Here is a 72,089-nt window from a genome sequence, read left to right as displayed (position 1 = left end):
CGCCTCGGAATTTTTTGAGCCCCCTATTAATAGTAGGAGTTCGAGGGCAGCGCCTCTAATTTTTTTGGGGCCCGTAATTTTTTTTTTTGTTTTTGGTCCCCATTAAAAATGGAATCCCTATTAAAAATGGGCCCCTAAATTTTTTTTTGGCCCAGGGGCCCTAAGGCCCAAGTCTCATTGGCCTCTTGACAGGTCCGACTCTGCTTTCATGTGATGTGAAAGATATACCATTATCGATCTCTTGGGCTTGCTCCACGTGAGTTAGGAACCCTATCTAACCTACAATAAAAAGAAGGGTGAAAGATCTTTGCATTTGAGGCATGATTGATTTGTGAGAAGCTCCATGTTGGACATTTTAGATCGGGTCCAATTAAGGGTGACCTTGTTTGACACGGGGCACACCAAAAGGTAAAGCAAGAGAGTGGGATGAGTTGTTAAGTGAATGTAAAGAGTTAACACTCATTATGAAATGTGAAGGCTTCACTTGCATGAATGTCACACTACAAGAAAAATGGTCATTAGCGATGGAAGTTTGTGATAGATTTTTTCTGTCGCAACTTTGCGACAGATTAACGAGAGAAACAAATCCGTAATATTTACGAAAATAGCGACTGAAACACTTCTGTCACCAAATCTGTCGCTAATTAGTGACGACTTAATGATGGCAGGTTTTTGTCGCAATGCCTGCGACATTTAGCGATGGAGGTTTTTCTTTCGCTAACGGGTCATGTAAATTTACGGCAGATTTGAGACGGAAGTAGGCCATTGTCAAATCCGTCGCTAAGTTTCCCGTAAATCTCTAATCAGAACCCTTCTTTCTCTTTCTTGTTTCGTCTCTCCCGCCCGACGCACTCCCTCGATCGCCGCCCGACGTACTCCCCGGCCCGCCGCTTGTCGCCCGTCGCTCCCCGGTCTACCGCCCGTCCTTCTCCTGGCCCATCGCCCCCCGTTCCGTCGCTGCCCGTCGCCCGACGTCTCTCAAGTAAGTGGGTCATTTTTTTTTCCGGCAGGAGGTCCCCCACCCTGCCTCGTTCTTTTTTTCTGGCATGGGGGGCGCCTGCCTAACTTTTTTTTCTGGCAGGGGGTCGCACCCCTGCCTCTTTTTTTTCCTCATTTTTTTTTCCGGCAGGGGGTCGCCCCCCCTACCTTATTTTTTTTCCGACAGGGGGGGGGGCGACCCCCTGCCTCATTTTTTTTCCAGCAGGGGATTTCCCCCTGCCTCATTTTTTTATTCGGGCAGGGGTCGCCCCCCTGCTTTTCCGGCAGGGGGTCGCCCCCCTGCTTTTCCGGCAGGGGGTCGCCCCCTTGCCTCTTTTTTTTCGACAAGGGGGGGGGGGGGGGGGTTGGGTGACCCACAACCTCTTTTTTTTCTGGCAGGGGGTCGCCCCCCTTGCCTCATTTTTTTTATTCGGGCAGGGGGTCACCCCCCTGCCTCTTTTTTTTTCGGGTAGGGGGGCGACCCCATGCCTCATTTTTTATTTCCGGCAGAGGGGGTCGCCCCTCTGCTTCTTTTTTTCCGGCAGGGGGGGTCATCCCCCCTGCCTTATTTTTTTATTCGGGCAGGGGGTCGCCCCACCTGCCTCATTTTTTTGGCAGGGGGTGCGCCCCCTGCCTCTTTTTTTTTGGCAGGGGGTCGCTCCCCCTGCCTCATTTTTTTATTCGCGCAGGGGGTCGCCCCCTGCTTTTTCAGCAGGGGGTCGCCCCCCTTGCCTCATTTTTATATACGGGCATGGGGGCGCCCCCCCTGCTTTTCTGGTAAGAGGTCGCCTCCCTATCACTTTTTTTTTCGGGCAGGGGGGCGACCCCCTACCGCATTTTTTTTTGGCAGGGGGTCGACCCTCCTGCCTCGCTTTTTTTTTTAGCAGGAGGGGTGACGAAATGGGGGGCGCCCGACGATCGCCGGGTTCCTGAACCATGGCATCACCCCGTGTCTGCTGCTCTGGGGGACGATCACTGCCTCTGGAGACCTTGTGTCGCTGTCATACATTGTTGGCCTACTGACTGGCCGGCCGAACTCGAAAACCTGTTGGGCCTAACGAAGAGGTGGTCGACGCCTGGGATGCATTCCGCCTCGCTGAAATCTCGTCTGACTTCGATATTTATTCTAAATTTTTTCCTTTCGGCAGAGAGTGAATTCATTTTAACACATTGTTTCTTATAAATTTCTCAATGGATCCTGCTTGTGCCCTGCCACCCGTCGTAAGTAAGTGAAAAAAATAATGCAAATCGGGTAAATACTCGTGGTGAGTAAGTGATGCAAGCGCATCACATGTTATTTAATTTATTGGATGCAACACTTTACTTTTCACACACTCACTTAGTTGTTGATATCTAAGACTTCTTTGTTGGAGTTTGAAGTGTTACGACAATGAAGCCAAACATGATACCTCAAGTACAAGGTTTTGATGATGAGCAAGTGGAATCAACTGCATTTCAGTCAAGGCTATGAAAAAATTGAAGAATTCGATGAAGAATCTTTGAAGACTAGTGTGCAAATGTTTAATTCATTAAAAGTCTTAGATTCTTGTAAGAGCCTTACTTAGAGTGCATATTTAGGTTGCATTTCACCTTAAAAGTCTTTAGAAAAACTTTTCTAAAAAAAACCCTCATGAAAATCTTTTTAGAAAACTCTTTTCTTAAATTTTCATGTTTATTAGTCGACCAATAGACTTACCAGTCGACTAATCCTTTCGCGCCATATTTTTTAAAAGTCATTTTTGTCAAATTAGTCGACCGAAGGTTTTATCAGTCGACTGGACAAAATGTATGTTTTCTGAAAAATTAGCAGCAGTCGACTAATGGTTTTATCAGTCAACTGAACAGAACATGTGTTTTCTGAAAAAAAATTTAGCAGCAGTCGACTAATGCTTTTTATCAGTCGACTGAACAGAATGTTTGTTTTTCAGAAGTTTTTAGCAGCAGTCGACTAAAAGGTTTTTCAGTCTACTGATGATATTATCAGTCGACTAACTTTTCTCAAGTCGACTAAGTTTCAAAAGTTTAGATTTTCAAACGGCTTGATTAACAGATCAGTCGATCGACGATAATTGTCAGTTTACTAATAACTAACTATTAGTCGACTAACTGATGTTTCAGTCGACTAATTTTGCCATTTTCCTGAAACTTCAAAAAGGTGTGTCTTTTCATTTTTCAAACATTTTGATCGTTCAAAATGGACAGTTTTGACACCCTTTCATACTCTCAACGTATGGAATCTTTGAACTATAAATATGAGTGCATTTTACACTCAATAGAACAAGAATTCAATCGATTTGAATAATTTACTTATTGCTTTTCACTCCTATTCATTCAAGTATTTGTTTTCTCACTCACGTGATATTTTTACTTCAGTTTTTCACTCAAATCACTTTGAAAGATAGTGAATTCGTGAGTAGAGTATTTCAACAACCTCAAAAGCCAATTGCATCTCATTTGCATTCAAAAGGAAGGCTCATAGGTTGTTTTGTAAGTTGTTACTTATTTTTTGTAAAAAGAAGGACTCCTTGGTGTAAAGGAGTTGTTTGCTTTCAGTAGGTTTGTTACTGAAAGTGGGACCAGTTATGGTCTGTGTGATCTTGTAGTTTACAAGGTTGATAGTGGAAATCTCAAGCGAGTTTTGCTTGGAGACTGGATGTAGGTCGGGTTAGACCGAACCAGGATAAAATCTTGTGTTCTTTGTGTGTTTGCTTTAAGATTTGCAAAATCATTAAATATTCCGTAAAATTTTTTTAAAAGCACTATTCACCCCCCCTCTAGTGCTCGTTGCCTCGATCCTAGTGCACTTTCATGAAGATCATGTTGAGCATGATTTTAATGTATAAGAATAGAAGTGTTCTTATTTTTTTGTACGGATTCTATGCTATGCATGGTAGTAGTTACCATGATATTGAAGTGTGTTTGCTGCAGGTACATGTTTGACATTTTTTTTATATGAATGTTTTCGATGTATTGCAATGTTTGATGTGATTGTATCCATGCTTGCATGTAGTTACTTTCAATTTGATTATGACTTACATGTGAAATTGTATAATGAAAGCATTCTTCAAATGAATGTATCATGTTATGAATAGTTTGCACATGAAAATATTAAGTTATCAATGCATGCATCATAATTCTTGTGATTGTATGGCATCATATATTGCATGATAAATTTGATATTTTCTTCATCATAACATTTTGATGATTCTCTTTTAACTGGTTAGAATACTATTCGTAACATCATACGACAAAATGACTGCAAACCATGAATGGATGTACCGTAGGATAGTTGACAATGAGTTACCGCATGAATATATGGATGGTGTTGAAAGTTTTATTAAATTCGCAACGGCAAATGTCAGTATAGTGGATCCCACAGGTCGGATTAGGTGTCCCTGCAAGATTTGTAAGAACAATCGACACTACAACAAATCAGTGGATTACTGACGACCTAAATTCGTTGCTAATCCGTCGCTAACCAGATTAGCGATGGCTTAGCATCGAATTAGCGATGGATATCTTTCATCGCAAATTTTTCGACGCTAATAAGCGACGGCATATATCTGTCGTCCATTCTGTCGCTAAGTAGCGGCATACTGTATTTGTCGCCAGTTTCGTCGCTAAGTTGCGACGGAATAACGAATGACAATTTCCATCGCAAGGCCGTCGTTACTAAACGGTGACTTCGGTTTGGCGACGAATTTATAGTCGTCGCTAATCTGTCGCTACATTTAACGGTAATAATAAATAGCGATGGATATATTCATCGATAATCCATCGCAAACAAGCAAAAAAATAAAAAATAAATATTTGAAAATTAAATATCAAGAAAAAAATTCTCATGCTACAATTTATATTTCCTGTACAATTCATATTTCTTGTGAATAAAAAACAAAGTACACATAAAAATATATATAAAAGGAAACTAAAACAATTAATCGTTCCACTTTAAAATTCACAAGTTAGAATTATTTTCAATTCAACATTTACATTTTCGAAACAAAAAGAAAGTAGAACAAATTCAACACATTAATCTAATCATCGCCAAGATTTTGTGCGTCTTCTTGTTCATTCCCTTGATCTGCCCCTTCCGCTCCACTATGTTGATTATCACCAGCAACCTACATAAGAAAAGAAAGGTCAGCATTAATAAACAAAATATATTGAAATAAATTATACACTATATGTGATTCTATCATGAATGATATATATTCTAAGACAGTAAAAAAACTCTATATGTGATTATATCATGCTCATATGTGTTCTAAGGCAGACAAAAAAACTCTATATGTGATTCTACCATGCTCATATGTGCTCTAAGGCAGGCAAAAAACTGTATATGTGATTCTATCATGCTCATATGTGTTCTAAGGCAGTCAAAAAACTGAATATGTGATTATATCATGCTCATATGTGTTCTAAGGCAGACAAAAAACCTTTATATATGATTCTATCATGCTCATATGTGCTCTAAGGCAGGCAAAAAACTTTATATGTGATTCTATCATGCTCATATGTGTTCTAAGGAAGGCAAAAACTGTATATGTGATTATATCATGCTCATATGTGTTCTAAAGCAGTCAAAAAAACTGTATATGTGATTCTACCATGCTCATATATGCTCTAAGGCAGTCAAAAAACTATATATGTGATTCTGTCATATTCATATGTGTTCTAAGACAGGCAAAAAACTGAATATGTGATTATATCATGCTCATATGTGTTCTAAGGCAGTTAAAAAAACTTTATATGTGATTCTATTATGCTCTTATATGCTCTAAGGCAGTTAAAAAATTGTATACGTGATTCTATCATGCTCACATGTGTTCTAAAGCAGGCAAAAAACTATATATGTGATTATATCATGCTCATATGTATTTTAAGGCAGTCATAAAAACTGTATATGTGATTCTACCATGCTCATATATGCTCTAAGGCTGTCAAAAAATTGTATATGTGATTCTATCATGCTCATATGTGTTCTAAAGCAGACAAAAAACTATATATGTAATTATATCATGCTCATATGTGTTCTAAAGCAGTCAAAAAACTGTATATGTGATTCTACCATGCTCATATATGCTCTAAGGCAGTCAAAAAACTATATATGTGATTTTATCATGCTCATATGTGTTCTAAGGCAGGCAAAAAACTGAATATGTGATTATATCATGCTCATATGTGTTCTAAGGCAGTCAAAAAAACTTTATATGTGATTCTATCGTACTCATATGTGTTCAAAGGCAGTAAAAATATTATACTGAAATATTATATAAAAGGTCAGTATTGATAAACAAAATATACTGAAATAAATTATATAGCATGGGTGACTGCAGCAGGTGAACCCAAAAAGGGTTGTGTGTTCGGGTTTGGGAATAATATGAATACCTCACTTGTCGTTGCTTCCTCCAGTCACGACTCACATACTTCTTCTGTCGACATAAGCTCCAAGCATCTATTTTTTCCAGTGATGATGTATGTCAGATCGTTAAGGACACAATGCATGACTACTTTCATGAAACCATCGCCGACGTTCTCCGAGCTGAGTTCAACAGTTTTTTGCTGAACAGGGGAACTTTGATTGCAGGTGCCTCTCATGTATGAAAGTTTCATGCAATATATTGCATGTCGTTAGATTTCATAATCAAATGATGGATGCTGAGTAGAGTCATCGCCATATTGCTCTACCATCTGTTGCTCATATGCCTCCTACAAAATAATGTTTACAGTATGTATTAATAATTACGAATTACAAAGTTTATGATAACTTGTATATTACAATGATTATTAATAGAATAAATACATATCGTTGTCGTTCTTTCCTTCTCTGATACGAAGTCTCCCGTGGTCTTTCATTTATGTGTTTAAACGAACACATCCTTATATGGTACAATGCCTCCTTTTTTTGATTTCTGCGAAGTTAAATGATAAAAGATTTAGTTAACAGGTTTGCAACAATACTTATAAAATTGACAATATATATTGATGAGTTACCATTTTATTCAGGTGGCTCCCAAAAGTCTTAGATCCACTTGTGTGTAGATAGGCTTCAGGCATTTTTGCTCAATTTTGTGCAGCCTTCGCAAAACGATTTCGAAATACATCCCCCACCCACTTGTCGCACATTCCCTCCCAGTAATCTCTCCTGATAGTAATAGGGTCATGACCCTTCCACTGTAGTGGATCATCTATTCCGCCAGATGTTTTTTTTGCTGCAGTCTTTATATTGTGCAACATGTCTTCAAATCGATTGACAATCACCCTCTGCCACACTTTCCTTGTGTCATGTTCCTCAATCGTAGTCGCGAAGCGATTCGAAGCCTATATATATTTTTAGAAAGTTAGTAGACATAACTATAACAAAAAATTAAATATAAAACACATTAACTATGACAAACAACTGTATATCGTGAATGAGGACCACAATCTGTCTATCACCTCTTTTGGATACTCTTTCTATTGAGCAACCGATCCTGGTAGATGTTGAAGAAGTAAATTCCTAATCTCGCGTACTACTTCTTGTGGCTCAAACCCCGTGCTACACATGAATTGGTATACAGTAAATATTAATATAAAATATTTATAAGATATGCAATAAGTGAAAATGAAATACTTACGGTCGATTATCGATATACACTATTCGAATGAGTCTTCTTGTGCTAGACTAAGAAGACTCTGCATCTTATGTTGGCTCCTGACTTATATGATCACCTGGTGTAGGTGGGTCATGTACAGACGAAACATCATCTGTGAAAAAATATGTTAGAAATTCTCAGAATGCGCATTTCAACTAATCAAGAATCCAATTAGTTAAATGATATATCTATCATAGGAGCCCGTGAAGATGAAGGTTGGGCCTGGCTACTATTGGATGAACGACCATTGTAAGCTCCACGAATCATATTCTAACAAATAAAAAATGTCATACAATACATTCAAATAATTTGCATCAAATATTACAATACATTCAAATAATTCAAATCATTGGAATACCTGTAAATCATTCACATTATTGCAATACATTCAAATAATTCACATCAAGTATTGCAATACATTCAAATCATTCGCATCAAGTATTACAATACATTCAAATCATTCAAATCATTCACATCAAGTATTGCAATACATTCAAATCATTCACATGAAGTATTACAATACATTCAAATAATTCAAATCATTCACATCAAGTATTGCAATACATTCAAATCATTCACATCAAATATTACAATACATTCAAATCATTCACATCAAGTATTGCAATACATTCAAATCATTCGCATCAAGTATTACAATACATTCAAATCATTCACATCAAGTATTACAATACATTCAAATAATTCAAATCATTTGCATCGAGTATTATAATACATTCAAATAATTCAAATCATTCACATCAAGTATTGCAATACATTCAAATCATTCACATCAAGTATTACAATACATTCAAATAATTCAAATCATTCACATCAAGTATTGTAATACATTTAAATAGAGGTTTGTATTACAAGATTTTGCTCACTAGCTTGAGAATTCTTCCTCATCACTTGTTTGACTTTCATATTCTTCTTCTTCATCTTTTTCTTCTTCATATTCTTATTCATTGTTTGCCCATCCACTTGGTATATCATTTGGATCACAATCTTCTATAAATGTTTCATCGACCAATGGAGATATGACATGCATATCATGCACAACATCATGACCATAAGAGAAGTCATAGATATCATCTGATTGATAGTAATCACTGTCTTCAGCTAACTTGTCTTTCTGTAACTGATCATACTCAGGGTATAGTTTAGACTTCACCTTGCAAACTGGTCACTATTCATTTCTATCTGACTTTTTTGTACTCGGATATAAAGTATAATAAACTTGTTGCGCTTGCGAGGCTAATATGAATGGTTTATGTAAGACCCGCAATTTTTCAGAAAATATCTGAATAAAATTCATGAGGCATTTACCGGTAAAAATAGCATTTCTTCTCAGAATGCGAAACGAATCAATTCCTGCGAGCCAGTTATACTTAGGATATTCGTCGAATCGCGAATATATGCTCAAACACTCGGGAAGCCATAACTTCCTAACTAAACGAAATCAATAGATTCGTACGAGCCAACTTTCTTAGTTACGTCAATACGAAGAAAATGGCGTACTCAGAAATTTTCGGAAAAAATCGCCGGAAACCCGAAATTCTTGCGGGACCCACGGAAATATTGGTGGGACCCACAGAAATATTCCTCAGAAAATATCTGGTGGGACCCACAAAAATATCCCATGGAATATCCAAGTGGGCCCCACACCAAGGAACCTCTTGGAATTAAAAAGAAGCCAAGGGGGTAGTTTGGGCATGAGAAAACCCAAGAGGAGGTGGGCTTGGGCTATAAATAGCCCTCCCCACTCTCTCTCTTCTCATAAAAATCGACCCCCCTCTCTCTCTTGCCTTCTCTCTCTCTCCTAAACCTCCCCTACCTAGCCTAGCCCACCTGAGCCCACCTGACCTGGTCTGAGCCTGCCTGACTTAGCCTGAGCCTGCCTGACCTGGTCCTAACCCACCTGACCTGGGTCTGAACCCACTTGACCTGGTCCAAACCCAGTTGACTTGACTTGAACCTAGTTGGGTTTAAAGTCAAAGTCAAAGTCCTTTTTGGTCCAGATTCCGGTTTGGATTTCTGAACCCAGACTTAGCCTACTTGAGCTGAGTTCGAACCTGCTGAACCCAGTTGACTTGGATCGAACCCTGTTTGGTTCAAACCACTTAGGTTGAGTAGCTTGACCTACTCTACCTCTTTCTCAACTAAGTCAGCTTCATCTGACTTAGTCTGACCTCTCGAAGGAAGGCTCGAAGCCAAAGAAGCAACCCGGAGCCGTTTCTTCCACGATTTGAAGTAAGTTCGCTTCATTAAACCATCTCTCTCAAGTATTTGATTGTTTGTATATAGCATATACTTTTTGAAGTAGTATCTTGCTTTAGTTCTTGGTTGAGCCCTCTAGGACACTTCGGTGTTCACGCGCTCGCCTCGTAACTATCGTCGGATATATATGTTCGAATACGCAGTATATGCGTTCTTCAAAATAGTATCTCACCCTAGTTCTTGGTTGAGCCCTCTAGGACACTTCGGTGTTCACTCGCTCGCCTCGTAACTATCGTTGGATACAGATCTAGGTGTATATCTGCTGATACTGCCGACGCGTCTTATATCGCACAGGCCATGTAATTTACCTTTGCCGTCGCGTCGTATGATGCCAAGGCTCCCTGCTTTCTGTACTTCCGATTACTGCACTTCCGATTATGCATTTACTTACGCCGTCGCGTCGAACGATGCCAAGGCTCCTGCTTTCTGCAATGTATTTACTTACGCCGTCGCGTCGAACGATGCCAAGGCTTCTGCTTTGTTATATATGTAGAATATTTCGTTCAGTTACACACCCTGAACAATAGTATATGCATTTCCTTTACGCCGCCGCTGTATAAAGCACAGGCTTCTGCTTATATTACATATATGGCGCATAAGTGAGCGTTCAAACGGAGATCAACTCCAAAATCGCCCATACGATTCCCTTACCGCTCCTCGTACAAGATTCTGCTTGACGAATGAAGCCCCTATTGGAAAGGCTTCGCCTTTTGGCAAAATGCTCTTTACGTAAAGACTAAATCAATTACGTATGGCCTGGCTATGGCCCAAGGTTCCTGCAACCTTGATGGATGCAAAGTACGCACAACGGTGCGCATCCATTTCCCGAGTTAAGCGTAGCGATTTCCCACCAAAGAGGGGAGATGCCGCTGAAACGGATAAAAGAAACGCACGCTTTCTCCGTAAAAGAGAGGAAGTGCTGCTGAAATTCCTGAAGGAGCTAAGAATGGCTCAGAAAGAACGTAGCAGAAGTGCTACCCAGTTATAGAATGCCTTCTACGATGTAGAAAGGTTCGTCGCACCACTGCCGGTAGAGCAGAGAAGATGTTGACAGAATGGTTGGCAGAAGAGCTGCCAAAACCAGTTAAGTGGCACAATGATGTCTTTTGTTGGAACGATGTCAGAATGACTCGTCTCCCTGACACCTGCAAGGGCATCATACTTGTAAGAGCCGTTGCGCCAAAGTAGTGGTAGCGCCTTGACGAGGTCCTGAGCTCGTTGCGTAAAAATACGCCGAGTAGCCGATCCGTAGAGATCGAGTCATGTGCATGCTCATTGAGAATTATCAGACAACCAGACTCGTAAGGGCCGCTGAGCCGGAGTGTGTTGTTTCCACCGAAAGAGGTGAAGTGCTCGTCAAGGCCGAAGTGCCGAGAGCAGAGTTAAGCATGCATATGAATAAAACCTTTGTTCCACGGTGAAAACCGTGTGGTTGATTGAGGTCGGGTACATACTTCTCAAAGGCTGCCCTATAGGCATGCAATGTTCGTCAAGTAATTGTAAGACCGGCAGACCCCTTTCAGAATTTCTCACCGAGGAAGACGGTGATGGCGCAGCCTTGAGTGACATATATTTCACCCGAACCTGATAGAGTTCATTGATGGCCTTCGTCACTCAGAGGTATGGAGGTCGTGGTTATCCTTAAATATCTAAGGATTGAACCCAACTACTGCAGTAGCAGAATGCATTCGGATACCTAGTAAGGATCTCTTCCGGTATGCTGTACCGTCCTACTAGGGGGATGGGGTCAACAGGCCTCTGGGGTATCTAAAATACATAGAATAATCAACCCCCAGATCGTCGCGTTGTCGCCCAGATATGAGTCCCCTAAGCCCAGGGGGAGGTGCAATTATCGAAACAAAGCATTAGCTTAGGTACAGCGCTACTTTGAATGTATGAGTGGATGACGTTGTTGAGTCAGTCCTGCATAACCTTTGTGAAGGTGTCATGGTCGGTATACTACTGGACCGATTGGGAAAGAACCCCATTGATATCCGTACGACTAAGTGAAGCTCGGAGAGCTGTCCTTAGATTCGTAGGATACGGATGTGCCAAGCATAAAGGCTTGAGCTAGACATCCATTCGTGACTCTGAGGAAGTCAAGGCTAAGTCGTGGAGACTTAAGCGGCTATTCAAATCACAGCCCTGAAAAGGCTTGCTCTAAGTCATGAGGACTCGAGCGGATGTTCAACTCATAGCCCTGAGGAGGCTCCTGCGATATACGCTAAGTCTTGGAGGCTTGAGCGTCGTTATTGCGCATTACGACCCTGAGTGGTCATTATCGTGCTTGAGTTGAATGGTTACATGATTGCATGCTTACCAGACCATCAGTGGTTCTGACCCCGTTTTATGGGGATTTCAGGTGTTGGACCTGCGTGGCGATATGCGGAGCAAGGCGGCATCGAGTTTCAGGGTTTCTCTAGACAGAGTTGTACTGCTTCCTTTTATTGAACCTATACTGCTTTTCTAAGCAGTAGTGTTGTAATAAACATATGTTTTCGATAAAATGGAACACTTTGGTGGTCAATGAGTTGCTTGGCCACATACCTGCAACGTGCTCGGAGTTTTCTAAAACTGACGACTCATTATCGTCTGATTCCGCTGCTAAAAGCTTTTCTAAGTTCCGCTGCAAAGAAAAAAAAAAAAAAAGAAATTCATGAAAATTTTAACTTAGCTTTGTTTTGGAAATCCGGGGCGTTACAGAATTGGTATCAGAGCATGAGTCTGAGAAACCTGGTTCAAGATCCGTCATGGTACCGATATCGCACTGTAAGTATATGTTTTTATACTTTTGTTCTGATCTGGGTGCATCTTTGTATAGATGGCAACTCATGACTCGCGTGGATATTGCTATCGCTGCAAGGTCATGCACGATGAGTGGATATGCCCGTATGAAGTCCAAGACTGCCAATACTGTGGCGAAGATGGGCATTCCGCCAACGAATGCCAAAGGAAATATACCGCCGATATGGGTCGGCGGGCTTCAAAGGGTCTCAGGGATGAGACTTCGCGTGTCAGTGGACCGCATCACTCTAGTGTTGGGAGCAACCATACCCCAACATCTTTTGATGAATTACCAAGGCTGAGGGATTTTGATTTGAACTTCCCTGCAGAAGTCTATTACTCGCCAAGCTACCATCCGGCATCACATATGCCGAGCTTAAATGGCAGGAACAAAAGAGGAGATTCTTTCTGTTCGCCAATCCTTATTCCAGACTCCCAGAGTCTTGATCTTGCTGACTGGGAAAGTGGACTGGAGTCTCTCATATATCCCCAGTATTCGCTTGCTAGTGCGGAAGTGCCGCCCAAGCCAAAGCTAGTAGTGCCTGCACCAAGGCCATGTGGCAATAGATGGACCTTTTGGAGTTCGTCTTCATCAAAGAAATCCAAGTCTTAAAGAGACTGGTGATGTTTTGGAGTCAGTAGACTCATGTATATAGTTTCTCATTGCCTAAAGTCTGCCAGTGCGGCATGACGTTTTGTTTAAGGCAATGCTTGTGTAAATGTGATGTATATTAAGTAAATAAAGCTTTTACTTCCTCATATACATCGAGAAACTAAAAACAAGTGCTTGTGTGTGCATAGATAAATGGCTCCTACGACGAGGAGAACCATACCAAGCGAGGAGTCTCATACGCAAGGATTCCTGTTAGAGACACTCAACAACCTGGTTACCGCCATCCGTGAAACGAGGCCAGAACCAGTCGCACCACGAAACGAGCACCTGGGAGGAGTAACTTATGAGAAGTTCCTCAAGCTTGACCCGCCAGTTTTCATTGGCAGAGCCGATCCTGAGCTCGCGGAGAGTTGGATCGAAGAGACGGAACGTGCCTTCTTAGTACTGGGAGTACCAGAGGAAAAGAAAACCAATTTTGGCACGTATCGGCTGAAAGACAACGCACGGAAGTGGTGGGATACCACTAAGATTATCCAGTTCTCGGAAGTTGAAGTCATTCCTTGGACTGACTTCCGGAGAGCTTTTATGGATAATTACTTTCCATTACACTCCAGAAACAAGAAGAAGATGGAGTTTCTGGAATTGGAGCAGGGTGGCATGAATCTGATTGACTATACCACCAAATTTCAAAATCTTGAACGGTACTGCTCCCGGTTATTTGAGACCGACCAAGAAAGGGCCGACAAGTACATCAATGGACTGCGAGAAGGGCTAAGGTCACGGGTTATCACCAGCATGCCCCAAACGTTTCAAACGGCTGTGGCAGCAGCTTCAAAAATACAAGTGGATTGGGAGCGATCAAAAGTGATCATAGCAAAAAGGCCCATAGTTGATGGTGGGAACAAGAAGAGAATGTTTCCAAGTGGCCAGGGTTCACGACAACCCTTTCAGAAGAAAAGGTTTCAAGGTGGGAACAACACTCAACAAGTTGTAAGGCCAAGGCAGAACATGGCTCCAAACAACCTGCAGTTCAACCCAAACTGCCCAAAATGCCATGTTAATCACGCAAGAGGACCATGTCCACGTGACACAGGTGGATGCTTCTACTGTGGCAAAGTGGGCCACATTGCAAGACAATGCAGGAAGAAGCTTATTGATGAGCAGAGGAGGAATGCCGGATCTGCCGGACCCTCTCAACAAGTACCACAACGAACACAAGTCCAACGACCCCCACCTAGAGTAGAACAAAGGCCTGCTGCAGGTCGTGTATATGCTGTAACGACTGAACAAGTCGAAAATGGTGACCTGATTGAAGGCACCGTACCTGTTAATGGACATGCAGCTTACGTCTTGTTTGATTGTGGTGCTACTCATACGTTTATCTCTGACGATTTCACCGAACAACTCCACGCTTCGGTGCAACCGATTGATAAAATGATCGAAGTATATAACCCGTTGGGTTCACGCACCAAATGTATTCGGTGTGTGAAAAATTTGGATATTGAGATAGCAGGGCAACACTTGCCTACTGACGCCATCCTGATCGATATGATACAGTACGATGTCATTCTGGGAATGAATTGGTTGGCTCAGAATAATGCCAAGATTCTGTGCCGCGAGGGCAGAGTGATTCTATCTCGACCCGGATTACCTAAGATGGAATACCGGTTATCCAAACCAGTTCCACAAAAAAGGCTCATATCAGCACTTAAGGTACAAAAATACCTTAGGAAGGGTTGTGTGGCCTTCCTGTTGAGTCTCTCGGTGGAAAAATCCAACGACCAACCCCTTGAGAGTTTGGAAGTAGTGCGGGAGTTTCCCGATGTGTTTCCTGAGGAATTGCCAGGACTTCCGCCACTTCGTGAGGTTGAATTTGGAATTCAATCCTTACCTGGAACAGCGCCGATATCCAAAGCCCCGTATCGAATGGCGCCAGCTGAACTCAGTGAGTTGAAGTGTCAGTTGGAAGAACTGATGGAACAAGGGTTCATCCGACCAAGTATGTCACCATGGGGAGCCCCGGTACTATTTGTAAAGAAGAAGGATGGATCCCTTCGGTTATGCATCGATTATCGGATGCTTAACCAGGCAACCATTAAAAATAAGTACCCGTTGCCTCGGATTGAGGACTTATTCGATCAGCTCAGAACAGCGAGAGTGTTCTCCAAGATCGACCTCAGGTCTGGATACCATCAGCTCAGAGTTAAGGAGGAGGATATACCGAAGACTGCCTTCAGAACGAGATATGGCCATTATGAGTTCGTAGTAATGCCCTTCGGACTTACAAATGCGCCTGCTGTCTTTATGGACCTGATGAACCGAGTGTTCAAACCATACTTAGACACTTTTGTCATCGTCTTCATTGATGACATTCTCGTGTATTCAGAGAATGAGGAACAACACAAGGAGCACTTGAGAATCGTCTTGAAAACCCTTCAAGATAATCAGTTATATGCCAAGTTTTCAAAATGTGAATTCTGGCTAGACAAAGTAATGTTCCTTGGCCATGTGATCTCCAAAGATGGAATCGCAGTAGATCCTGCGAAGGTCGAAGCTATGATAGACTGGAAGCAGCCAGAAAATATCACTGAGGTCCGCAGCTTCCTTGGACTTGCCGGATATTATCGGAAGTTCATACAAGACTTCTCCCGAATCGCCGTACCGATGACAAAATTATTGAAAAAGGGAGTCAAGTTCGAATGGACTGACCAGTGTAAGGAGTGCTTTGAGGTTCTCAAACAGAGGCTTACCACTGCCCCTGTCCTTACCTTACCTTCTGGTCAGGGAGGCTTCATTGCTTATACCGATGCCTCGGGAACGGGTCTGGGTTGTGTATTGATGCAGCATGGCAAAGTAATCGCCTATGCATCCCGTCAGTTAAGAATTCATGAGAAAAACTATCCAACCCACGATCTGGAGCTTGCCGCGGTAGTATTCGCGCTTAAAATCTGGCGACACTACCTGTATGGAGAGAAATTTGAGGTCATGTCGGACCATAAAAGCCTAAAATACCTCTTTTCTCAAAAAGAACTCAATATGCGGCAACGGCGATGGCTGGAATTCCTCAAAGATTATGAATTCACGCTTTCCTATCACCCTGGAAAGGCGAATGTTGTAGCAGATGCCCTTAGTCGCAAGACTGTTGGCACTCTGGCCAGCCTAACCGGACAATGGAAGTTGATGGAGGATTTCGTCAAGTGGAAGCCATTTTTGGCTGATTCAGGTAGAATCCAAATGTCATGTTTGACGATCCACATTGAGTTCCTCGATCGCATCGTAGCCGAACAGTTCAAGGATCCCCAGTACTTGGAATTAAAAGCTCGTGCTGAAAAAGATGATACTTTCTTTCATTTGAAAGAAGATGGAGGAATATGGATGGAAGAGAGAATTTGGGTTCCAAATAACCCTGAGCTAAGACAAGAAGTACTCCAGGAGGCCCATAGTAGCAAATATACTATCCACCCTGGGGGTACGAAGATGTTCCGAGATTTGCAGAGAAAGTACTGGTGGAAGGGTATGAAGCGGGATGTGGCTACGTTTGTCTCGAAGTGTTTGATCTGCCAGCAAGTTAAGATCGAACATCAGCGCCCTGGTGGAAAGATGCAACGGATCGAGATTCCAGAATGGAAATGGGAAGGCATTACGATGGATTTCATCGTTGGATTGCCTCGATCCAGGAGACAACATGACTCAATATGGGTGATCGTTGACAGACTCACCAAGTCTGCTCACTTCCTGCCAATCAACACTCGATACTCAACTGAACGATTGGCGGAGATCTACATTCGGGAAATCGTTAGACTCCATGGAGTGCCGATTTCGATCATATCCGATCGTGACCCGAAGTTCACCTCTCACTTTTGGGAGCAGCTTCAGAGAGCCCTGGGGACGAAACTCAAGTTCAGTACAGCATTCCATCCCCAAACAGATGGGCAATCAGAACGAACCATACAGACTCTTGAAGATATGCTAAGAGCCTGTATGCTGGAATGGAAAGGTGATTGGGATTCCCACCTAGCGTTGGCTGAATTTGCTTATAATAATAGCCACCACGCTAGCATTGGGATGGCGCCGTATGAAGCCTTGTATGGACGACCCTGTAGATCACCGATCCATTGGGGTGAAGTGGGTGAGCGAACCTTGGACTCGCCCATTGTGTTACAGCATTACACTGAGCAGGTCCACATGATCAGAAAGAAGCTACTGGCTGCTCAGAGTCGACAGAAGAGCTACGCCGATCAGCGGCGTAGGGAACTCGCTTTTGCGGTTGGAGATAAGGTTTTTATCAAGGTCTCCCCAACCAAGAGTGTGTTTCGTTTCGGAAAGAAGGGGAAGCTCAGCCCCAGATTCGTTGGTCCCTTCGAGGTTTTGAGCCGGATAGGAGAGACCGCCTATAGAGTAGCATTGCCACCGCAGTATACACAGATACACAATGTATTTCATGTGTCAATGCTTAGAAAATACGTTCACGACCCTTCCCACGTCATCCAACATGAAGATATTGACATCCAGGAGGATATGACGGTGGAAGAAAGGCCAGTAGAGATCATGGACCGACGAGAGCAAGTGCTAAGGACAAAGGTCATTCCACTTGTCAAAGTAAGATGGCAACATCACGGAGTCGATGATTGCACTTGGGAGCCCGAATCGGATATGCGGGATAAATATCCTGAACTCTTCACCTTGTACTCTTAGCTGAATTTCGCGGACGAAATTCCTTTAAGGGGGTAATGATGTAAGACCCGCAATTTTTCAGAAAATATCTGAATAAAATTCATGAGGCATTTACCGGTAAAAATAGCATTTCTTCTCAGAATGCGAAACGAATCAATTCCTGCGAGCCAGTTATACTTAGGATATTCGTCGAATCGCGAATATATGCTCAAACACTCGGGAAGCCATAACTTCCTAACTAAACGAAATCAATAGATTCGTACGAGCCAACTTTCTTAGTTACGTCAATACGAAGAAAATGGCGTACTCAGAATTTTTCGGAAAAAATCGCCGGAAACCCGAAATTCTTGCGGGACCCACGGAAATATTGGTGGGACCGACAGAAATATTCCTCAGAAAATATCTGGTGGGACCCACAAAAATATCCCATGGAATATCCAAGTGGGCCCCACACCAAGGAACCTCTTGGAATTAAAAAGAAGCCAAGGGGGTAGTTTGGGCATGAGAAAACCCAAGAGGAGGTGGGCTTGGGCTATAAATAGCCCTCCCCACTCTCTCTCTTCTCATAAAAATCGACCCCCCTCTCTCTCTTGCCTTCTCTCTCTCTCCTAAACCTCCCCTACCTAGCCTAGCCCACCTGAGCCCACCTGACCTGGTCTGAGCCTGCCTGACTTAGCCTGAGCCTGCCTGACCTGGTCCTAACCCACCTGACCTGGGTCTGAACCCACTTGACCTGGTCCAAACCCAGTTGACTTGACTTGAACCTAGTTGGGTTTAAAGTCAAAGTCAAAGTCCTTTTTGGTCCAGATTCCGGTTTGGATTTCTGAACCCAGACTTAGCCTACTTGAGCTGAGTTCGAACCTGCTGAACCCAGTTGACTTGGATCGAACCCTGTTTGGTTCAAACCACTTAGGTTGAGTAGCTTGACCTACTCTACCTCTTTCTCAACTAAGTCAGCTTCATCTGACTTAGTCTGACCTCTCGAAGGAAGGCTCGAAGCCAAAGAAGCAACCCGGAGCCGTTTCTTCCACGATTTGAAGTAAGTTTGCTTCATTAAACCATCTCTCTCAAGTATTTGATTGTTTGTATATAGCATATACTTTTTGAAGTAGTATCTTGCTTTAGTTCTTGGTTGAGCCCTCTAGGACACTTCGGTGTTCACGCGCTCGCCTCGTAACTATCGTCGGATATATATGTTCGAATACGCAGTATATGCGTTCTTCAAAATAGTATCTCACCCTAGTTCTTGGTTGAGCCCTCTAGGACACTTCGGTGTTCACTCGCTCGCCTCGTAACTATCGTTGGATACAGATCTAGGTGTATATCTGCTGATACTGCCGACGCGTCTTATATCGCACAGGCCATGTAATTTACCTTTGCCGTCGCGTCGTATGATGCCAAGGCTCCCTGCTTTCTGTACTTCCGATTACTGCACTTCCGATTATGCATTTACTTACGCCGTCGCGTCGAACGATGCCAAGGCTCCTGCTTTCTGCAATGTATTTACTTACGCCGTCGCGTCGAACGATGCCAAGGCTTCTGCTTTGTTATATATGTAGAATATTTCGTTCAGTTACACACCCTGAACAATAGTATATGCATTTCCTTTACGCCGCCGCTGTATAAAGCACAGGCTTCTGCTTATATTACATATATGGCGCATAAGTGAGCGTTCAAACGGAGATCAACTCCAAAATCGCCCATACGATTCCCTTACCGCTCCTCGTACAAGATTCTGCTTGACGAATGAAGCCCCTATTGGAAAGGCTTCGCCTTTTGGCAAAATGCTCTTTACGTAAAGACTAAATCAATTACGTATGGCCTGGCTATGGCCCAAGGTTCCTGCAACCTTGATGGATGCAAAGTACGCACAACGGTGCGCATCCATTTCCCGAGTTAAGCGTAGCGATTTCCCACCAAAGAGGGGAGATGCCGCTGAAACGGATAAAAGAAACGCACGCTTTCTCCGTAAAAGAGAGGAAGTACTGCTGAAATTCCTGAAGGAGCTAAGAATGGCTCAGAAAGAACGTAGCAGAAGTGCTACCCAGTTATAGAATGCCTTCTACGATGTAGAAAGGTTCGTCGCACCACTGCCGGTAGAGCAGAGAAGGTGTTGACAGAATGGTTGGCAGAAGAGCTGCCAAAACCAGTTAAGTGGCACAATGATGTCCTTTGTTGGAACGATGTCAGAATGACTCGTCTCCCTGACACCTGCAAGGGCATCATACTTGTAAGAGCCGTTGCGCCAAAGTAGTGGTAGCGCCTTGACGAGGTCCTGAGCTCGTTGCGTAAAAATACGCCGAGTAGCCGATTCGTAGAGATCGAGTCATGTGCATGCTCATTGAGAATTATCAGACAACCAGACTCGTAAGGGCCGCTGAGCCGGAGTGTGTTGTTTCCACCGAAAGAGGTGAAGTGCTCGTCAAGGCCGAAGTGCCGAGAGCAGAGTTAAGCATGCATATGAATAAAACCTTTGTTCCACGGTGAAAACCGTGTGGTTGATTGGGGTCGGGTACATACTTCTCAAAGGCTGCCCTATAGGCATGCAATGTTCGTCAAGTAATTGTAAGACCGGCAGGCCCCTTTCAGAATTTCTCACCGAGGAAGACGGTGATGGCGCAGCCTTGAGTGACATATATTTCACCCGAACCTGATAGAGTTCATTGATGGCCTTCGTCACTCAGAGGTATGGAGGTCGTGGTTATCCTTAAATATCTAAGGATTGAACCCAACTACTGCAGTAGCAGAATGCATTCGGATACCTAGTAAGGATCTCTTCCGGTATGCTGTACCGTCCTACTAGGGGGATGGGGTCAACAGGCCTCTGGGGTATCTAAAATACATAGAATAATCAACCCCCAGATCGTCGCGTTGTCGCCCAGATATGAGTCCCCTAAGCCCAGGGGGAGGTGCAATTATCGAAACAAAGCATTAGCTTAGGTACAGCGCTACTTTGAATGTATGAGTGGATGACGTTGTTGAGTCAGTCCTGCATAACCTTTGTGAAGGTGTCATGGTCGGTATACTACTGGACCGATTGGGAAAGAACCCCATTGATATCCGTACGACTAAGTGAAGCTCGGAGAGCTGTCCTTAGATTCGTAGGATACGGATGTGCCAAGCATAAAGGCTTGAGCTAGACATCCATTCGTGACTCTGAGGAAGTCAAGGCTAAGTCGTGGAGACTTAAGCGGCTATTCAAATCACAGCCCTGAAAAGGCTTGCTCTAAGTCATGAGGACTCGAGCGGATGTTCAACTCATAGCCCTGAGGAGGCTCCTGCGATATACGCTAAGTCTTGGAGGCTTGAGCGTCGTTATTGCGCATTACGACCCTGAGTGGTCATTATCGTGCTTGAGTTGAATGGTTACATGATTGCATGCTTACCAGACCATCAGTGGTTCTGACCCCGTTTTATGGGGATTTCAGGTGTTGGACCTACGTGGCGATATGCGGAGCAAGGCGGCATCGAGTTTCAGGGTTTCTCTAGACAGAGTTGTACTGCTTCCTTTTATTGAACCTATACTGCTTTTCTAAGCAGTAGTGTTGTAATAAACATATGTTTTCGATAAAATGGAACACTTTGGTGGTCAATGAGTTGCTTGGCCACATACCTGCAACGTGCTCGGAGTTTTCTAAAACTGACGACTCATTATCGTCTGATTCCGCTGCTAAAAGCTTTTCTAAGTTCCGCTGCAAAGAAAAAAAAAAAAAAGAAATTCATGAAAATTTTAACTTAGCTTTGTTTTGGAAATCCGGGGCGTTACAGTTTATATGTTCCAAACCTTGATTTATGATTCACATCCACAATGCGTGAGGCTTTGTCGAGTCTTGTTGCAGTTGGATCAAACCAATGACACTTGAATAAAGTTACCCAATTATTTATGCCTAAGTAAGTCAACTCCATTATTTCCTCTATAACGCCATAGTAATTATGTTCATGTTCACCGTAGTTGCTACCCTTGACACACGCCACTATTCATCATTGATTTGTTTATACCGTAATCTTTGGTATGGAATCGATAACCATTTACGATGTACCCTTTGTAACATTGCACAACTTTGGTTGAACCATTTTCTAAGTCACATATTCCTTGATCTTTAACATCACCATGGCGGACCTACACACAAACATAAACAATGATTGTGATCATGACCAATTAAGTAACTTAGTGTTGTTTACAAGTACACAATTTATGTTAGCGTCCTTACCAATTGTTTCAACCACTCCACAAACTTAGTTTCACGTTCTTTTTGTACTTCTGCATCAATGAGATGTGAAACTTTTTTTCGCAACTCCAGATCAAATTGTCTGCGAACCATAAATACTTATATTACTGAACCATGTATACATGTATAGAACATAAAAGGATTTATAATTGTGTTGTCTACATGTACTTACTCAATGTATGGGTCGATCACTGAGCAATTAAAATGAATATAGATATGTGTTACATCTTGCTCTCGATCTGTCAAGAGTCTTGATCGACAACTACCAAATGCATGCCCAAGTGGTTGAAATATCAACAACTTGTCAGTTACAATAAATTGTTCTCCATCATCGTTACGAGGCGAGCATGTGTAACGTGTTGGAATGTGAGGTTCAAAGTACATAGATGAGAAATTTGAAATCTCTTCTAAAGTGTACACCTCACAAATAGAGGCTTCTACTCTTGCTTTATTACGAACCTTTTTTTGAGGTCAAACATGCATCTGTCAAAAATATACATTTCAAATTTGAAATATCTGTCATTGAAGAAACAAATATAAGAAAACATATACCTTTCAAATGAGTACATCCATCGATATTGCACAGGGCCACCAACCCTTAGTTCATATGGCAAATGTATGATCAAGTGTTCCATAACATCAAAAAATGGTGGCGAAAAAATCTTTTTTAGCAGACAAATAGTGGTGATGACAGAGTTCTAGAGATTCTTTACATCAGATACTATGACTTCCGATGCGCACAATATTCTAAAAAATTCACTCAACTTAGACAATACCCCCTATATAGGTTTGTCTAACATATCATGGAATGATAGGGGTATCAATCGTTGCATAAAGATATGACAATCATGGCTCTTCAACCCATATAACTGTTCATTATTAATCTTCACAGCCCGAGCAATGTTAGAAACATATCCATCTGGAAATCTCAACTGTCTCAATCATTAACATACATGCTTTATTTGATCAGGTCCAAGCACGTACTTTGCCTTTGGTTTCAGTACTTTGCCATTATACTCTTTGAGTTCCAATTCTGGTCTTTTACATATTACTTTTAAATCCATATGGGCCTTCGAATTATCATTTGTTTTCCCTTTAACATTCATTAATGTATTGAATACATTATCAAACACATTTTTCTTTACATGCATCACATCCAAATTATGTCGTATCAATAGGGTCGGCCAATATGGTAGTTCCCCAAAAATAGATTTTTTTATCCAATTGTGATCCTTCCCAAATCCAAGGAAGGGTGTCAGACTGCGGGCATCCATTAATACATCTGGAAAGTATCGCAATCTTCTTAACATCTTTATGCCAGACAATCTTGTGGATTGACCTTCTATTTTAGTTGTGCCTGCTCTAAACGCATTCCTTTGTAGTTGTGACGGATGGTCGCTGGGTAGAAATCAACGATGACACTCAAACCAGGAAGGCTTCCTTTCATGCGTCAATCTAAAAGCTTTGGTATCCTCCATGCAGTACGGACATGCCAACCTCTCATTGTGCTTCAACCAGATAACATACCATATGCAGGGAAGTCACTGATTGTCCATAGAATAACGGTCTTCATATTAAAATTTTGTTTTTTGTGGGCATCATACGTGGTAACACCGTCATACCACAATATTTTAAGTTCATCAATCAATGACCTTAAATATACATCAAGATTTTGATCAGGTGAGGTCGGATCAGGGATCAATAGAGACAAGAAAAGATTTTGACGCTTCATACACAAGCTTGGTGGAAGGTTGTATGGAGTTACAAATACTGGCCAGTATGAGTATGGAGTTGATCTACCCCCAAATGGATTAAATCCATCTGTACATAGACCGAGTCTAACATTTTTTACTTCTATTGCGAAGTTCTGATGCGTACGATCAAAGTGCTTCTAAGCTTCCGCGTCAACAGGATGCGTGATTTTGTCTTCATCATGTCGAACTTTATTTGCATGCCATCTCATGTGTTTAGCTGTCCTTGAAGACATATACAATCATTTCAATCTAAGAGTGATAGAAAAGTAGCGGAGCGACTTGTACGAAACTTCTTTTGATCTCGTGCTACCATTGTCTCTTGTTTTTTGCTTGAATTGCGGATGCCCACATGACGGACATGATATGTCGTTTTCCTGATCCTTGAAATACAACATGCAGTGATTTGGACAAGCATCTATCCTTTTATACCTCATACCTAGAGCGTTGACCATAACCTTTGCACGATAAAAATTTTATGGCAATTTCTCATCTTTGGGCAACATACTCTTCACAATCATGCACAAACAATCAAAACATGATTGACTCAAATTATACTCAGACTTCAAATTCATTAGTTGAAGAACTGCAGACAAGATAGTGTGACTCTCGCAACCGTTCCAAAGTGGCTTATCAGCATCTCTAAGTAAATCATAAAATCTACTAGTTGCATCGTTTGATGATTCTTCATCTATTGCAGTTGTTACATCACTAGGACCCATGGCACAACCCAGTTTTGTTCCTGCGTCATCAAATATCAAATCCATATATGAATTATCGTGCACAACATTCACTCGTGCATCAAACAACAACAACAACAAACTACGCCTTCATCCCAAAACAATTGGGGTCGGCGATATGAACCAAAAAAGAAAATCATTTTGGGTCTTCCACATGAATCCTTCTCCTCCAATCATTTCTATCCAATGCCATGTCCTCGGTGAGGTTCAAAGCATTCATATCCTTTCCTATCACCTTCATCCATGTCTTCCTAGGCCTACCTTGACCTTTTTTAACTAATATATTTTCCCATTTCTCTATCCTTCTAACTGGAGCATCATTAGGCCTTCGTCGAATATGTCCAACCCACCGTAAACGAGTCTCTCTCATCTTATTTTCAATGGGTGCAACGCCTACCTTCTTACGTATCTCCTCATTCTGAATCTTGTCTTTCATTGTATTTTCACACATCTATCTCAGCATACGCATCTCAGCTACACTCATTTTTTGAATATGATCTATCTTGGCAGCCCAACATTTCGTACCATATAGTAAAGCGGGCCTAATCGTTGTCCTATAAAACTTTCCCTTCAACCACAATGGCATTCTACGATCGCACAACACTCCAATTGCACTCTTCCATTTCATCCACCCAACCTTTATCCTATGATTTACATCTCCATCAATTTCTCCATACTTTTGAATGATAGATCCCAAATATTTGAAACAATCATCCACCGGTATTTATTGCTCACCAAGCTTCACTACACTCCCATCACTACTTCGTTGCTTACTAAACCGACATTCCATGTATTCTGTCTTATTCTTACTCAACTTAAAACCTCTTGCTTCCAATGTTTGTCTTCATAATTCTAACTTAGCATTAACCCCAACTCTAGACTCATCAATCAAAATAATATCATCAGCAAACAACATACACCATGACACATTTTCTTGAATTGATCCCGTAAGCTCATCCATCACTATAGCAAATAGAAAAGGGTTTAAAGCAGATCCTTGATGTAACCCAACCGTTATAGGAAAATTGGTTGTCACCCCTCCACAAGTGCAGACATTGATTACTACTCCTTCATACATATCTTTAATTATACTAATGTACTTGATAGAAACACATTTGTTCATCATTGTCCACCAGAGAACGTTCCTAGGTACTCTGTCGTATGCCTTCTCCAAATCAATAAAAATCATATGCAAATCTTTGTTCCTCTCTCTATTTCTCTCAATAAGTTGTCTAAGAAGATGTATAGCTTCCATAGTTGATCTTTCAGGCATAAAACCAAATTGATTCTCCGATATCATGACAACCTTCCTTAACCTAGACTCAATCACCCTCTCCCAAAGTTTCATAGTATGACTCATGAGTTTTATACCACGATAGTTTGTGTAGAGGCACCAAAGTACTCTTTCTCCACTCATTAGGCATCTTATTTATCCGCTAAATCTTGTTAAAAAGATTTGTCAACCATTCTAAACCTTTCTCTCCCAAGCATTTCCAAGCCTCGATAGGTATACCATCTGGGCCAACTGCCCTTCTTGATTTCATTTTCTTCAAAGCCTCTGCAATTTCTTTCTTTTGAATCTTGCGCATGAAGTCATGATTCATCTCATGAAAAGGAATGGACAAGTCTCCAAGATCCTGAGCATGACTTTCATTAAATAGCTTATTAAAATAATCTTTTCATCTCTCCTTAATCTCCTCATCTTTGACTAAAACCCTATGTGTTTTATCTTTGATACATCTAACCATACCCAGATCCCTCGATTTCCTATCTCTCATCTTTGCAAGCCTATAAATATCCTTCTCGCCCTCTTTGGTATCCAATTTGTAATAAACCTCCTTATATACCTTATCTTTTGCGTTTCGAACTACTTTTTTAGCTTCCTTCTTTGCTATCATATACTTCTCCAAATTCTTATTATCACGACTCTTACTTAGATTTCTATAACACTCTCTTTTAACCTTAATAGCTAATTTGATATCCTCATTCCACCACGATGTATCCTTACCTAGTGGTGCACCGCCTTTAGACTCGCCCAATACCTCATTAGCCACCTTTCTCATGCCACCCGCTATCTTATTCCACATTGATTCTGAATCCTCCTCGAGATACCAATCAACTTCCTTAACTACCCACTCTACAAACATTCCTTGTTTAGTTCCTTTCAGTGCCCACCACTTAATTCTAGGATTTATCCTATGTCTATCCCTTTTGCGGTATTGTCTAATTCTAAGATCTAAAATTAAGACTCTATGTTGTGTAGTTACACTTTCTCCCGGTATAACCTTACAATCGATGCAACAACCCCTATCTCTCTGTCACCTATGCATCAAAATTGTTTTTAAATTCTTCACCATGAAACATCAAATTCTGATAATCGCTCACAAAACCCTTCCTGTATAGGTGATGTCTAACGCCAAGAGGTTCTACAAATTGATTGTTCTTACAAATCTTGCAAAGACACCTAATTTGACCTGTAGGATCTACTGTACTGACACTTGTCGTTGCAAATTTAATAAAACTTTTAACATCATCTATATATTTATGCGATAACTCATTATCAACTATTCTATGGTACATCTAGTCATGATTTGCAGTCATTTTGTCATATGATGTTATGAATAGTATCCTAACCAGTTAAAAGAGAATCGTCAGAATGTTATGATGAAGAAAATATCAAATTTATCATGCAATATATGATGTCATACAATCACAAGAATTATGATGCGTGCATTGATAACTTAATATTTTCATGTGCAAACTATTCATTAAATGATACATTCACTTGAAGCATGCTTTCATTATACAATTTCACATGTAAGTAATAAACAAATTGAAAGTAACTACATGCAAGTATGGATACAATCACATTCAACATTGCAATACATCGAAAACATTCATATCAAAAAAATGTCAAACATGTACCTGCAACAAACACACTCCAATATCCTGCTAACTATTATCATGCTTAGCATAAAATTCGTACTCCAAAAATAAGAACACTTCTATTCTCGTACATTTAAATCATACTCAACATGATTTCCAAACTCCAACAAAACAGTCCTAGATATCAACAACTTAAAGTACTGTGTTTTGTTATACCAGGAAAAAAATTTAAATGTAGATCCCACAGTAGTTTCAGTTGTTGATATCTAGGAATGTTTTGTTGGAGTTTGGAGATCATGCTGAGTATGATTTAAATGTATGAGAATAGAAGTGTTCTTATTTTTGGAGTACGAATTTTATGCTAAGCATGATAGTAGTTAGCAGGATATTGGAGTGTGTTTGTTGCAGGTACATGTTTGACATTTTTTGATATGAATGTTTTCGATGTATTGCAATGTTGAATGTGATTGTATCCATATTTGCATGTAGTTACTTTCAATTTGTTTATTACTTACATGTGAAATTGTATAATGAAAGCATGCTTCAAGTGAATGTATCGTTTAATGAATAGTTTGCACATGAAAATATTAAGTTATCAATGCACGCATCATAATTCTTGTGATTGTATGACATCATATATTGCATAATAAATTTGATATTTTCTTCATCATAATATTCTGATGATTCTCTTTTAACTGGTTAGGATACTATTCGTAACATCATATGACAAAATGACTATAAATCGTGACTAGATGTACCGTAGGATAGTTGACAATGAGTTATCGCATGAATATATAGATGGTGTTAAAAGTTTTATTAAATTTGCAACGACAAGTGTCAGTACAGTAGATCCTACAGGTCAAATTAGGTGTCCCTGCAAGATTTGTAAGAACAATCGATTTGTAGAACCTCATGGCGTTAGACATCACCTATACAGAAAGGATTTAGAGATGACATGCAAATAAAGTTCGACATGATGAAGACGAGATCACTTTCATCGTACTTATCAGAACTTCGCAATGGAAGTAAGAAATGTTAGACTCGATCTATATACAAATGGATTTAATCCATTTAGGGGTAGATCAACTTCATACTCATGTTGACCAGTATTTGTAACTCCATACAACCTTCCACCAAGCTTGTGCATGAAACATCCAAATCTTTTCTTGTCTCTATTGATTCTTGGTCCGACCTCACCTGGCCAAAATCTTGATGTATATTTAGGGCCATTGATTGATGAACTAAAAGTACTGTGGAATGACGGTGTTACCACGTATGATGCCCACAAAAAATAAAATTTCAATATGAAGGCCGATGTTCTATGGACAATCAGTGACATCCCTGCATATGGTATGTTATCTGGTTGGAGCACACATGGGAGGTTGGCATGTCCGTACTGCATGGAGGATACAAAAACTTTTAGATTGACGCATGAAAAGAAGCCTTGCTGGTTTGAGTGTCATCGTCGATTTTTACCCAACGACCATCCGTTCTGACAATAATAGAATGTGTTTCGAGCAGGCATAACTGAAATGGAAGGTCCACCCACATGATTATTTGACATAGAGATTTAAAGAAGATTGTGATACTTTTCAGATGTATTAACAGATGCCCGTAGTCTGACGCCCTTCCTTGGATTTGGGAAGGATCACAATTGAACAAAGAAATCTATTTTTTGGGAACTATCATATTGGCCGACCCTATTGATACGACATAATTTGGATGTGATGCATGTGAAAAAAAATGTGTTTGATAATGTGTTCAATACAGTAATGAATGTTAAAGGGAAAACAACGGATAATCCGAAGCCTCATATGGATTTAAAAGTAATATGTAAAAGACCAACAGATGGTAGAGCGATATGGCGATGACGCTACTCAACATCCATCTTTTGATCCTGTAACATGGGTGACTGCAGCAGGTGAACACAAAAATGGTCATGTGTTCGGGTTTGAGAGTAATATGAATAACTCACCAGTCGTTGCTTCCTCCACTCACGGCTCAGAGACTTCTCCCGTCAATATCAGCTCCAAGCATCCGACTGATTTTTGGGATGATGTACGCCAAATTGTTAAGGACACAATGCGTGATTACTTCCATGAAACAATTGCTAACGTTCTCCGGGATGAGTTCAACAGTTTTTTGCAGAATAGGGAAGCTTCGTTAGCAGGTGCCTCTCAGGTATGAAAGTTTCATGTGATGTATTGCATGTCGTTAGATTTCATATAACTTTGATTGTCTTAACTTTGGTGTATTGCATATAATTTATTTCAGTATACTTTGTTTATCAATACTGATCTTTTATATAATATTTCAGTATAATATTTTTACTGCTTTAGAACACATATAAGCATGATAGAATCACATATAAAGTTTTTTTGACTGCCTTAGAACACATATGAGCATGATATAATCACATATACAATTTTTTGTCTGCCTAAGACACATATGAGCATGATAGAATCACATATATAGTTTTTTGACTGCCTTAGAGAACATATGATCATGGTAGAATCACATATATAATTTTTTTTACTGCCTTAGAACACATATGAGCATGATATAATCACATATACAGTTTTTTGCCTGCCTTACAATATATATGAGCATGATAGAATCACATATATAATTTTTTGACTACCTTAGAGCACATATGAGCATGATAGAATCACATATATAGTTTTTTTTACTGCCTTAGAACACATATGAGCATGATATAATCACATATAAAGTTTTTTGCCTGCTTTAGAACATATATGAGCATGATAGAATCACATATAAAGTTTTTTGCCTGCCTTAGAGCACATATGAGCTTGATATAATAACATATAAAGTTTTTTTGACTGCCTTAGAACACATATGAGCATGATATAATCACATATACAGTTTTTTGCCTGCCTTAGAACATATATGAGCATGATAGAATCACATACACAGTTTTTTAACTGCCTTAGGGCACATATGAGAATGGTAGAATCACATATAAAAAATTTTTGACTGCCTTAGAACACATACAATTTTTGCCTGCCTTAGAGCACATATGAGCATCATAAAATCACATATAAAGTTTTTTGACTGCCTTAGAGCACATATGAGCATGATAGAATTACATATACAGTTTTTTTGTCTGTGTTAGAACACATATGAGCATGATATAATCACATATACAATTTTTTGCCTGCCTTAGAACACATATGAGCATGATAGAATCACATATAAAGTTTTTTTACTGTCTTGGAACACATATGAGCATGGTGGAATCACATATACAGTTTTTTTACTGCCTCAGAGCACATATGAGCTTGGTAGAATCACATATAAGGTTTTTTTACTGCCTTTAGAACACATATGAGCATGATTGAATCACATATAAAGTTTTTTAATTGCCTTAGAACACATATGAGCATGATATAATGACATATACAGTTTTTTGCCTGCCTTAGAACACATATACAATTTTTTTACTACCTTAGAGCTCATATATATGAGTATGATAGAATCACAGAAACAAATTTTTTATTGTCTTTAGAACACTTATGAGTATGATTGAATCACATATAAATTTTTTTTACTGCTTTAGAACTCATATGAGCATGGTAGAATCACATATATATTTTTTTGACTGCCTTAAAGCACATATGAGCATGATTGAATCATATTTAAGTTTTTTTTACTGCCTTAGAACACATATTAGGATGATAGAATCACATATACAGTTTTTTGACTGCCTTAGAACACATATGAGCATGATAAAATCACATAAAGAGTATAATTTATTTTTGTATATTTTGTTTATCAATACTTACCTTTCTTTTCTTGTGTAGGTTGCTGGCGATAATCAACATAGTGGAACTAAAGGGACAGATCAAGACAATGAACAAGAAGACGCACAAAATCTTGGTCATGATTAGATTCATGTGTTGAATTTTTTCTACCTTCTTTTTGTTTCAAAATTATAAATATTGAATTGTAAATAATTAGAACTTACGAATTTTACAGTGGATCGATTAATTGTTTTAGTTTCCTTTTATATGTATTTTGATGTGTACCTTATTTTTTATTCACAGGAAATATGAATTGTACAGGAAATATAAATTGTATCACGGGAATTTTTTTTTCGATATTTAAAATTTAAATATTTTTTTTCTCTTGTTTGCAGCGGATTAGCGACAGATATATTCATCGCTAATTACTATTAGCGTTGAATGTTGCGACAAATTAGCGACGACTATAAATCTGTCGCAATACCAAAATCGTCGTATAGTAACGACGACCTTACGACGAATGTTGGCATTCGTTATTCCATCGCAACTTAGCGACGGAACTGAGGACAGATACATTCCATCGCTACTTAGCGATGGAATGGGCGACAGATGTATTCCGTCGCTAATTTAGCGTCAAAAAATTTGTGATGGAAGTTATCCATCTCTAATCCGACGCTAAGCTGTTTACCGACGGATTAACATCGGATTAGCAACGGATTTAGATCGTCGCTAATCCACAGGTTTCTTGTAGTGTCATGCATGTAATCTCTACTCTCTTCTCACTATAAACAGAGAGGCATAGTTGTTTGATGAGTACAACAAAGGTGTTCTCTCTGACATTAGGTTCAAGGGTCTTTCTCATCTTTTGACCTAACGACTTAGACTCATCGTGGGTGTCGATAAGTTGAGAAGAATGTCGGCCACCCACATCAATGCAAGCTTTGTTTAGATTGAGGATGACGACTTTCGATATGTTTTTGTTCTCCATGTAGTTTTCACTGTCATTGCGTTATGGGTAGGGGTGGCAATTGGGTCGGGTCGGCGGGTTGGTGGGTCAGAATACCTCAACACGAACATGACCCGTTTATTAAACGGGTCAGATGTGGCAAACACAAACGCGACCCATTTATTAAACGGGTAACCCGACATGACACGATTAACCCATTTAATAAACGGGTCGGGTCAACACGACTACACGACATGGCGACCCATTTATTAAACATGTCGACCCAATAACCGCACAGGCGTACACCACCACTGGAGAGGAGAGGTCTCGGGCTCTCGGCTGCGGCTGGGTAGGAATGAGTTAGGTGGGTAACTTAAGTGTAAAGTTATATATATATATATATATATATATATATATATATATATATATATATATATATATATATATATAAACGAGTTGCAGGTTGATGGGTTCGTGTAAACGGGTTGACCTGCCCGCCTAACCCGTTTATTAAACGAGTCAAACGGGTTGGCATACCCCTAACACGAACACGACCCGTTTAATAAACTGGTTAGGCGGGTCGACCCATTTACGACATGAACCCATTTAAGCCAAACCCTAACCCGGCTAAGAAGTGGGTTGGCCGGTCGGGTCAGATTTTATCGCCCCTAGTTATGGGCTCACCATGCTTTTACTGCGCGTGTGAGATCGTTGGCGCACTCTGTCGGATGCCAACCAAAAAATTTATTTTTGTTTTCTTTTTTTCTCGTTGGACTTCCGTTCACTCTTTGGGATGTTGGACGATGATGGGAAAGGAGTTGGTTGGCGCACCACTGCTTGCAGACCGGCAGCTATCGTTGCCTCCCCGCGGAGGCAACGGTGATCAAGGTCGCCGGTATCCCCAAGACAGTTGGGTCTCTTAGTGTCCCCCATAAGAAATGCCTCTGCCAAGAGTCCTGATCAGATCGTGCCGAGTGATGACCGGCCACTTGAGGTCGATCATCATTGCTGGCTATTTGAGGTCGGCCACTTCTCTGTTGGTGGCCATTGAAAGCCCAAAAGTATCTAGTGGTGGGGTGGTGGAACCCCATCCGTAGTCATTGGGGTTTGCCGACGTTGCAGACCTCCTTAATGTCGAGGGTCGGCCAGAGTCACCCAGGGCTGACCATCGCCGCTGATGGTCGGTGGCGGAGGCCGGATGTAGTTGGGTGGGGGTCGGTTCCCAGAAAAACCGAAACTCTTTTTAATTTGGGATTTTTTCCCTCGATCGTCGGCTATGGGACACCATTATCGGGAGGTCATCGACGACGAAGGAACGCCATCGCGGGCAGCATCTCGACCTGCCGTTGGTGACCGGTGGTCAAAAGGGCGGGGGGGGGGGGGGGGGGGGCGAGACTAGGCATTTCACGATGTGAAACATCGGGTTTTCATTGTAGCATTTAAGCTACAGTGAAAGATCCGTCTCGGGGCAGATCTGATTCAGATCCCAACATATATATATATATATATATATATATATATATATATATATATATATATATATATATATATATATATATATATATATATATATATATATATAAAGGTGAGTCCAGCTAGATCGGGTCATTGCTCACCCTGCTGATACCTGAACCAGACCCGAACCCACACCCATTGGGGGTTTCGGGTCTGGGTCTGAAACTGATCTGATGTGATATGGTCCAGCTTTGAGCCAAGACCCATTGAGATCATGTTTGGATATAAACTAGACCCAGGATTCGGATCTGACCCGATATATGCTTTGGATCGAGTCTAGATCCAAATTGGGTCTGGACAATGAGATTCAACCGAGTATCAAGTTTGAACCGAGTCTACATCTAGACCAAGTATGGATCGATAGATCCAACCTGAGACCCATATATTTTTGGGGTCTGGATCTAGATTGGGTCTGGATCATTGATTTGACCTAGGATCCAATTGATTGGGTCTGGATCCAGATCAACTCTGAGCCTGACTTGTTGTGACCCGGTCCAAGACCCATTACTATTTCAGGGTGAACCAGGTCAGCAGTTCCAGATCATATTAGGTCTGAAACTGGTTCTAAATACTATTTACCCTTTTCAAAGAGCTTAACTAGTTTTGTAACCAATATGGGCCATTCTAGGACTGGTTCAAAGCTCTTTCTAACCAGTTATAATCATTTTTTCATTAGTTCCTTTTTTCTTATATCTGAGAAAGAACATGGATTTTCTCATTCAGTTTTAGGGATTCATAGGCTTTAGTACATATTTTGGACCAGTTCGACTGTTTAGGGCCTTGGTTGACGAGTTTGAGGTTATTTCAGACGAGTTCAAAGTATTTTTTTGCTGGTTCCAGCATGAGAACCTCGGGTATTACCTTTAAAAGCTTCTTTTTATTATTTTCTCATGTCTTATGTTTATTTATTATCATGCATGCATTTTATGTTGTTTTCAGTTATTCATAATATTTAAACATGAATTATTACTAAATTCATGACATATGTGATATGTTTCATCAAAATCTTATTTATTCATATGAGATAGTTTGTCATGAATATATATTTTTTATGTTAGAGTATATAGTTTGTCATGAATATACATGCATTAACATGTGTGCATGTGTATTTTCTATAATACAAATATGTTTATGGTGAACGACCTCGATTAACTGACTCATGCAATCATCAAAGTGATTTGAGTTGTGTTGATTGATGATTCTTTGGACTGTATTAAGATTCAATATTATGATTGTGTGTGATTTTATAAAATAATGACTCGACGCAAATGAAGGACATTGTGTTCAGAGTGTAATAGTGTATATTAGTCATAAAGCATGTTTGTACCCAAAGGTACAATGTTCAATTATCTCTAATTACATGATCTGCTAGTATTACTAATTGAAGTCAATTTCTTGATAATTGAGAAGATGAAGCAACTTTGAATATTGGCGTTTTCACTAAAATGGAATGATAATGACCCTATTATGCTTGTCTCAAAAAAGATAAATAATAAAGGGTCCAATTTTTACCTTTTCAACATGAGTCTCGTTTGAACATTTATATAGATTTTTTCTTTCATTTTTGCAGTATAAGGTTCTTTGATTATTGACGGTTCTAATAATATTCACATCTTAGACAAATCTAATTTTTCAGATTGGAAGAAAATAATATTATTTATTCTGAGTTACATGAACCTAGATTTGACTCTTAGAATTGATGAACTTCCCGCTATTATGGAGCAGAGTATAGCCAAACATAAAACTACCTCTGATTAGATCCCTCAAATAGACTTAGCTTGTTGCTTTTGCAATCAAGAGTGATTAAAAACATTCGAGACACCATCCTCACTGCAAAATAGTGAAGGAATTTCTTAAATCCATTGATGCTCAATTTGATAGTTCTAATAAGGTTAGGGAAGTACCCTAATATCCAAGTTGATGTTTATAAAATATTCTATTGATAGTCACATCCGACAATATATCTTGAAAATGAGAAATATTGTATCTCAATTGAATGACATAAAGTTTACCATTTTAAACTCTTTTTTAGTCCATCTGATTTTGATCTCATTACTATTGAATATGTATCATTTAATATCTCTTACAACACACATAATGATGGGTAATCCTTTAATGACCTCTTAACCAAGTGCATTGAAGATGAAGAATGATTGAAGGGTGAAAAGATGTTGAGTGCATATATGACTTCTCATGAGGAAAAATAGAGGTCGAAGGCAAAGAAGGGTTTCTTTAAGAAGAAAAACAAGAAGAAAACCTTTGAAGAAAGTTTCAACTCTCAGGCGAAAGCCAAATCCCTAGCAAGATGTTATTCTATAAAGTGTTTCTTCTGTAAGAAGAAGAGACATAAAAATATGAGTTGCTTGAAGAATTAAAAATGACACAAGAAGAAAGATAACAATTTATTAATTTCTCAAGAGTGCAATTTAATTTACGTTTCATTGCATAGTTTGTTGATTGATTCTAATGTCACGATGTATATTGCAAACTCTTTATAGGCATTTATGAACAAAAGATAATCAATGGTAATGAAAAAAGTATCTTCTCAAGAAATAAGATGTATCCTCATATCAAGAACATTGGAGCCTGCAAAGTTATGTTGGAGTCTGAATTTATTTTGGATTTGGTTGATATTTTTTATGTTTCATCATATAGTCGGAACCTCATTTCTATTTTAAAACTTGATAAGGTTGGTTTTGCTTTCAAGTTTGAAAACTCAAAGCGTATTATTGTTAAAAATTTTATTCTTATTGGTTTTGCATATGCGAGTGATGGTTTGTATCGTTTGAAAATCAAATTCTAAATCTGAGAATCCCACACTATTGAGAATATAATGATCGACAATAAACATGCTCTAAATGATGATTAATCTTATTTGTTTTGACATCGAAGGTAAGAACACATCTTGAAAGAGAAAGTCCAAATACTTGTGAAAGAAGGGATCCTTGGATCCCTTGATTTTATATATATTGAAACATGTGTTAACTGCATAAAAGCTAAGCAGTCCAATATATATAAGAAAAATGCTAAACATAACAATGAAAAATTAGAGATTATGCATATGAATGTTTGCCGACCTTTTTTTTCATGTTACATGGGTAAAAAATATTTTGTCATATTTATAGACCATTACTCACGGTATATGTATCTCAACTTATTATTTGAATAATTTGAAGTATGTTAGGTTTTCAAATACATTAAGACATAAGTAGAGAAATAGACCAGTGAAGTTATTAAAGTGGTTAGGTCTGATAAAGGTGACGAATATTATGGTCGTTTCACTAAGATGAGACAAAAAAAAGTCATTACCATATTTTCTAAAAAAAGAAGGCATTGTATATAAATACACTATGCATAATAGTGTTTACCGGAATAGTATTGCTGAAAGGAGAAATCGTACATTTAAGAAAATGATCTGAACGATGTTGAATCACTCAAACCTTTCCTTTACCTTGTAGGATGAAGCTCTTAGGCTAACAATACATATATTGAACAAGGTTCCTATGAAAGTTGTTCAAAAGATGTCTAGTTGAAGCTAAATTGTATAACCTACATATAAAAGCTTTTGATCCTAGCACGACTAATAGATTTTCATTGGTTATCCAAAAATATCAAAGGGCTTTAGGTTTTATTATCCATCTCATACTCCACAAATGGTGAAAACAAATAAAACAAGATTTTTTAAAAATAGTTCTGTTAGGATAGATACATCTTAAAGTTTTGAATTTGAGGATTTACAAGGTGCAATTTTCATACCTACGAAAGAAAAATGCATAGTTTTTTTATCATTGTCTCTTTGGATGATGTTAAAAAAATTTCGGTCAATGAATATCAATCTCAAGTAGATGAAGTTGTTGATGAGGATATACAATAACATCAGGATGTAAAGGTTCAATTTGAACCACCTGTAGCATCTATATGAAGGTCTACAGGGACAAAGGAATTTGTTATTCATCCAAAATATGATGTGTATTTTAAAGAGCCCAATGATTTCATAAATATTAATGATAATTCCTTAACCTTTGCGAAAGTTATTGAAAGTGAAAGATTCACACATTTGATCAATGTCATGGAAGAAGAGTTTCACTTTATAGCAAAAAACTAAATTTGAAATCTTATACGTCGACTTGATGGAGTAAGACCTGTTAGTTGTAAGTGTGCCTTTAAGACCAAAACAGACTTAAAAAGGCAATTGAAGAAGTATAAGGCTATGCTTGTTGCATAGGGATTCACACAAATGAATGATATTAATTATAATGAGACTTTTTCTTCTATCAAAACTAAGAAATCGTTAAGAACAATCATGACCTTTGTAGCTCATTTTGATTTAGAACTATACCAAATAAATGTAAAAATGACTTTTCTAAATGAGGATCTCGAAGATGAGGTATATATGCAACAACCTTTTAGTTTCAGGGTAGATGACTCGAATAATTTAGTTTGTAAATTGAAGAAATCAATTTATGGACTTAAAGAAATCTTCCGCCAATGGTACAAGATATTAAATCAGGTAATTTTGAACTTTAGATTTATTGAAAACATTGTTGATCAATATATATCTCAAGGCTAGTATGACTAAGTTCATAATTCTGGTTTTGTATGTTGATGATATTTTTTTATAACTAATCATTTGAGTATAGTACATGAGACAACTGATTTTATTTTCTCTCATTTTGATACGAAAGACATGGGTGAGGCCGCATATGTCCTTAAAATTAAGATCCGTTTTGATAGAACTAAGAGTGTTGTTGGCCTCTCTTAGAAATCGTATATCCTTAATGTTCTTAAAAGATATGAGATAAAGAATTGTTCTTTTTTATTGGCACCCATAGTAAAATGGGATAAATTGAGCATAAAGGATTGTCCTCATAATGATAATGAAAAGGCTCATATGACAAACATCTCTTATACTTTGATGGTTGAGAGTTTGCATTACATGCAGACGTATACACAACCTGATATCACATTTGATGTGAGAATGCTTGATAGATATTAGTCAAATTTATGTATTGCGTATTGGAGTACAACGAAGAAGGTCATACACTATATGCAAGGAACAAATGACTATATATTGACATACATAGATGTTGACTACCTAAAGGTCATTGAATACTCTGATACAAAATTAAGAAAATGTTTTGACAGTAAAAGATCTACTATTAGATACATCTTTCTACTGGCAGTTGGTGTTATCTCATAGATAAGCGAAAAATAGTATATAACTGCAGCTCATAACATGAAGGCAGAATTTATTGCTATATAAAAGACTTCATCTCAGGCCATTTGGATAAGAAACTTTATTATCGATATTGAAATTGTAGAGTATTGAAAGATCACTTAAAATTTTTTGTAATAATAAAGTTGTTGTGTCATTCTCGAATAACAAGAATTTAACCTTGTGTCGACACATTACAATACTTTATTGTTAAGGAATGTCCTGAGCATTATTTGATATATATTGATACAATCGGTTATAAGAAAATGACTACAAATCTCTTTACTAAAGGGATACGATTGATATTATATTTTCAATATGTAATGGGGATGAGTAAGTTTGATTCCTTCTGATATATGATAATACATTATAATTATATGTGATCATATTTATGAAACTAAATTGATTCTCTATGATTTTGTGTGTTGTTGATTCTATATAAAATATCTCTCATTTGGATAAAAAGAATAGCAAAATAACAATATTAAAAAAGACCAATACAATATATTAGAAACTAAACCATTCATGAATGTAATGTTAACATGCTAAAATACTGAAAATGAATAATATTGTAATGCATAAAAATATGACATCTTGTATAAAACGGAGGAGTAGGAGGACAAGGATTCAAGCAAGCACATTAGCGCGAACAATGTGGTGACCCAAAGAGAAAGATCAAACCAAACACAAAATAGTGTTGTCCAGTCACAAAGAAAGCAAGTGATAGGCATCAATGTCGAAAAAAGAATCCTCGACAAGAAGTACATGATTGCCTGCTGATGGTGGAGGAAACGGTGATCCCAAACCGTGCAAGGCACAATCCAACAGAAGGTGGTACACATGTTGACATTGACGGGAAAATGCGGCCAGGTTGCAGCATGGCTGCAGTCAGGACAGACATGCGGCAATTGACGTTAGCAAGGTGTGCTTTTGAAGGGAACCAGTTATGTAAGGATGGCTTTTCAGTTTCATTTAATTCATATGGTTAAGTGGATCAAGTCGTATCGTGACATGCGTTTGCTTCTCTTACCAGACACGAAGAGATCCCGTTGGTCTATTATCTATGTATGTTCAAGCTGTCCACACAACAAAAAAATTAAGTACTGGACATAAAGAATACAACTTCTTGTCCAGTCTAAACAAATGCTTGATCAAACTCACCCTCATTGTCTACACGTTAATGTATAATAAGAATTTTCAAACACCACAAAAAAGTAGAGCAGAAATCAAAGACACAATTTGTCCAACCTTCATTCTTTCTTTTTTATTTTGAGACACTATTTTCGGGTGCTGTCCCTTCAAACAATATCTTCCATTTCCATAAAAAATAATAATTTAAAAAATGCTGCTAAGTTATTAGCTATCTACAAGTAGGGGGTGGCAATCGGGTCGGGTTGGCGGGTTGGCGTGTCAGCATACCTCAACCCGAACCCGACCCGTTTATTAAACGGGTCGGCTGTGGCAAACACGAACCCGACCCGTTTAATAAACGGGTAACCCGACACGACCCGCCAACCCATTTAATAAATGGGTTGGGTCGGGTAAACGGGTTTTCAGGTTCGCAGGTCGGGTTGGCGGGTTGACGGATCGGGTTGTCAGGTAGGCAGGTTGTCGGGTTGACGGGTCGGGTTGGCGGGTCGGGCAGACGGTTTGACCCACCCGCCTAACCCGTTTATTAAACGGGTCAGCTGGGTTGGCGGGTTGGCATACCCCCAACCCGACCTGTTTAATAAACGGGTTACACGGGTCGACCCGTTTATTAAACGGGTTGGCTTAAGCCCAACCCGAACCCGCCTAAGAGGCGGGTTGGCGGGTCGTGTCAGAAATTGCCACCCCTATCTACAAGGTCATTACATTTAGCCACCTTTTCTTTTCAAATTTATTGAGGAAAACCTTAGTTAAATGGATACTGGTATGAGCTTTTCACAATTGGAATCTGAATCTGGACCCAAATCTGTTTAGCCAAGATCCGATTAATCGGATTTTATATTGACCACATCCGACCTGAATCCGAACCGTTTATATCCCTAGTACCAGTATCTTTGTGCATAGTATAAAGGTTTTATAAAAAATAGATTCATATAATGGAGATCCAATTGTCACTGGACCTGAATATGGTTATGTCCACTTCCTAGATCCCATACCAGCTCCAAGATCAGTCAAAGGCTCATGGTCCAAATACTGGAATAACGGATCGGGCCTCCTGGCCTGTTATTGACCTCACATTACTGGACTGACATTCTATTGCCGAGTAAATGATATTCTTCGGATCCTGATCCAACACGATTCAAGTTCGCATACTTGGTTCTGGACTCAAATATTTGATCCATAAAAAACATAACAACCTAAGTAAGATTTAAAAAATTAAGGAATGTAAGCGTACATAAAGGAAATGTATAAAACCATGAAAATAAAGGTAATATTTTGAAACGTGCGATACTTTGAAGCTATCAAAGTTTATCATGATATTCAAGGCTTCTGAAAAGACAACTTTAAAATCATTATACTTTTAAAATAACGTGGAGCTGTTGTTAAAAAAAGACGCACATGCATCATGGATGGTACATGTACATGAGCATGAGGATCCGAATACCACCAAGATCCATTTCAAAATGTCACCACAGATCCAACTACTCCTTATACCATCCCGATCCAAGTCTGACATGATCAGCATCCAATTGGATCCAGCCACATGATCCAGATTTCAGAGAAATCTATCCGTATTGAGCCTTGATATTTCCAAAAAGTATAGGGGTATCAATAGGTCGGTTTGACCCTGACCCGACCCATACCAAACCCTACAGGGTCAAGGCTCGGTAATAAATGAGATGGTTCAATTAGAATCAGGGTTGGACCTGAAAGGTCCGATTAATATATGGAGCTGGGTATAGTTTATGAAATTTCATACTAGACTCAGGATCGGCCTGAGTTCCGACTAAGATCCACAATTTTTCAACGTAAAAAAAATAAAAATTATTATTTTATCGGGTATGGTTCGGTCTGGTTCATGTAATCCTTAAAGGATCCAGGTATGATTTCTCTTATGATGGGTCTGATTGGATCCAAATCTAGACCCGATACCATCATCTCAAATCAGGCATGGGTTTGGTTCTACCAGGGTCTGGTTTCACCTGGGTCCAAACCAAACCCATTGACACACCTAAAAAAGGGTCATTTCTGTCCGCATTAGTGGTATCAATGGGTCGGGCATGACCTGATCCATCCTGCACTAGATCTGATAGGATCAGAGTTTGGTAATAAATAAAGAGGTCTTTCAGGTCAGACCCATAGGATCCGATACGATACACGGAGCTGGTTATGGTTTATGAAATTTTATATCAAACCTGATTCTGACCCAAGTTTTGATTAAGATCCAAAATATTTCTATAAAACCTGTAAATTTGTGAGATTTTAAATAAATAAAGAATTAGTTTTAACTTCGAGTTAAAAATGTACTTCTATTTTTTATGTTAATTTTAGGTATTTTCTATGCTTAATTATATCTTTTCGACCAGTAAAGGAAAAATGATCATTTCAAGAATATTTTTAGATAAAATATTCAAATTATCCTAAAAAATTATTATTTTAAAGAGTCACAAACTAATCTAGGTGTTTTCAATATCTTTTGAACGCAACTAGATGCATTTTGGTGATTTTTGAAAGAAATTCTAATAAAAAGTATTTTGGTTATAAAATAAATTATGGAAAATATTTTAATAGAATAAATTTTGTAGTTTTAAAAAATACTAAAAACCCTTGAACTATTCAAAATTAGACCAGTAATTATGGTGAATAAAACGTAAGAAACAAATTTGAAAAAAAATTGGGGATTCTATAAAGGACCCGAACTCTATAATGGTTGGACCCAACTGGGTCGACTCGAACATAAATTTTTAAAGTTTTTTCACAATAAAACAAGTATCATGTCGTGGTTTTAAAACATACTTTTATCAAAAATAAAAACTCGTTATTCGTTGAATAGGTTTGAGATTTTTTATGTTATTTTATTAGTTTTCTTTTAACCATTTTCGTCTTTGGGTAGGGATCGAACCAGACCCAAACCGGGCCCGATCCAGACCCACTACCATTCACGCAGTTAAACGAACCCTAAGCCCCTTTTCGTTTTCCTTTTACTATACCCAGCCGACACCCCTCTCTTCTGCTTCTTCTCTCCCGTTCGGGCGCCGACCGGAAGCATTTGCGCCACCGCCGTGTTCCGCCGCCTGGATTCACCTTTTCTTTTTCCCTTTTCGTGCACCAATCGCGAAGTCGTGGGCCATCCACTGCCGGGGTTTCCGCCGGCCGTGAAGATTTGTTGGTAAGTCCACCCCTAAATTCTTCTTTCCTAATTTCATACCCCCCTCTCTTCTCCTTCTTCTCACCCTTCACTTCCTTCCGTTCGGGCGCCTTGGGAAGAATGGTCGGACATCGACCAGTTGTGTCCGTTTGAGCGTTGTTGGGACATCTCTAACGTGATTCCTTCATTGGATAGTGCCGAGATTCGCTGGAGCTAAGAAGACGACCCTCACATTGGCCGGTTCCTCTATTGTTCAGCGTCACCCAGGTAGTTTTGTGCAAACCTGTCTTAGTCAGCCCCAAATCTCTTATGTTGGTCATGACCCTGTTTACCAACATTGTGCAAGTTTATTTGCTATGAGTTGTAAGAACGTTTTTCTTCTCCCTTTACTTCTTATCCCGCATTTTGCATGTATTGAATGGATTGGATTGTCTGGAATGTATAAACCGAAACTATTACTCCATTGTTCATTGATTGTTCCAGCATCTTAACCGAACATTTTAATTAGTCTTTGCTGACTACCTTCTTAGAACATATGGCTTAGGTCAGGGAAGTTCATTTTCACAAAACTGTCATGTGATCTATTTACAACTATATCCTGTTCTGGGGTTGTTTATCGATCAAAGGTGTAGCCCTGCTCTATGCGAATCTTATGTTTTTGTGGTTTGAACAGACTATTTTCATCCTAGACAGCATGATTAACATGTTTGTGGAGTGGGTTACATGTTGCCCACTAGGTGTGGTCATTTAGACATGTTAGTGGTCATGACCAGCAGTAGATAATTCAGTATCTACAGGGATGTATTCTAAATTCATGGCATATTTTGAAATGTGTATACACCTCACTTGTTGTTCCCTTACTTGACAGACCAAGGATAGTTAGCTGAAATTTTCTCACCTATTTTGTTTAGGCCTAGGTGACCGTTGGTTTTCTGGATGGCTAGAATCTTAAGCACATTTCAATTTGTGTATTTGATGTCATTGCTTCTTCTTGAAGTTCAGTTTGGTTTGGCTGCTTCTGCAAGGCTCAAATGGCCTAAATTGATGTTATGTTTGATTGGTCATCCTCCAATTGGCACTGATTGCTATCTTCTTTGTGACACTTCATATTAGATTTTTTTCAATCTTCCAGTTTGCCAGCAAAAGTATTCAGCTCATTGGTGATATCAATCAGTTTCTATATTGTCTTTGTGATCCGCATCTTGTTGGTATTTTTGGAAGCAATAAGCGAATAGTTTGCGTAAACTTATTCTTTCATAATACCTTATGTTTATTACATATATGTGCAAGGGTACTGGAAAGATACTTGAACATTGTTATGTATGCATTTGCATTTTGCAACAATATTGTGCACATCTGTTTTACCAGAAAACTTTCAAAGTATTGGCTGTTAACTTCCAGTTACAAACCAATCATACTTCAAATTATCAACTGATAGGATTTTCAATATATCATGTTCACTAGGCCTTCTGTGTGCCATTCATGTTATTAGTTTGTTTCAGCTGTTCTTGTTTGTTTAGGTGGTTATGGCTTTTGGAAGATTTATGAACTTCTATATCACTGCACTTCAAGGATTTTCTTGGGGAATGTTTTTCCTAATTGATATTGAGTGCAGTTATGCTTGACTAGAGATTTGTTACTTGTAGAACACCAAGGGTATGTTTGATTGCATTCAAATGTAATTTAAAATCTCATGCAAATGAGAGAATGAATCACATTTGCAATACTAACCAAGAATGTGATTTGGAATCTCATGCAAATGAGAATGAATCTCATTTGCACAGATAACCAAACATGTGATTTGGAATCTCATGCAAATAAGGAAAGAAATGTGATTCCAAATCACATGGTGAAATATGTGATTTGGAAGCTCATGTAAATAAGGACCATGTGAGTTGGAATCTCATGCAAATAAGAAAAGGAATGTGAATTATGCATGCATATAAAAATGATTTGATGACTTGTATGTCTTGAATGCATATGGATTATGCTTTATGATATGAGTTAATATTGAATGAAATATTAAGTGATGGAATGCTTTTAAATGCCTTAGGTTTGAATGATTGATATGTTTTCTTCAAGTTTGAGATTGGTTTGCCCTACCAGACTTTAGCGAGTTTGATCTCGTTTAATGCGGGACATGTAATGCAGGTAAAGAATGATGAGTAACTAAAGTGAAGGACTAGTCAAGTTGCATACTCGAGGGCCACTCTTACCTTACGATCTTGGTAGACATGAGCTTTTTGTTTTAAGTATATGATCATGTAAAGACTCTATCATTATTTCTATGCACTGATTTGGAATGAAATAAAAAATCTTTATATTTCAGTCTTAAATTGTATGAGGTTTGAAATGTGCATATTTCGTATGTCTTGGTTTGATTTATCTCTAGTATGACTCCGCCCAAAGTCTTAACCAACAACAACAACAACAACAACTACGCCTTCATCCCAAAACAATTGGGGTCAGCGATATGAACCAAAAAGAAATTCATTTTGGGTCTTCCACATGAATCCTTTTCCTCCAATCATTTCTATCCAACGCCATGTCCTCGGTGAGGTTCAAAGCATTCATATCCTTTCCTATCATCTCCATCCAAGTCTTCCTAGGCCTACCCCGACCTCTTTTAACTAATATATTTTCCCATTTCTCCAACCTTCTAACTGGAGCATCATTAGGCCTTCGCCGAATATGTCCAAACCACCGTAAACGATTCTCTCGCATCTTATTTTCAATGGGTGCAACACCTACCTTCTTACGTATCTCTTCGTTCCGAATCTTATCTTTTATTGTATTTCCACACATCCATCTAAGCATCCGCATCTCAGCTACACTCATTTTTTGAATATGATGTCTCTTGGCAGCCCAACATTCCGTACCATATAGTAAAGCGGGTCTAATAGTCGTCCTATAAAACTTTCCCTTCAACCGCAATGGCATTCTACGATCGCACAGCACTCCAGTAGCACTTTTCCATTTCATCCACCCAACCTTTATCCTATGATTTACATCTCCATCAATTTCTCCATACTTTTGAATGATGGATCCCAAATATTTGAAATAATCATTCACCGGTATATCTTGCTCACCAAGCTTCACTACACTCCCATCACTACTTCGTTGCTTACTAAACCGACATTCCATATATTCAGTCTTACTCTTACTCAACTTAAAACCTCTAGCTTCCAATGTCTGTCTCCATAATTCTAACTTAGCATTAACCCCAGCTCTAGACTCATCAATCAAAACAATATCATCAGCAAACAACATACACCACGGTACATTTTCTTGAATTGATCTCGTAAGTTCATCCATCACTATCGCAAATAGGAAAGGGCTTAAAGCAGATCCTTGATGTAACCCAACCGTTATCGGAAAATTGGTTGTCACCCCTCCACAAGTGCGGACATTGGTTACTACTCCTTCATACATATCTTTAATTATACTAATGTACTTGAGAGAAACACCTTTCTTCATCATTGTCCACCAGAGAACGTCCCTAGGTACTCTATCGTATGCCTTCTCTAAATCAATAAAAACCATATGCAAATCTTTGTTCATCTCTCTATATCTTTCAATAAGTTGTCTAAGAAGATGTATAGCTTCCATAGTTGATCTTCCAGGCATAAAACCAAATTGATTCTCCGATATCATGACAACCTTCCTCAACCTAGACTCAATCACCCTCTCCCAAAGTTTCATAGTATGACTCATGAGTTTTATACCACGATAGTTTGTGCAATCTTGTATATCACCCTTATTCTTATATAAAGGCACCAAAGTACTCTTCCTCCACTCATTAGGCATCTTATTTGTTCGCCAAATCAAGTTAAAAAGATTTGTCAACCATTCTAAACCTTTCTCTCCCAAGCATTTCCAAGCCTCGATAGGTATACCATCTGGGCCAACTGCCCTTCTTGATTTCATTTTCTTCAAAGCCTCTGCAATTTCTTTCTTTTGAATCTTGCGCATGAAGTCACGATTTATCTCATGAAAAGGAATGGAGAAGTCTTCAAGATCTTGAGCATGACTATCATTAAATAGCTTATCAAAATAATCTTTCCATCTCTCCTTAATCTCCTCATCTTTGACTAAAACCCTTTGCGTTTCATCTTTGATACATCTAACCATACCCAAATCCTTCGATTTCCTATCTCTCATCTTTGCAAGCCTATAAATATCCTTCTCGCCTTCTTTGGTATCCAACTTGTCATAAACCTCCTTATATACCTTAGCCCTCGTGTTTCGAACAACTTTTTTAGCTTCCTTCTTTGCTATCATATACTTCTCCAAATTCTCATTATCACGACTCTTACTTAGATTTCTATAACACTCTCTTTTAACCTTAATAGCTAATTTGACATCCTCGTTCCACCATGATGTATCCTTACCTAGTGGTGCACCGCCTTTAGACTCACCCAATACCTCCTTAGCTACTTTTCTCATACCACCCGCTATCTTATTCCACATTGATTCTGAATCCTCCTCGAGACACCAATCAACTTCCTTAACTACCTGCTCTACAAACATTCCTTGTTTAGCTCCTTTCAGTGCCCACCACTTAATTCTAGGATCTATCCTATGTCTATCCCTTTTGCGACATTGTCTAATTCTAAGATCTAAAATTAAGACTCTATGTTGTGTAGCTACACTTTCTCCTGGTATAACCTTACAATCGATGCAACAACCCCTATCTCTCTTTCTAAGTAGGAAAAAATCTATTTGACTCGTATTAACCCCACTTTTAAATGTTACTAGGTGAGACTCCCTCTTCCTAAACCAAGTGTTTGCTAAGATCATATCATAGGACAAACAAAAATCTAAAATCCTTTCTCCACTTTCATTTCTTTCTCCTATACCATAGCCTCCATGGATATTCTCAAATCCATCCCTACTAATGCCTACATGTCCATTAAGGTCACCGCTGATGAAAAGCTTTTCTCCATAAGATGTCTCTTGTACTACTCCATCTAAATCTTCCCAAAATTGATGCTTAATGGAATCATCTAAACCTACTTGAGGTGCATAAACACTAATAATATTAATAATATCCGTACCTAATACTAATTTAATAAGTAAAATTCTATCACCCTTCCTACGGACCTCAACTACATTATCTATAAACTGACGACTCATAACAATCCCTACTCCATTCCTATTCCTATTTATTCCTGTATACCAAATCTTATATCCCCAAGGTTCTATCACTTTAGCTTTCTCACCTACCCATTTGGTCTCTTGAAGACATAAAATATCAATCTTTCTCCTACACATAACATCTACTAACTCTACCAACTTACCAGTTAAAGACCCTATGTTCCAAGTGGCTAACCTAATTTTATGGTCTTGGACTAACTTCTTTACCTCCACCCGTCCAACAAAGTGAGGGAACCCTTGCCTATTTGACACCACACCCGGGCGCCGGTGTGACGCGTCGCTTCTGGGCGACGACCTAGCAACCCTTGCACATTTATCACTGCCTCCGGGCCTAGAGAGTACAGCGCGTCGCTCAGTAGGGAACGCCCCAACGAAATTCTCATATTGGTTCATTTTCATAGGATATGACAAAGTTTTTATGCTGGCTGTCACAGGCCTACCGCAACCCTCCTCCTTTATCCGGGCTTGGGACCGGCAGTGTATAACTACACAGGCGGAGTTCGCCCAAAGTCTTAACCGTTTTGAGAAAATCATTTTCGCATTTAAAGATTTGATTAACTTATTATTTAAAAAAATAAAAATAAATTGGTCTCGAAATTTGAATATTGAGAAAGTATTTAAGGTTAAATTTTGCGGATGTTACATAGTCAAACCTCCAATAACCTCACATGTAGCATATATCATCACATTGTATTATTGGTATCATTTATACCACACTTGTGCTTATACACATAGTCATGAGCTCATACGTATATACATGTATGTATTTCTTATTTGTGTATATGTATATCTTCGAAACTAAATTAATCATTCTTTTGAATCTCGCATAAATATATGTATGATTCAAAAACTACATTTACACCTTCATTTTGCATATATGGATGCATATTTTTGATTTACAGATAAAAGGGAATCTATTTGAACACCATATATATATATATATATTTGATAGGGCAGACCTGCAAAAAATCAATGCACACACAAACTAGCTATATATATATTTTAATGGGGCAGACCTGCGATGCGAAATTGCTGCACCGATATACACAAATTTTTGTGTGGGGGCAGACCTGTGCTTATGCAGTCTAAGCATAAATCGTAGACTGCATATAGGGCTGACTGTTATATGCAGTTTGCATTGCCAAACTGTTGCAGACTTGTGCCTATGCTGTCTGCCTATCAAACACAGACTGCATATGGCGCTGGCTGCCATAAGCAAGGCATTGACCACTTCTGTTCAGTCCATGGTATGAACACACGCAGGTTCAGACCATGGTCTAGACTCTAAACACACAGCCACAGCAATGTGGCTAATAAAAGTTAAAATATGCACGGTTGGGAGAATAAAACACATATGCACGGGAGACTCAATAAAAAAAATAAATTAGTAGTCAATATGCTTAGGTTCAAATGTTGAAACAACATGGAACAACGTCACATATTTGCAAGAATAAGTGTCAAAAGAGAATATAAAGCCCACGAGTGACTCATGGCTAGTCAACGTGCTTAAGTAAAAAAAAAAGTTCAAACCAAATAGACCATGTATGACTCATGGTTATAAAACAATGAAAACAATGTCAGACCTTGAATAGGTCTCAATGTTAGAAAAAAAGAAATGAATGAAATAATAAATGAAAACCATGACAAGATGCTTAAACATACACTGTTGTTTCATAAGATGCTTAATGGCAACATGCTTAGATCGAACTAACTATCATACATTCATGGAACTAAAATCGGTTTAAAAAACACATTGTTGTTTCAAAACTAACCATTATACATATTTAATCCTTCTCAAAACATGATGGATCTCAAACCAACCTTTTGATGAAGGTTCTAAAACAACAACCCCATAAAAATGGTAAAGTACCTTACTTTTTTAGAGTGAAAGACAAACACCTCGAGGCCTCTTCGAATTTGGTGTAGAGAGGAGTTCAAATGCATTCTTGTCTACACTAGATGAGTTAGGTGTAACACTAAAAACTTCTACAAAAATAAATAGGGAATGAGAGAAGCAAGAGAAAGCAAACGAGGTGGAGGAGGAGCATTAGCCAAATTCATTGAAATGAGGCTCCTCGCAAATTTTTGGTTTTTATAGAGCTTGGGTTAGGAAAAAATTAGATGGAAGGTTAAGAGGGGTGGTGGCTGATGGAGTGTTGATTTTGGTCAACCTCGAGCCACCCCTCTCATTTTCCGTCTTGTTGCCATGCTTATATGAAAATGACAAAAATGCAGAATGCAAGAGGAAAACCTTTTGGGAGGAGGACTATTTTGAGCTTTCCTAAAAAATAAGTCTCCCAAGGCCATTCAAATGTCACGCTCACTCTCTCTTGGGTACTAGAGCCATAAAAGAGGGGATGAGGTGAAGTGGGCTCCACCCACTCCCTCCAAAAATTCAAATTTTACATGCCCCCTTTAGATCTTCAACCGGTTTGGTCCACATCTGCTTAAGATCCAACCCAATGTTGATCCAAACCAAATAAGTGTGTGTGTGTATTACATGCCTATATTTATTTTAAAGTGTGTAAATAAACTTTACATTAGGTTAAATTCTAAAATTACACTTTTATTTACTAATTAAACATGATTTGTCTTAATAGCTTGTTAATTATCCACAATTTCTTACTAATTAGTGAAAAAAGCTTAGTATTTCACCAATAAATATGAATAAACCCTAATTAGCAAAATAATACCTAGTCACCAACATTATCAATTAAATATCAATTTATTTTGTTGCATGAATTTTTCTTTTTCATTATTTAAAATTTCATAAATTTTGCTAATCTTATGCATATGCACCCTTGGTGCTATCCATACACGCAAGTCAATGAAATCCTACCTGAAAATCGGCTAGAATGAACAAATCTAAAAAATTATAAGGTGTTAGATTGCCAACCAATAGATGTACAACCCTACTTCCAAGCTCTAATGAAGGTCTAGACCTAAGGTTTGAGGAAGAAGAGGGTAGAAAGCGGAAAACTCGAAATTGAGTGAAGGGTCTCGTCTCTTTTGATAGATTTTTTAGAGTATCTATTCTGAGGAGACTTATACCTCTATGAGAACTCTACTTTTACAAGATATATACAAACATGAAGACTCGACCGAATTCAATGTTTAAATAGTCGCTTCGATAGCCCTCAAAACGTAGATCGTCGTAGTGGTCGTACACAAATTAGTTGGGAAAAATAGTCAATGCCGAAAAACATTGATATGCATGAACTTCGACCAACTATAGAATACTCTAATCATCACCAATTTGGGCATATAGATAGTCGATTTTGATGCCTTTGAGATGAAGAACATCAAAGTCGACTTTGATTTAATTGGTGAGCCGATCGGCCAAAATTTTACCCGAAACAATAATGACGTTGTTCAAGACGTCTCACCCTATGAGTCTAATATACCAATTTAAATCCAAATTCAAATTAAGGTTTATTTATTAAAATATTCAAGATCCATTTGTTAGATTATCTGAGACTCATTTATTAGATTATCCGAGATCCATTTATTAAACCCATGTATTAAAATTATAACTATCAAAATCCACTCTAAATTAAATATTAAATCAAACCCAAATTAAAATTAAACTTAAATAAAAATTTAACTTAAAATAAAACACTAAACTAAATTAAATTCTAACTAAAATCTAAACAATAATTTAACATTAATTAAGATTAATTACGAACTAAATTCAAGCCGTTTCAAATAAAATTTATCTTTACTTTTCATAATATTTTCGAAAATTCGTGGGTTTTATACCGAAACCCTGCCCACATTATTATTTCAGTCAGCTTCGGGTCTACCTGAACATTATTTGGCTAGGCACTTTTCTTGCCCATACTTGGGAATTTGGGTTAGACTTGGGTCGGGTTCTGGTACTAACCCGACATATTGATAGCCCTAACCGAATCCAAATCTGATTAACAATCAAATTCAATTTTCTTATTTGAATCTTAGTCGGATTCGGGACCGGGTCAAACATTGTATATGTCCGATCTGTTAACATCTCCAGCTGTTTTGGCTTACAAACCTAACTCCTGTTTTCTTCACCTCGTCTCTCTGCTTGTTCTCCAAGTCGCCAGATTCCGGTGCCCCCTGCTGCCGTTCTGCGCCAAACCGAGACCCCCATCGCCGAACCAAGCCCCTCCGGTGGCCCCCATGGCTGGTAAAGTTCTCTCTCTCTCTCTCTCTGGCCAGAAAGGGCCAGCCATGGCCGTTTTCTGTTCACAATCCCTATGATCCTCATATTTTCTCTCATCAGGTGGCTGGAACAGATTCGTCGGTGACCCTTTTTTGGCCACTTCTCTCATATATACATATGGTAATACATCGGTGCTAAATGAAACATGCTAATCATTAAAACTAAGGCATCATATGCCCATATGAGCCAACCTTAGTCGAGACCTAGTTCGACTGCCTGTTCAAGTTCTTCTCGTTTATCTATGTCGTCCATAAACCATTGTTCAAGCTCGGCTCAATAAAATTTTTGGACAAGTTTGAGCCCGAGCTGAAATGGATCCAGCAGGAGCCAATATCGAGCTAGTTTGGCTGTCTTAGTTCTATATGCATGTGTCATTGATATAATGCAACCTCTTATACTTGTATGGTAGATACAATAAACTGTATACTTCTGTTTTTTTGCTGAGAAGCATTAGGCAAGTGGTGCTTTTGATTAACTTCCTAGTTTTTTTTTGCAGAGAAAGTATCAAAGCTTATAATTCTAGGTTGTTATTAAGAAGTGGATTCACTGAGATCTGCACTTTTGTGGTCTCAAGATGTCGTCCCTAAAGAATGTAATCAATAGGCGTATTCACAAAGAGCGTTCTCAGCCGTGAGTGATTTCCCACTTCCTTGAAATCTTATTGTCTATTTATTTACATAGTTGTAATACTGAGGTACTGACTGTTGTACTATTTGCAGAGAATCAAGGAAAAAGTTTGGTTTCCTTCAGAAGCACAAAGATTACGTCATAAGGGCACGGGAATTTCATAAAAAAGAGGAGACAATCCGAGTAGGTTCCATTTTGAATTCCTTTTCTTGCATACAAGAGAGAAACACTATTTAGTGATTTAACCATTTCTAAGACTTGTGTCTTGCTTATTCCTGTGGCTTGCCTGGTTTATAGAAACTTAAGGAGAAAGCAACATTCAAGAACCCAGATGAATTTTACTTTAAGATGATCAAAACAAAGACTGTGGATGGAGTGCATATGCCTAAGTAATACCTGAATTCTTATAATATATTCTTTTTGAGTGATTTTTTAAATAAAAAAACTTGGTTAAATGTATGGGAATATGTATGTCAGGAGTCAAGCAAATGAATACAGCTCAGAGGAACTCTTGTTGATGAAGACTCAAGATATAGGCTATGTGCTTCAGAAAGCTCAGAGCGAAAAGAAGGTTTTTTGTTTCTTTTATAGTATTTCTGACATCCAACTTTCATGCATTGCATTGATTCTTTTATAATGTTTTTGTGTTTTCACTAGAAAGTTGAAAGGCTGAGCTCCACATTGCATTCTCTCTGCAACCGTCCATCAAACAAGCACATTTATTTTGCTGATGATAGGTAATGACTTTTCAGATTTCTGGTTTGGAGCCTTTCTTTTGAGTTGCAATCTGGAGTCTATTAGAACTAAAGAGTGTACCATATTAGCAACGTTCACTGTATTCCTGTATTATAAAGGGGATTTCATTAAGTTAATTTCTGATTCATTGTATGATGTATGTATTTCATATTAATACAATGGCCAAGAACTCCTGGTAGCCAATCTGCATTCTTCTTCTTGGCCTCCTTGTAAACAAAAATAAATGTTTATTAGATATGGCTCTGCTGGAACTTGGCTGAGTCAATCTGTAATGAGCTTTAGCAAGCTCAAAGAGCTCAGGCTCATTCTTGGCTCAGCTCAACATGTGTGCAGCCCTATCAGTATCTCACCTTGTATTCTTGGTAAATCACTCTTTATTTATGTGTATTTATTTCTCATTTTGATTCCGGGAGATCTGCTAGGATCTTGTGTTATATGGTACTTCGACTGTGTGAAAGGTTCAGTCTTGTCTACTTATTTTGCTCGTTCTTGTTGTTACTCTGGTTCACTAGATGCTCTGTGAATCTTTGTCTGACATTAACAGTGAACATGGTTTGCTAATAATTCATTTATATTTTGAGCAATGGGATGACAGAACATACATTTATGTCTTTGCAGAGGATGATATTCTAATATGGGCATGCACAAGGATTGCCTATTGATAACCTCCGTTTTTTCTAGTAAATCCTTGAAACTAGATCTACTACTTATTTCCGCCTGTGCTTGACTGATTCCAAAGCTTATGCTTTTCAGCTGCTAATGAGCTTACAAGAAGGCAAGCTTTTAGCTGTTGTGGCTGCAAAACATGTAATAGCAATTAGTATAATTGATGTTCCTTTGGATCCTTATAGTGTGGCACATATTTGGAAATATAACACTTGGTTCTTTTGCTTCCGAGAATCGCCAGTTTTAAGTATTTCCTTGTGGGTATACAAGTGCTTCATGGGAGATTCATATGCACGTGTTCTTTATTTACAGTTATATATATATATATATATATATATATATATATATATATATATATATATATATATATATATATATATATATATATATATATATATATATATATATATATATATATATATATGGCTGCTGATAACAGCCAGTTCTTTAGTGAGGTTCTTTTGGTATTGGTTTATCTTCCTGCTGTCTGACTTTAACAGATATTTTAAATTTCCTGTGATTTTAGGGAGGAGGCCAAAGAGTTGCGATCACATTTATCAGAAAATGAAGAACTTCCTCTTTCCGCATCCATCAAAGTTCCTGAAATATTAAAGTACCATCTTGTTTCTTTTTTCTTATGACCGATGATTCCATTTCTCTATTAATGTCTTGTTTGTTTGCATGTCTTTGCTTGGCTTACCAAAAAAGCATATTGAAAAAAATCTCTTCCTTTGCTTATTGTACTTTACTGAAGTTTTTTAATTAAAATTTAAGGCTCTGGTCATATAGTAACTGACAGAGGTCACCAGAGTGGTAAGTGTGGAATCTCCATTTCCAAACTGTTTGGAAGCCATGAAAAAGGGGGAAGTAGGAATTGTCATGACCTTTGCCAGTTTCAATTCCTCATCTCAGCTACCACTATTGTGAGGTGATGGTCACACCAATGACCTTCCGGTGACCTTCTCAGTTCATTTTTAGGGTAAAATCTGCATCCCAAACAACATGACTGCGGAAGTGGGAAATTCCTACTGAATTCTAAATAGTGCTCCCAAGTAACCCTGAGGATTTGCTAAATCTATGACCATTATGGAATCCACTTTTTCACCCCCAAAGAGGTGGTTCCCAAACAGAGCCAAGTTAATGCAAACTCTGGAGACTCCCAATTTTATTAGTATAACAATTATTCATTGTTCTTCTCTACTGAGACTCATTTATGAAAGATCAACCTTCGATGTTTATTCAGGAAAACAGCGGCATCATACAAAGAATTAGATGCAAGGAAGAAGAGAGTAAATGATCTAGAGAAAATGTACATGGACATGGCCTTGAAAAAGGAGCTTCAGGTTTTTATTTTCTCCTGCACATGTAGTGTAGCATCCAAACATCATCATTGTCATGTTCAAAATCCATTTGATTTCTGATTTTTTCATTTAAGCAGAAGAATGGAAAGAAACGGAAACTTCGGGAGGATGAGCTGGTTTGCCCAACAGACAGGCCTGTATACAAATGGCGGAAAGAGCGAAAGCGATAATTGGCGTGAACAACAAGACTGATACCACAATCAGAAACTTAGAGCTATCAGATGCCAGTAGCAGTTTAATGTTTATTTTTACTTTTTTTCGATAGGCAAGCTGTGGGATATCACCCCCTTGGACCTTTTGGAGCAGTTTTACTTTTTACCAACCGGAGGCTTGGTTTCCCTTGGCATGAGCATCAGAACCTTCATTGTGTAAATAATAAATTTACCAGTGTAAGGTACTGTCTGTCATATGACAGCTTCAGAAATTGAAAGCTTGTTTCTCGTGATTCCAAATCACATATTCCACTTTGTGCTAATCACGAGATTCACTCAAATGTGATTTCAAATCACATTTTGGGCATGTTTACGATGCTTGTGGTTTTTGTTGCAACTTTCACGGGCTTCTTGTAATTCAGAATCTTTCACAGGGGCATTGCAAACATGAGAAAATGCAACCTGTGATATTAAAATATCTTTATTGATTAAAAATAAACCCAGGCCTGCTAACATACTGATGGTAAACTGGTTCATTAAGAATTATGTACGTGATGCTCCCTCATGATGTGGGTTGATGGATGCCGCACAAGCATGGTTATAACTTTTCACATGGCTGAGTTGAAGTTTTACAGAGCATTTTTCTCTCACCTATGCTTGTGTGGATTCCACGGGTTTAGCCAGTGCGACTAGCATATTCAGGCCAGCCAGATACTGCATCATTGGAAAATAGTTTGAGATTCAGCTGAACAATTATTTTATTGATTTTAGCAGCTGGTATTGTAAAATTTGTCATTGGTTCATGCCAAGAAAATGATATGGATTTTTTGATGCTTGAATGGTTAAACTTATTTACTAATGCCATCTTGTTTATTCTCTTGCTTGGGTATGTTATTATTTTATATACACAATATAATAATTAGGGGGTCATGTTAATACCCACAAGTGCTCTTATTCTCTTGTTGCATAGGCATTGACAAGATATGTATGATGTCCGGGTCATTGTCTTGCAATTTCATTTTTTTTTCTTTTTGGGTTATGCAATTCTAGGCTATGTGACAGGTATAAGATTTAGAACCAAACCTACCCATTTTTATTCATGGCTGGGTTCAAAAAATAACGAACCATATGGGCTAACCGGTTCGGGTATGATGGGTTGGGGTATTATGGATTCTGGTTTTAGCTCGAGTCTTTATATGATTGGTATTTCAGACTTGCTACCCCTAGTCAAAATTCAAATATGTGGGAAATTTTCATAAATGCACCTAAAGTTTGTGATTAATAAAGAAAGATACCTAACTTTTTAAAAAATTTAAAAATGCACCTAAAAAATATCGTAATTAACTAAAAAGTCCCAGATGTTTACTACCATCAAGTGGAATCACCAGGTTGCTGTTAAATGTTATGTGGAATTACCATTTTACTCTCAACACCATATTTTCAAAAATACACCTAAAAAATAGGGAAGCAGTTTTTAAAGAGATTAATGGTGTAAAAATTTAGGTGCCGCTTTTAAAAATTTTTTTTGAAACTTAGTTGTGTTTTTTTATTAAAGAGCAAACTTTATGTGCATTTTTTAAAAACAATTCTTAAATATGTAAATCAATTGAATCGGCTATTCACTCAGATATTGGTGGAAAATTTGTATCAAACAATACATTAAGAAACCTAATAAAGTAGAACTTACTTTGCTCTTAAAGTGTAGCAGCAGCCCATGGGCTGTAGGCTATATATATATATATATATATATATATATATATATATATAGGGGTGGCAATCGGGTCGGGTTGGCGGGTCTGGTTGGCCGGTTGGCGTGTCAGCATACCTCAACCCGAACCCGACCCGTTTATTAAACGGGTCGGCTGTGGCAAACACGAACCCGACCCATTTAATAAACGGGTAACCCGACACGACCTGCCAACCCATTTAATAAATGGGTTGGGTAGGGTAAACGGGTTTTCAGGTTCGCGGGTCAGGTTGGTAGGTCGGGTTGGCGGGTTGGCGGATCGGGTTGGCAGGTTGGCGGGTCGGGTTGACGGGTTGACCCACCTGCCTAACCCGTTTATTAAATGGGTCAGCCGGGTTGACGGGTTGGCATACCCCCAACCCGAACCCGACCTGTTTAATAAACGGGTTACGCGGGTCGACCCGTTTATTAAACGGGTTGGCTTAAGCCCAACCCGAACCCGCCTAAGAGGCGGGTTGGCGGGTCGTGTCAGAAATTGCCACCCCTATATATATATATAATTGTGTCAACGGTCGGGTTTGGTTTGGATCCAAGTGAAAACAGACCTGGTCTTGATTTTTGGGTGTGTCGGGTCTGGACCTGGATCTAATCGAATCTACCATAAGAAAAACCATATCAAGATTTGATAAGAACTACATAAACCAGACCCTGGCCATACCGGGTAAAATAATATTTTTTATCATTGTTGCATTGAAATTTTGTGGGTCTTAATCAAAACTCGGTTTGGGACTAGGTCTGGCAAAAAATTTCACAAACTATACCAGGATTCATGTATTAATCAGACCTTTGGGTCCAGACCCAGGTCTTAATCGTGTCTTCTTATCTATCACCATACCTGATCCCTATAGGGTTTGGTATAGGCTGGGTCCGGGTAATCCCGACCTGTTGACACCCCTATCTATATACAGCAACCCTCTTCACACTCACAAACCAACTGAATATAATTTTTTTTCTTTAAAAGAAAACACGCATTAAGTTAATCAATCCCTTAGCTTCTTGCTCTTTTTTAGGTAAGAAAGTTATCATCAAAAGAAAACTTAACTAAAATAGGAAACCCATGCTAAGTAAAATGGTTTGGAGTTTGAACTGGTTTTAAGGGTGGTGGAGTCTCAACGGTTTTGGGTTGGTTCAAGTAGAAAACGGGTTTGAGTGTAGATCCAGTTCAGGTTCGTGTCAGGTCGGTTTTCCATTATGAATTTATGTGGAACCATTTGGGTCGAGTTTAAAAAATGTGTTGTGTCTAAATGGGCTTAGGTCTACATTCATTAGACTTGACCTGTTCTCATTACGGATCTAAATTTTAGACCCGATCCAAACCCATGAGTTTATTAAAATGGGCCAGGGCGTTGGTTAGCGTTGGGTATACCATACCCGGTTACACCCCAGTAACGAGGGTGGCTGTTTGTAACTATCGTACAGCATGGCCTTTACTATACAATTACATTAGCGCAGGGCTTTGATCTCTAATCTGGATTGACATTTTCTTATATATGGATCTTAAAATAAGATGCGAACGTACATTGGATCGGATCAGGACTTATGTGATTGGATTGGTTCCTAACTAATACTTGGCTTTCATATCTATATCAAGATTCGGACTAAATCCAATCTGTTGCATTATTTTGTATGTAAAATTCTCGTTCCCAACAATGTCCACGGAATCCCATATCACCATAAAAAATTTGGATTCGGATTCCACTCTGCCTCATGGACTCTTGTTCAAACGCAGAATCAGTTTCAGATCCATTGCTTAAAAATGATTCACATCTGGACCATTCAATATGATATGTTAGCGCCACTAAAAGTCTTTACTGGAATTAATTTAACACCCGTAATTGAATTTTATCCGATCGCCTACCGAATTCGATTCTATCTAGTTGCATTTAGTAAGTCAAAACCATATTCGATTATATCGGATGCGGCAGATAATTTTACTACTGAATCCGAAACATATCAGAATGTGACGGACGAATCCTTTTACATGTAGAAAGACAGATATGATATGAGATTTTCACTATCAGAATTTGGATATGTTTAGCCAAGATCCGATTTGTTGAATATGGTATTGACCACATCCGATCCGAATCCGAACGGTCAATATCCCTACCACTCCCAGTGTTGTAAAGCGCTCTGAGCTTTACTTTTAGCTATCTGCGCCACAGGATCAAACAGGGAACCACGTGGTGGACTAAGTTGGTCCAATAAGTGTACTTGGACCTAACTTCTGAAGGTGATCCTGTTCAGGATCCAAAGTTGATTACTTTTTCTGAACCGGTCCCACTTCCAGGATCATTTGACCAGAACCGTGGACCACCTGCCATATTCTGAAGTCCATATCCTCACGGAAATCCATCAATTTGTTGGTTGGATCCGAAGCAGTCAAACACATGCAGTGCTTGAATACCAGTCCTTCAGGCATGGTGTCCCCACTTCCACTTGGGTCAAGCTCCGCGGGTCGGTTCAGTTTCGTTGACCACTGGAACTTTTACACAGAAATGGGTCCCGCCAGTGAGGTTCGGCGGATTCAAATCTAGTAAACACGTAAAATCAGGATCTAGTCCATATAGAACAAAACATCAAAATGGATCCACTACTCCCATCCGGTTTGCGTGAGTGGTAGCGGGCCTGGGGCGAAGGTGCTAACTCTTTTGTCTCAAGTTCGATTCCCACCAGGTGTGCGGGTGCCTTTCACTAATCGCTGGTGGGCTCCTTAAGGGTTTGGGTGTTAATGGTCCCAACCGGAAAGCACCAGCTTCAGCCGGGAACTTCGTCATAAAAAAAAGAATAGGAAGATCCACTTAATCTGTATTTAGGGGTGTCAACGGGTCAGGTTTGGTTTGGACCCAGGCGGAACCAGACTTGGATCAGATTTTTGGGTATAGTAGTCTACTATCAGAGAAACCATACCAGATCCGATAAGAACTACATGAACCAGACCCGAGAAAATAATATTTTGTATCATTTTTACATTTAAAATTTGCGGGTCTTAATCAAAACTCAGGTCAGGTCTGGGTCTGGAATAAAATTTCACAAACGGGTCCATGTATTAATCGGACCTATGGATCTGGACCCGGGTCTTAATCGGGTCTTCATATTTGTCAGCATACCCGGACCCTATAGGGTTTGGTCTGGGTAAACCATACCCGTTGACACCCCTATCTGTATATGATTCATATGTGATTGGACTGGATCCAACCTGAACCCATGTCGCATTGATTTAGACGATATCATATTGTAAAAAAGGCCTAATCCCATACACTACACAGTAATTTGGACTCGCATTGGTAATCCTCAAAATATGATCCAATCATCCCTGACGTCATATCCTATTGACCTACCCAGCCGAGGATTGCATTATTACAAATTATTTTGATTAAATCTAACCCTTAGATGGATTCAGAATGGCCAATTTGACACAAGTGGAACTTTGCATGTTTTTTTTTTTTAACAAAATCAGGATTTTTAATTCATAAAACTTTGGGTTATTTTAGGGATAGTCGGATCTTGCTTCATAATCCGGACCCGATGGTTTCCCGCTAAGCTGCTTCTTCTGGGCAACTTAATTCATAACACGCGTCACCCAACGAACCATTTAGCCAGCTCAGAGCTCACAGTCCACGTCATTATCAACACTAAGACCCATATCCACCACGCCTTCGCCACATTATCGACACGTGTACGTACGCGTTGCGAAGACCGCTGACATCAAAACTCTTCTTCTTATCTCCTTTAAAATAACTCTTTTAACCTTCACGTTGAGAATTCCATTTGGTCTAAGTAGGTAGGGAAATAACAGCAAATGCATGTGCATTCTCGTAATTTTCTCACAGGTCGTTTACTCAGCCCCAACTTCTCCTTCCCACTATAAATTCCCCAACCCCTCTGAAAAAACTCAAATCGAAGAGTAAAAAACTCTAGGGTTCCATTCTTCTGATCTTCTCTTCTTTCTCTAAGAGAATTCTGGTTTCACTCACTATCCAAACAGGAGAATAAGATACAAAATCTCTTCTATCTCGAAGAGATGGGGAATTACTTCTCTTGCATCTCCTTGATCAATCCCTCCGTCGTCAAGATCGCAGATCTCGACGGCAACGTCCACGAGTTCGGATCCCCCCAGGCCGTCGCCGAGCTCATGATCGAGTTTCCCGGTCACGTCTTGGCGCCGGCCGATGAGTTGTGGAGCCATCGCCGGGTCCGAACGATGCGCGCCGATGAGGAGACAAAGCTCGGCAAGCTCTACGTCCTCTTCCCGATGGACAGAGCGAACACAAGGGTCTCCGACGGAGAGTTGGCTGCAATGCGCCTCGGCGGGGCGAGAACCGGCGCAGCTAAGGTTTTCCCGGCCGCCGGAGAGGAGGTCAAGGCCGCTCCGAAGGTCAGGATGGAGGAGATCGTGCCTCCGGAGACGAGTCTGGCACACTTGCGGCTCCCTCGCTGCCGGAGGTGGCAGCCGGTGCTTCAGAGCATCTGTGAGCACAAGTGCACCAGATAGATCCTCGGTGGAATTTCTTATTTTTCTTTTTCTTTCTTTTTTTCCCCCAAAGTGTGGATATATTCTTTTTTGCTGAATTTTTTTAGTTTCGATTTCATACCCAAAACAAACCAGATTGAGATCCAGATCTGTTAAAGTGCACCTTATTGTGAAATGAATGCATCAATGAAGAAAGAATTGTGTCAAATTTACGGTGATTGTGATTTTCTCCTTGGAAACGTTGCATCAATAATTGATCCCATAGAATTAGGGATGTCAATGGTAGTTTGGGTTGGATATTAATTATTCGATTGACTCAAACCCAGTTAATAGGGTTTGCTAGGAATGGGTCATGTTTTTTCAACATGAAAAAAAAACATGATTTTTTATTTTAATATTATTTTAAGTCTTAACGTATGTCAGGTTCTGATTGATACAGAATATTTTTAAATTATTTTTAGCCGATTCACCTGAATTGTTGGCCAAACTATTCGATAGATAGCCGATACCATTTTGACAGCATTGCTTCAAGCCCATGAAAATTCCACTTATCAATGGAGACACCTCACCAAAGGTCTCCGATTTTTTTAGGCATGGTGGGACTTACTTTTTGGGGTTTGCTATGTGGTTATAGATCAACAAACTGTCACACACACAGTACTGTGTGGCTCAAGTAGAGAGTGAGAGAGACACAAGTCAAAAGCTCATCACAGTTGCTTTCTTGAGATAATAAAGAACTCGTTTGAATCAAAGTTGTGGGATGAGGCAATGCACGGTAAAGATGTCAAATTACTTTATTAAACAGCTCACCTGTTCTTGCCGGAGTTACCCAAAGCTTCTTAGGTAGGTGGGAAGCTCGCTTCCCGAAAACTCACTTCGAAAGCGCCATATTCCTCATTTCCGAAACTTTATGGGAATCTCGGTTACTCCACGCTTCTTCTATGCTTCTCATACACATATAGACTATGCACACTATATACTTTTCTCATGTTTCTTTTCATCTTTTTCATGTATTTTCTCTCACGCTTTCACTCACCTTTCATGTATTTTCTTTAAATTGATAACCAGATTTTAACAAAAAAATTAACTTTTTTACAAAAAAAATCATGAAATATAAGAATGATCAATTTTAGTTTTTATTTGTTTCTTGTTAGATTCCATATTGCTTCATTTTTTGTTCATATTTTGCTTTTAAATTAAAACTCCGCTTCCCGCTTCGTATAAATTTTAAAATGTCTCGCTTCCGCTTCTCGTATCATTTCCCGCTTCTGCTTCCTAGTTTGGCAACCTTGGTTCTTACTCAGCTCAACTCGATTTGTGTAAGCTCATTAAGTAGTAATAAATATATATTTTACATCGTATAATTTAGTGCAGCTTGAGCTCATAAAATAAGTCCATCGATGCTCAACACATACTTTTAGAAAAGTGATTTGACATCCTCACCGTCCACAAGGACCATCCTCGTGGAATGAAGCAATGAACAATGAAGATATCAAATCACTTTCTTGGTAGTGATCTGCTCTCGCTCAGCTCAGTAGGAATGGCAATGGATCGGGGGAGGGTGTTAGATTTTGTAACATCCAAAGTTTTACTATGCGTGAAGGGTAAGGAACAGAAGGAGAGAGGAGTTGCAGAGAAACCTTGATTCCACACTATGGTTGCTAATCTTCTCATTATATGTTGTTACTAATATAAAATTTTAAGATACTAAAATACCCTTTTATAATAAATAATAATTACATATGTGCCATTAATGAAAAGAATACAAGATTACGGGTCTGGACCCTGACCCTTGACTCGATATGAACAAAAATATGTCACGTCTTTTCACCCTCCCTCAAGTTGTGCATGGTTTTGAACCATAAACAACTTGCCTTTTAATATCCAAAACTTGTCTTTGGTCAATCCTTTTGTGAATATATCAGTCACTTGATCAATAGTTTGTACAAATTGAGGCTCAATCTCCTTCTCTTCTACTTTTTGTCTCACAAAATATTTATTTATTTTGATGTGTTTGACACGACTGTGATAAATGTGATTGAAGGACATATTGATGATACTTTGATTATCACATAAAAGAAGGGATCAAGAGATTGATTCTCCCACTTCTGTCAGTAAATACCTAATCCATGTAGCTTCACCAGTAGTGGTTGCCATTGACCTATATTCGGCTTCTATACTTGATCTAGCAACAACATTTTGTTTCTTACTACTCTAGGATACCAAATTCATCCCAACAAATACACAATAGCCTAATACCGATCTGCGTTCGTCTGGATCTCCCGCCCAGTCTACATCAGTATAGACAATAATTTCATGTGCATTTTACCCATTTATCCTTTTTATGTACAAAAGACCATCCTTAAGAGTTCCCTTCAAGTAACGAAGTATCTGTTTAACCGCTTCCATATGCTCTTCACGCGGCTCATGCATGAATTGAGATACCTGATTTACTGAGTAAACAATATCAGGTCGAATGAAAGTGAGATATTGCAACATGCCGATTATGCTACGATATTTTATAGGATCCTCATATAGATCTTCATCTTGAGAACTGAGTTTTTGATGAAGGACACTAGGACTTCCCAAAGGTTTGCAATCTTTCATACCTGCCTTGTTGAGGACATCAATAGTGTACTTATATTGAGTGAGAGTCATTCATTCAGAAGTACTGTCAACTTCAACTCCAAGGAAGTATCGTAGTTTTTCAAGATCCTTCATTTTGAATCTCTGATTCAAGAGATGCTTGACCTCCTCAATATGAACTTTAAAGTTACCTGTGATGATAATATCGTCTACATATATCAATAGCAGAGTAACTATGTCTTGGATCTTGAATATAAACAAGGAATGGTCAAGAAGAGATTGCCTAAAACCATATTTTTGTATTTCAAGAGAGAAACTATCAAACCAAGAATTGGATGCCTGCTTCAACCTGTATATCACCCTTTTTAATTTGCATATATATTTTATAGGATTGCCTTCTGTATATCCAGTGGGTTGTTCCATGTATACTTCTTCCTTCAATTTTTTTTGTAGAAAAGCATTTTTGACATCAAGCTGACTAACTGTCCACTGATGTTCAATAGCTAAAGATAGTATGATTCTGATTGTCTCCATTTTCATAAATGGACTAAAGGTATCATCATAATCTTGTTCTTGCTCATGTGTAAATCCTTTGGCGACAAGTCCCGCCTTATACCGTTCTATAGTGCCATCTAGTTTGTACTTTATTTTGTACACCCATTTTGACCCAACTACATTTCTGTCAGGTGGTCTCGGAACATTATCCCAGGTATCACATTCATGTAGAGCCTCCAGTTCTTCATTCATTGTTTAAATCCATCTTTTAGAATCTGCTACTTGAAAAAATGTTGTGGGCTCATCTTCTTTGCCCAAAGTAGTTAGAAAAAGTTGAAAGTCCAGTAAAATATTTTCATAACTGACCCATCTTTCGATCGGATGACGAGAGTGGGTGAATCTTCTAATATCAAAAGTAGAAGCAAATGTAGAGGATGCACCCATTTCCTGATTAAAAATAGTGGGTGCCTCTCTTCCTTATCGAGAATAAATAAAACCTTTATACCTTTCTGGATCCAAAGATGTCTCTGTACTCTCTTGTGTAATCAACCTATCAGCAGACATAGTTTCTTTATCCTTTTGATCACAATTTGAAGAACAAATATCATTAGTACTAGAGAAAAGTTCAGAATTCAACCAAGGATGATAGACCTCAACTTTGAAATTTGATTAATAAGAAGTGATGCGTCGATGATCAAAATTGAATTCATCAAAGATTATATTTATTGATATTTTGATGTGATTGCTCATGGGATCATAGCACCTATATCCTTTATAGTTATTTGCATAACCCACAAACGTGCACTTCAAAGCCTTGTCCTGAAACTTATGTCTCATTGAACTGTCAATATAAACATAACATACACAACCAAACATACACAAATCATGATAGTTGGGATGAACTTCAAACAGGGAAAAGTAAGGAGACTTGTTCTCCAAAATTGTCATGGGCAATCAATTTATCACATGGATTGCTGAATGAAAGGCTTCTGTCCATAGAGTAATCGAAAGATTACTATCATGTATCATACTCATTGCACTCTCAACAATATGGCGATGCTTCCTTTCAACAATCTCATTCTGCTGAAGTGTATGAGGGCAAGACACCCTTCTCCTTATTTCATTACCTTGAAGAAAGTTAATAAAGTCACTTGAAGAGAATTCACCTCCTTCATCACATTGGAAGCAAAGAATATTTTCAAAAAATTGTTTTTTGACAAAAAAGTGAAAATTTTGGAACAACTTGAAGGTCTCAAACTTGTATTTTATAAAGAAAATCTAAGTATAACGAGAATAGTTGTCAATAAATATAAGGTAATATCTAGTTCCATATACAGAAGCAACTAGGGTACGTCTCTAAACATCAGAACAAATAATCTCAAATGGTCTTAAAACTCTTTTATTGATGGAATAAAAAGGTAAAACATGACTTTTACATAAGAGACAACTAGAACATTTGTTGTCAGTGACATTTATTCATAAACTAGACTTGGAAATGAGGTTATTTAAGACAAGCTTCTCAATAAAACTACTACTGCAATGACCTAAACGACCATGCCAAAGATTTGGCTTATTGGATTCAGAGACACTAAAAACACATGTAGGAATCACTGAAGTCGACGATGAGGAGAGCTTCAAGTTGGGGTCAACAGGGCAAACACGAGTAGAAGGATCTTCTTGGAAAATATATGTATTGCCTTATCGTTTTCCTTTAGCGAACATCTCCATCGTGTAGAGATCCTTGACAAGAACAGAAGACCGAGTAAATTCAACTGAAGTATTGATATCATCAACAAGCTTAGAAACAGAAACAATGTTTTTCTTGATGTTAGGAGCATAAAGAACCTTTTAAAAACCGAGAGAGGACTTTGACATAGGTATAATAGAATTTTCATTATAAGAGATAGAATGGTGAGATCCATCTCCAGTGACTATACTATTTCTACCAATGTAAGGAACAAGGTTTAAGAGCTTACCGGCATCACCAGTAACATGAGTCGCTGCCTCAGAGTCCACATACCAAGTACCCTGCTCATTCTGTTTCAGATTTAATCCTGCCAAAGCTGACAATGACAACTCTTTTACTTCTCTACTTGCCTTTGAGCTATATGTTCCTCTCTTTGATTCAGTCTATATTGATTTCCTATTATTTAGGGGATTAAACCAATAGTTAGCTTTGATGTGCCACTTTTTATTACACAGAAAACAAGTAGAAATTGGCCTCTGTCACTATGAGTTGGGAGGTAAGTTGGGTGTAGGTAATAGTCCACAGCCTTCTTGTCCACTTCTTCCTTGTCGTCCTCTTTCCTTAACATCATAACTTCCTCGTCCTAGTCCATACACTACCCCTATGTCTAGAACATCTTGCGTCCCTTTATGCATGTATGATTCTTCAGAGAACCCTTTTAAGTTCATCTCATATTGAAGTAGTTTTGCACGCAGGTCTTTAAATCTGGGCAGATCAGGTAAACTTAATAAGGAAGTAACAATCATATGATAGTCATGTCCCAATCCACTCAGAGTTTGTTGTACCATATCTTTATCACTCACTGTACACCCAATAACTGCTAGTTGATCTATGATGATTTTCGTTTTGTTCAAGTATTCCATGATAGGCATGGAGTCCATTCACTACAAGAAAATACGTTAGTAGCGACGAACTTTAGCGACGGAATATTTTCGTCGCTAGTTAGCGACGGATTAACGAGCGAAAAACATCTGTCGCTATAATGAATGAAGCTTACGAAAATAGCGACGGAATATAGTCTGTCGCCAAGTCCGTTGCCAATTAGCGACGGATTTTATGACATATTGTTTTGTCGTTACGACCACAACATTTGGCGATGACGTTTGCGACAAAAGCTGTTCCGTCGCTAATTAGCGACGGACTATAGTCCGACGCTCGTTTCGTAAATTTGATTTACGTTGGCTTAGCGACAGAATTAATTCGTCGCTAATTTTCGAATAACCCTAATCCCAGACAGCTTTTCCTTTTCTTCTTTCGCTGCTCCCACTTCCGCCGTTCGCCGGTCCCGCCGTCCGCAGGCCCCGTCGACTAGAGATAGGTAAACGACCCCCCCCCCCCCCCCCCCGCGTTTTCCGGCAGAGGGTTAACCCTCTGCCTGTTCCGACAGGGGGTCGACTCACTGGCGGAAAGGCTGGGGGTCGATCCTCTGCCCGAATAGGGGGTCAGTTAACCCCCTATGTTCCGTAAGGGGGTTAACCCCTATGTTTCGTAAGGGGGTTGACCCCCTGCCGGAACAGCAGGAGAGTCGACCCCTTGCTGGAACAACCTTTTTTTGTGTGGTGACTTCATTTTAAAACAATGTTTTTTTTTGTGGATTTTTCAACGGAACCAGCTCGTGCTCAACCACCTGTGGTAAGTAAGTGACAAAAATAATGCAAATCGGGTAAATACCCGTGGTGAGTAACTGATGCAAGCGTATCACATGCTATTTAATTTATTAGATGTAACACTTTATTGTTCACACACTCACTTAGTTGTTGATATTGTGGATTGCTTTGTTGGAGTTCGGAGATCATACTGAGCATGATTTTAATGTATGAATATGAAAGTGTTCTTATTTTTGGAGTACGGAGTCCATGCTAGGCATGGTAATAGTTAGTGAGATATTGAAGTGTGTTTGTTGCAGGTACATGTTTGCCATTTGTTTGATATGAATGATTACGATGTATTGCAATGTTTGATGTAATTGTATCCATGCTTGCATGTAGTTACTTTCAATTTGATTATGACTTCCATGTGAAATTGTATAATGAAAGCATGTTTCAAATGATTGTATCGTGTCATTAATAGTTTGCACATGAAAATATTAAGTTATCAATGCATGCATCAAAATTCTTGTTATTGTATGACATCATATATTGCATGATAAATTTGATATTTTCTTCATCGTAGCATTCTTATTGTTCTGTTTTAATTCGTTAGGCTATTATTCGTAACATCATAAGAAAATGACTGCAAACCGTGAATGGATGTACCGTAGGATAGTGGACAATGAGTTATCGCATGAATATATGGATGTTGTTGAAAGTTTTATTAACTTTGCAACGACAAGTGTCAGTATAGTGGATCCCACGGGTCAGATTAGGTGTCCCTACAAGATTTCTCAAGCTAGTGAGCAAAATCTTGTAATACAAACCTCTATTTAAATGCATTGCAATACTTGATGTGAATGATTTGAATTATTTGAATGTATTGTATTACTTGATGCGAATGAATGAGTTGTATTGCAATACTTGATGTGAATGATTAAAAATTTTATTTGAATATATTGTAATACTTGATACGAATTATTCGAATGCATTGTAATACTTGATGTGAATGATTTGAATTATTTGAATGCATTGTAATACTTGATGTGAATGATTTGAATGCATTGTGAAAGTGCACTAGGATTGAGGCAACAAGCACTAGAGGGGGGTGAATAGTGCTTTTAAAACTTTCCGCGGAATATTGAATGATTTTGCAAATCTCAAAGCAAACACACAAAGAACACAAGATTTTATCCTGGTTCGGTCAAACCCGACCTACATCCAGTCCCTAAGCAAAACCCGCTTGAGATTTTCCACTATCAACCTTGTAAACTACAAGATCACACAGACCATAACCGGTCCCACTTTCAGTAACAATCCCACTGAAAGCAAACAACTCCTTTACACCAAGGAGTCCTTTTTTTACACAAAAGAAATAACAACTTACAATACAACCTATGAGCCTTCCTTTTGAATGCAAATGAGATGCAATTGGCTTTTGAGGTTGTTGAAACACTCTACTCACGAATTCACTATCTCTCAAAGTGATTTGAGTGAAAAACTGAAGTAAAAATATCACGTGAGTGAGAAAACAAATACTTGACTGAATAAGAGTGAAAAGCAAGATTCAAATCGATTGAATTGTTGTTTTTGAGTGTAAAATGCACTCATATTTATAGTTAAAAGATTCCATACATTGAGAGTATGAAAGGGTGTCAAAACGATCCATTTCGAACGATCAAAACGTTTGAAAAATGAAAAGACACGCCTTTTTGAAGTTTTAGGAAAACGGCAAAATTAGTCGACCGAAACATCAGTTAGTCGACTAATAGTTAGTTATTAGTAGACTGACAGTTATCGTCGGTCGACTGATCTGTTAATCGAGCCGTTTGAAAATCTGAACTTTTGAAACTTAGTCGACTTGAGAAAAGTTAGTCGACTGATAATATCATCAGTAGACTGAAAAACCTTTTAGTCGACTGCTGCTAAAAACTTCTGAAAAAACAAACATTCTGTTCGGTCGACTTATAAAAAGCATTAGTCGACTGCTGCTAAATTTTCAGAAAACACATGTTATGTTCAGTCCACTGATAAAACCATTAGTCGACTGCTGCTAATTTTCCAGAAAACATACATTCTGTCCAGTCGACTGATAAAACCTTCGGTCGACTAATTTGACAAAAATGACTTTTTAGAAAATATGGCGCGAAAGGATTAGTCGACTGATAAGTCTATTGGTCGACTAATAAACATGAAAATTTAAGAAAAGAGTTTTCTAAAAAGATTTTCAAAAGAGTTTCTTTTAGAAAAGTTTTTCTAAAGACTTTTAAGGTGAAATGCAACCTAAATATGCACTCTAAGTAAGGTTCTTACAAGAATCTAAGACTTTTAATGATTTAAACATTTGCACACTAGTCTTCAAGGATTCTTCACCGAATTCTTCAATTTTTTCATAGCCTTAGCTGAAATGCAATTGATTCTACTTGCTCATCATCAAAACCTTGTACTTGAAGTATCATGTATGGCTTCATTATCGTAACACATTGCAATGCTTGATGTGAATGACTTGAATGCATTGCAGTACCTGATATGAATGATTTGAATGTATTGTAATACTTATTATGAATAATTTGAATGTATTGCAATACTTGATGCGAATGATTTAAATTATTGTAATACTTGATGCGAATGACTTGAATGTATTGTAATACTTGATGTGAATTATTTGAATGTATTGTATGACATATGTTATTTGTTAGAATATGGTTCGTGAAGGTTACAGTGGTCGCTCATCCAGTAGTAGTCATACCCAGCCTTCATCTTCACGGGCTCCTGTGATAGGTATATCATTTAACTAATTGGATGCTTGATTAGTTCAAATGCGCATTCTGAGAATTTCTAACGTATTTTTTTACAGATGATGTTTCGCCTATACACGACCCACCTATATCACTTGATCACATAAGTCATGAGCCAACACAGGAAGCAGGGTCTTCTCAGTCTGGCACAAGAAGACTCATTCGAATAGTGTATATCGATAATCGACCGTAAGTATTTCGTTTTCAATTATTGCATATCTTATAAATATTTTATAATGATATTTATTGTGTACCAATTCATGTGAAGCACGAGGTTTGAGCCCCAAGAAGTAGTACGGGAGATTAGGAATTCACTTCTTCAACATCTACCAGGACCGATTGCTCAATGAAAAGAGTACCCAAAGGAGGTGTTAGACAGATTGTGGACCTCATTCACGGTATACAGTTGTTTCTCATAGTTAATGTGTTTCA

General features: G+C 38.7%; 1 protein-coding gene across 5 annotated transcripts; it reads left to right on the top strand.

The window, feature by feature from the left end:
- Window positions 1-43,141: 43,141 nt before the first annotated feature.
- On the top strand, window positions 43,142-56,526 carry EDA14 (embryo sac development arrest 14). 5 transcript variants are annotated; one of them, XM_089982957.1, is made up of 12 exons: window positions 43,163-43,325; window positions 43,500-43,571; window positions 45,456-45,532; window positions 52,537-52,626; window positions 53,159-53,292; window positions 53,382-53,472; window positions 53,587-53,678; window positions 53,767-53,860; window positions 53,947-54,026; window positions 55,238-55,324; window positions 55,955-56,054; window positions 56,150-56,526. In XM_089982957.1, the coding sequence occupies exons 5-12, from the start codon at window positions 53,237-53,239 to the stop codon at window positions 56,240-56,242; spliced, it is 693 nt and encodes a 230-aa protein (XP_089839083.1). In that variant the 5' UTR covers window positions 43,163-43,325; window positions 43,500-43,571; window positions 45,456-45,532; window positions 52,537-52,626; window positions 53,159-53,236; the 3' UTR covers window positions 56,243-56,526. The 5 variants fall into 5 exon arrangements, with proteins under 5 accessions (XP_089839082.1, XP_089839083.1, XP_089839086.1 ...); XM_089982960.1 differs by lacking the exon at window positions 52,537-52,626; XM_089982959.1 differs by lacking the exon at window positions 52,537-52,626 and having other exon boundaries at window positions 45,456-45,568.
- Window positions 56,527-72,089: the final 15,563 nt, after the last annotated feature.

Source organism: Nuphar pumila, chromosome 12, assembly GCF_984573655.1.
Source record: "Nuphar pumila chromosome 12, dmNupPumi1.hap1.1, whole genome shotgun sequence".
In the NCBI taxonomy this organism is placed as follows: Eukaryota; Viridiplantae; Streptophyta; class Magnoliopsida; order Nymphaeales; family Nymphaeaceae; genus Nuphar; species Nuphar pumila.
Note: the sequence above shows the minus strand (reverse complement) of the source record. Positions and strands in the feature narration are given on the sequence as shown.

Bases quoted from the DNA above. Each gene is read 5' to 3' on its own strand.
- EDA14 (XM_089982956.1), top strand. From the start codon at position 53,237: ATGTCGTCCCTAAAGAATGTAATCAATAGGCGTATTCACAAAGAGCGT. The intron at 53,473-53,586 runs GTAGGTTCCATT...CCTGGTTTATAG, and splicing joins AAAAAGAGGAGACAATCCGA to AAACTTAAGGAGAAAGCAAC. The intron at 55,325-55,954 runs GTACCATCTTGT...ATGTTTATTCAG, and splicing joins AAAGTTCCTGAAATATTAAA to GAAAACAGCGGCATCATACA.